Source organism: Molossus molossus, unplaced genomic scaffold (assembly GCF_014108415.1).
Source record: "Molossus molossus isolate mMolMol1 unplaced genomic scaffold, mMolMol1.p scaffold_m16_p_6, whole genome shotgun sequence".
NCBI classification, from domain to species: domain Eukaryota; kingdom Metazoa; phylum Chordata; class Mammalia; order Chiroptera; family Molossidae; genus Molossus; species Molossus molossus.
The window spans coordinates 17630746-17701847 of record NW_023425399.1 but is presented as its reverse complement, the minus strand read 5'-3'; the positions used below and the strand labels follow the sequence as shown (position 1 = coordinate 17701847).

The 71102-nt window shown below is 50.6% G+C and overlaps 1 protein-coding gene and 1 non-coding gene across 2 annotated transcripts; both read right to left on the bottom strand.

Annotated features, from left to right (window-relative positions):
• Positions 1-13610: 13610 nt before the first annotated feature.
• KIAA1755 (KIAA1755 ortholog) lies at positions 13611-38120 on the bottom strand. The gene is made up of 14 exons (XM_036244692.1): positions 38106-38120; positions 37770-37967; positions 32969-34313; positions 32277-32474; positions 30722-30845; positions 28091-28184; positions 27097-27183; positions 25762-25878; positions 23812-23910; positions 22264-22412; positions 20032-20170; positions 19808-19930; positions 19077-19298; positions 13611-14306 (listed from the first exon to the last, which is right to left on the bottom strand). Exons 1-14 carry the CDS (start codon positions 38118-38120, stop codon positions 13611-13613), a joined length of 3606 nt encoding a protein of 1201 aa, XP_036100585.1.
• A 25421-nt stretch (positions 38121-63541) lies between these two features.
• On the bottom strand, positions 63542-63648 carry LOC118619530. The gene has a single exon (XR_004957289.1). It is a non-coding gene; the product is annotated as a U6 spliceosomal RNA (small nuclear RNA).
• Between the last annotated feature and the right edge of the window lie 7454 nt (positions 63649-71102).

The following is a 71102-nucleotide window of genomic DNA, read 5'->3' as shown; positions in this document are numbered from 1 at the left end:
GGGGTTTTTGTTTTGTTTTGTAATGAAGGCCAGAATACTTCACTGCCTTCCACTTACCTGCCTTTCCTGCTTTGGGAAAAATTTAACCTACACTCGGATCCCATGCCCAGTGGCCAAAAAGACAATGTTCATACTGAGACTCCCTAGAAATGAGCCTCCCCGGCCCTGTGAGACCTCACCATCCAATCAAAAGTTTGGTCATTGGATCCTTTGGATTGTTTTATGACCAAGAGTGGGAACTGTGGATGAAAAATAAGGGGATTCTGTGGAAAGTAATTTCACAGGGTGATCTGTTCATAAATTCCTAACTAGCCAGGCCACAGTGGGTAGCCATGCTCCATGCCTATAACTTCTTTAGTGTAAGATTTTAAGCCAGCCCTGTCCATTGTTCTTATACTTTTGAAATACCAGCAGTAATAATCCTCAAAGGGGGTATTAACTCTCACGAGAACACAGAATCTTGCTAACTATACTGTAATCTAATCCCTGCCTTGCTTCTCCCACCTCCACACATGTCCTTCTTAATTTCAAATGTACACAGGAAGCTGCAAAACTGTTATTCTCCAGTGCATTTGAGATCTTGCTCTCTGGCATACGTCATCAGTTTGGTTCAAATAAATTTTTATAAAAAGTTTTTTAAAAACCCACAAATTATACTACAGAGCAACAATAACCAAAACAGCACGATATTGGCAGAAAAACAGACATACAGACCAATGGAACATAATTGAAAGCCCAGAAATAAAACTGCATGTATACGAGCAAATAAGTTTGACAAAGGAGCCAAAAACACACAATGGAGAAAAGAAAACCTCTTCAATACATGGTGCTGGGAAAATTGGAAAATCACATACAAAAGAATGAAACTAGACTACAGTTTGTTCCCATGGACAAAAATTAATTCAAAATAGATCAAAGACCTAAGTATAAGATCTGAAATAATGAATTACATAGAAAAAAACATAGGTACTAAACTAATGGACCTTGGTCTTAGAGAAAATTTGATGAATTTGACCCCAAAGGCAAGGGAATTAAAGGCAAAAAGAAATGAATGGGACTATATCAAACTAAAAAGCTTTTGCACAGCAAAAGAAACCATCAACAAAACAAAAATCAAACAGGAGATGATATTTGCAAAAAACAGCTCCAACAAGGGGTTATACTATTGAAAATATATAAAGAACTCATACAACTCAACACCTAACAAACAATCCAATTTAAAAAATGGGCAGAAGACCTGAACAGACACCTCTCCTACGAAGACCTACAAATGGTCAACAGATATATGAAAAGATGCTCAGCTTCACTAGTTGTTAGGGAAATGCACATCAGAACTACAATGAGATACCACCTCACACCTGTGAGAATGGGTATTCTTAACAAGACAAACAATAACAAGTGTTGGAGAGGTTATGGAGAAAAAGGAACCCTCATTCACTGCTGGTGGGAATGTAAACTGATATAGCCACTATGGAAAACAGTATGGCAGTTCCTCAAAAAATTAAGAATAGAGTTACCTAATGACCCAGCAATCCCTCTTCTTTTTATCTACTGGAAAACATTTATTCACAAAGATATATGCACCCCTATGTTCATTGCAGCACTATTCATGGTGGCCAAGACATGGAAACAATAGGGGACTGGATGAAGAAGATGGAATACTACTCAGCCATAACAAAAGATGAAATACTGCCATTTGCGACAACATGGATGAACCTTGAGGGTATTATGCTAAGCGAAATAAGTCAGTTAGAAAAAGCTAAGAACCATATGATTTCACAGTATCAAACTGAAACTCATAGACGCAGATAATAGTATGGTGGTTACCAGAGGGAAGGGGGTGGTTAGTAAAAGGTAAAGGCGGCCAAATATATGGTGATGGAAAGTGATTTGACACTGGGTGGTGGGCACACAACGTAATATATGGATCACGTACTATAGAAATCTACACTTGAAATTTATGTAATCTTATTAACCAATGTCACCTCAATAAGTTTATTTATTTATTTTATTTTTTTAAATGTGTTTTTATTCATTTTTTAGAGAGAGAGGAAGGGAGAGAGAGATAGAAACATCAATGATGTGAGAGAGAAACATCCATTGGCTGCCTCCTGCATGCCCCCCACCGGGGATTGAGCCCAAAACCTGGGCATGTGCCCTGGACTGGAAACCGAACCAGGACCTCTTAGTCCATGGGACTATGCTCAGTCCACTGAGTCATACCAACCGGGCAATAAGTTGATTTTTTTTTAAGACTTTGGCCCATGGTTCTCTCAAAATAATAATAATAATAATAATAATAATAATAATAAAATAAATAAATAGCAAAAAAGAAAGAAAAGAAAAGCACGCAAGGACCCCGTGGGTCTGGGTCTCCCTTGTTGGTTCAAGGCAGCATCAGCGATGCCCTGGGGGCCCATAAGGCTCAGAACCCTCCTTGGATCCTGTTAAGCCCTTTATGGTCAAAGGCAGCCTGTGCCCAATCCTGGATCTGTTTCCAGAGCTAACCCTGGGCCCTCCCTGCGGTGGGAACATAAGAGTCAGAGTGGTTAAACCTTTTCCTTACAAACAATGAAGGAAACGAAAGCAAACACCCCACCCACGAAACTGCCCCGGTGACCCTGCACTTGCAGAAGTGAGAAATGTTGGGACAAAACCAGCTGGGACTGCCTCCCCAAGCCGGAGGACATGATTATGCGCTGAGTGCTGAGGGTGGAACGGGGATCCTGGCCTGCACCCACCGAGCGGAGAACCCCAGAGCACATGCTTGAAATAGGGCCCCTGGAAGAGACCAGGGGCACACCGGAGTCACATGATCGTGAGCAGACTTCAGAATGGAAGGAATTATTGAGACCAGGGTGCTGAGATCCTGAGGCAGGATGTGGGAGTCAGACCAGCCCCCAGTGAGATTAATAGCCGCTTCCTGATCCAGCTTGTTCCAGAACTGCACCTCCTCCGCCATCTGATACTCAGCCCAGCAATGGGGGAGAAACTAGGGCTCAGAGTGGGGGAGGCGCTTGCGCGGGGTCTCCCAGTAAACCAGGGACCGAGCTGGGGCGGGGACCCTGGCCCCGCCTCCTTCCACTGAGGCAGTCCAGCAGAGGCCTCTATGGTTAGAAATCCCTTGCTTACATGGGTCTAATTATTAACAATAATGCCACTTCCCACTCACGGCAGTTCATGTGCTGAGCATCCCTTCACCCAGCCATATAGCCAGCACCCCCTGACGGGAAGGGTATTGGCACCCACACCTTCCAGAGGAGGACATGTAACTGTACAGGGAATAAATCTTGAGTTGGGATGAGATCCTAAGCCTGGCACTCACACTCAGGAGCACTTTTAAGGGGAGGGAAGTGGCCCTCCCTGAGGGCGCTGAGGATGCTGGGGTATTTCCAGCCCTTGCTCAGGTGCATTGGGGCTTTCTGTCCCAAGTCGTTGGCAACTAGAACTCCCAGGACCACCAGCCAGATGTGGCTGTGTCAACAGGAGTTCTTTAGGAGCGTGGAAGCATGTGGGTCCCATTTGAGAGAGGTATCGCCCTCCTCGCATCCTGGCAGCTGGAGCCCAGATAAATTCTCCCCACTTTAATAGATGGGCAAACTGAGGCCCAGCGAGGAAACCAGGTCACCCCCACTTGTAGAGGAGTGGAGGGTGGGGAGCAGAAGCTGCAGCTGGACCCCAGCTGACATCCTGCCCACGGCTCTTTCCCCAGGATGAGCGAGCTTCGTGGGAGCGATGGAGAAACAGGAGTGAGCCAGCAGCTTTCCACTTACAGGCTTCAGCTGGTCAGACGGTCTTCATGACTCATCCCCACATGCTGGTGGCCTGAGGCTGCTCTGGCTCAGCCTCCCTGGCCCAGCCTTGTACCGCAGCAGTGAGGAGGGCACCAGACCTACCCACCCCTCCCCCAGTCCCAGGGAGGCACTGTTCTTCAGTGAAAGGCACCAGTTGGGCAGGGTGACCATGTAATTTATTGTCCAAACCCAAACACTTTGAGGAGCTATTAATAATGATGTGAGGACAGTAGGCATTCACGGAGACTGTCCTAGGCAAACGGGGATGCCTGGTCACCCTACGGATGGGTTGTCGTTTCACTCAAGTTATTAGAAGCACGAACGTCAGACACTGAGGCACCAGCCACAGGCTACAAAGAGCTCTGGGGCAGGTATATTTTTGAGAATTCCTCAAGTCATGGGAACCCCGAGAGCCAGACTCAAAAGGCCCAGAGGCAGCCTTAGTGGGATTCAAATCTATGTGTAGAGGTTCAGAGCGTATACTTTGAAATGACAGTTTGGGTTCACAGCCTGGTTCTACCTCTTATGGCTGTGTGAGCTCAGGTCTGTTACCTAACCTCTCTGACCCTCAGTTTTCTCATTCATAAAACCGATCGACCCCCACAGGGCTATTGTGAGGACAAAATGAGATAACTCAGGTAAATCATCCACAACAATGCTGGCACAGAATAAATGCTTAGCAAATAAGAGGCCATTGTGATTTTGTGTTAGTTTTATTATTAACTAATAATGTCATGTACTGAGACGGGCAGACCTGCAGACGTTGGGTTGTACACAGTCCTGTGGGAATAAATGCCAGGTTAAGAGAGTGGGTGCTGGGCATGAAGAATAGACCCAGGGCTTTCTGACTTGGCTGGGGACATCGGGGTGGGCTTCTTGGAGGAGGTGGCCTCTGGGCAGAGTTGTATTGTTGTCCAGGCTCTTGGGAAAATTAAGGTCATAGTTCCTGTTTCTAAAGAGCTTCTGGCCTGATTGGAGTGTCTCAGTGGTTGAGCGTCAACCCATGCACCAAGAGGTCACTGGTTCGATTCCTGGTCAGGACACATGCCCAGGTTGTGGGCCCAATCCCCAGTGGGGGGCATGCAGGAGGCAGCTGATCTATGTTCTCTCTCTTCAGTGTTTCTATCTCTCTCTCCCTCTCCTTCCCCCTCTCTCTAAATCAATAAAGGGGGGGGGGCATTAAAGAGCTTCTGATGTCCCCTTTTCTTGGTTCAAGTACCAAAAAGAGAGTTCACTGAAGTTTGACTTTTTATCTTCATGACCAACCTCCATGCTCTCGTTGAGATGTCAAATATCAAATTCTTTGCCCTCCAGAGTTCTTTTGGGGTCCTTGAGCTCAAATTCATCTGCCTAATGTCTTGTCCCGGCCGCAAGGAACAAAAGTCCCTAGAGCCTGCTGAAGCATGAAAGGAGAAACAGGGCAAGGGGGGGTGGGACGGGTGGTGAATGGGGGAACCAGTGGAGAGCAGGGCAGCCTGACCTGATGTGGGGGGTGGGGGGGGTTGCTGCCTCTGGGCCTCTTGAGTCTGGCTCTGGGCCCATCAGCCTAAGTCCTTCCCCACTGAGGACTAGTTTTGTGCTTTCTATGGACATGGCTGGACACAGCGGTGCTCTGCACTTGAGTTAACACATGCTCAGTTCAGAAGCTGTCTAGCAGCTCTGATTTTCAAATCCAAATCCTGGGAAAAAGAATCCTGTTGGTGAACTTGGGTCCCATGTCATTGTCCTCATTCAGCCGGCTGATGGCCAGCAGGCCTGTGCCATAGCATAAGCAGAGAAATGATGGGTGGGGGCCGTGGACATTCAGTCCAGCGTGGGCAAAGGCTGAGAGGTGGGGAATCGGAGGCTTTGCGTGGAGAACCCTGAGTGACCAAGTGTATGTCAGCGCTCCTGTGGCTGCTTAAAGGTGGCTCCCAGACAGGGAAGTCACAAGCAAATCAGCAGAACCAGAGCTCAAACCCTTTTCTCCTCCAGGCGTAGGAGGGAGTGGGGAAAGGGAGCAGGGAGAATGAAATCAAGAAATAACAGCCTTCACAGGAGCGATAATGACATTTTAACTTGAAAATTGTGAGGAGACGGGGCTGTGGAGGCGTATGCAAATTGCCATGCAGATGAGATGTAAATGAGCCTGCCTGCTCTTGCCTGGCACACCTGGATGTGGCTCAGTGACAAATCCTAACGGCCCTGCAAGGCTGTGTGATTGATTATCAGAGCCAGCTGGGATGACAACCTCACTCCCCTCCTGGGAGCTGGGGGAGCGAGAAGACCATTTCTAGAGCGCCCTCTGATGGGAGACCCTGCGGCATGGCTCTATCTAGTTCAGGAATGGCAAGTTGGGGACACATCCATTACCTCTATCCCTGCTGGCCTCCATGGCAGACATGATTAATCAATCATAGAATTTTTTTTCTTACTGAGCCAACCAGGTGCTCTAGGCAGTCCCTCCTTATCGATCAAAGTTGGCATTCATTCATTCATCCATCCATTCATCTAAGAAATTTTGTTGAGTTTCTTCCCTGCGCCAAGGATACATTGAACAGGCAGATCCAATTCCTATTCTCATGAAACTCCCAGTTTAGTAGGCCATGTGAGCATTAATAAAATACTACCCAATGGCAACTGAGAAACACCACGGAAGCAGGTGGCTTTTATATTGGAAGTTTTGACTCAAGTGGCCAGGAAAGGTCGACCCTATCGACCCTGTTGCTGATATCTGAAGGATAAGGAAGGCTTACCTAGTTGAAAAGGGGAAGGGGGGTAGAACATTCCAGGCCTTGGACAAGGACAAGCTTGCAAGCAGACATTGTCGGTGCTACACCCAGATTCCCTAGGGTCACTTTTTTTTTATCCTCACCCGAGGACATTTCTGTATTTATCTTCAGATAGAGCAGGAGGGAGAGAGGGAGGAAGAGAGAGAGAGCAGGAGGGAGAGAGGGAGGAAGAGAGAGAGAGAAACATCGACACGAGAGACATCGACTGGCTGCCACCCACACGACCCCAACCAGGGCCAGGGACAGACTGTAGCTGAGATACATGCTCCCTGTGGGAACTGAACGAAGGTCTCTCTGGATTGTTGGCTGACGCTCTAACTGCTGAGCCAAACTGGCCAGGGCTGGGATCACTTTTTATTTCTTTGTATGCCTCCTCTGGCTTTAATAAATATAACTTTATTGACATTAAGTTATACATTACCATACAATTCACTCATTTAAAGTACACAGTTTAGTATTTTTTAATATATTCACAGATACATGTAACCACCAGAGTCATTTTTGAAACATTTCCGTGATCTGCAAAAGAAATTCTTTACACATTAGGTATCCATACCCTCCCATTCCACACCCTCAGCCCTAAGCAACTGCTCATCTGCTTTTTGTCTCTATAGATTTGCCTGTTCTGGACATTTTACTTACATAGAGTCATACAACAAGTAATCTTTTATGACTGGCCTCTTGCACTTAGCCTAAAGTTTCTATGGTTCATTCATGTAGTGCATGTATTAGTACTTTTATTAAAAAATTTTTATTGTGGTAAAATATACATAATATAATTTTTGCCATTTTAACTATTCTTAAATGTATAATTCAGTGGCATTAATTACATTCCCAATGTACAACCATTGTATCTATTTCCAAAACATTTTCATCACCCCAAACAGAAACTCTGTACCCGCTAAACAAGAATTCCCCGTTCTGTCCTCCTCCCAGGCCCTGGTAACCTCTATCCAAGCAATGTCTCTGTGAATTTGCCTATTTGATGTCTCATATAACAGAATCGTCCAATATTGATCTCTTTTGTCTGTCTGAATTCACTTAGCATGATGTTTTCAAGGATTATCCATATTGTAGCGTGCATCAGAACTTCATCCCTTTGTACGGCTGGATAATATTCCATTTCATGTAGAAACCACATTTTGTTGTCCATTCATTTGTTGATGGACACTTGAGTCATCACTACCTTTTAGCTATTGTGACCAATGCTTCAGTGAGCTCTGCCATACGAGCATCTGCTTGTATTCCTGTTTTTAGTTCTTTGGGGGATATACCTAGGAGTAGATTTGCTGGCTCATTCTATGTGACATTTTAGGAACCATCAAACTTCCCGACAGCAATTACACCATTTTACATTCCCACCAGCAGTGTACAGGGTCCCAATTTCTCTACATCATTGCCAACATTTGTTATTTTCTGTTCTTTTTATGATAGCCATCCTAGTAAGTGTGAGGTGGATTCTCACTGTGGTCTAATTTGCATGTCTCTAATCACCAACTACATTAAGCATCTTTTCATGTGCTTAATGCTGACCCTTTGTGTATCTTCTTTGGAGAAATGTCTGTTCAAGTTCTTTACACACTTTTTAATTGGGCGTTTATCTTTTTTGCTGTTGAGTTGTCGGAGTTCTGTATATATTTGAGATGTTAAACCTTTATCATATATAAGCTTTGCAAATATTTATCTTTTTTGCTGTTGAGTTGTAGGAGTTCTGTATATATTCGAGATGTTAAACCCTTATCATATATAAGCTTTGCAAATATTTTCTCCCATTCCACAGGCTGTCTTTGCACTTTCTTGGTCATGTCCTTCGATAAATGAATGTTTTTCATTTCGATGAAGCCCAATCGACCAATTTCTACTTTTGTTGTTCATGCTTTTGGTGCCACATTATTTTCCATTTTGTAAAGTCCCTCTAAGTGTGTGTGGAGGACAGATAAGAGGGCCCCAGGTGCCTGCAGGAAGACCATCGAGGACACTGGAATAGCTGTCGAAGGGAGAGAGGATGGATGCTGGGATGCGGGCGAAGGTGGGGGGAGGGGGAATGGGAGGTTAGAGAGAGATTAGGGGAGGGAGCGATCCAGAGGCTCCGGGGAAGTTCGGGGAGAACATGCAGGTTTCCAGCCTGGGCACTTAGATGGACGGTCAGCGAACAGGAAGGGAAGCAGGGCTGGGCGAGCAGGTCGGGAATTCCACGTGCAAGATGTCACCAGTTTGCCATCCCTGGTCTGGCCCACTCTCTCCATTTCACAGATGGGGAAAGTGAGGCCTAAGGAGGCACAGCGGTTCCCCCAGAGTGCCCCCTCACAGAGGGGAATGGGAGTCCTGCCACCCAGCCAGAGTACTTATTCTCCACGGGGTCACAGGCTCTGGCCTCAGAGAGCTATTTTTCAGCTGGGAGAGGGTGGGGTTTCAGGCCAGATGAGTGTGTCCTGGGCTGGAGGCCAGCTCACAGCCCCCAGAGAACAGAACAGCTCTGTTTCATGAGGGCTGCCTGTACCCTGACCCCTGCCAGCTGTCCTGTCTGGGTCTGATGTGGGCCACTTGAGGGTACAAGGGTGTGGGGTGCCCACCTCAGATGCTGACAAGGTGGAGGCTCACCCACTCTCCTGGCTTTGGCATTAATTAGAGCCAGGCCCAGAGGTTTCCCCTCTCTATTCCTTTCCTTGCCATTGGGCAAGTCTCCTCCCCTCTCCTGGCTTCAGCCTTTTCACCTGGAAAATGGGGACATCCTAGAGTATGAGTTTGTGCCCCTTGAAGTTGTAGTAAATATCGAATGAGGAAATAGATGGGCAGAAAAAGCACTTTGAAAACTGTAAAGTCCCTAAACTACTATTTGGACCCGGTCCTACCTGTGCCCCATGCCACTGCCCGGTGGACTCCTAAGGCTTTGCTCCTTCGCAAGACGGCCACTCCTCTGGAGAGGAAAAAGACCTGGTGTGGAGCTCAGGGGTCCAGAGCTCTTATTATCCTGGCCCAGCAGACTTGACCAACCCACTGGACAGATGGGGAAAACTGAGGGGCAGCCATCTGCTCAGAGTCACCAGGCTGTTAAGCCTGGGTTCAAAGACAGAGCTCTCTGAGTCCAAAGATAAAAAAGATCTTTATTCATCCACTGTCCCCAGTGGACAGATAGGGTAAACTGAGAGCCAAGGAGGGGAAGCAGCATGCCTGGGATCACACAGCGGTCAGCAGGAGGGCACAAATCCCACCCCATACCCACCAACCCCTAGAGCATAAAGGAGGGCTCCCATCACAGTGGTATTTTCATAGTCACTGGCGAACTTGGGGTGCCTTGCCAGCCCATCTTCTTCCCACCAGAACAGGCTGCAAACTTTTTAAAAAATTCCACAAAGAGACACTGCCCCTCCACAGCCTCAGAGCAGCCTCTTTTTAAAACATTTATTTTAGCCCTGGACGGTTTGGCTCAGCGGTTGGAGAGTCAGCACAAGAATCAAAGGGTCTCATGTTTGATTCCCGGTCAAGGGCATGTACCTGGGTTGCAGTTTTGGTCCCTAGTCTCGGATGGGGTCATGTGGGTGGCAACCAATTGATGTGAGATGTTTCTCTCTCTCTCTCTCCCTCCCTCCCCACCCCTGCCTTCCACTCTATCTAAAAATCAATGGAAAAATATCCGTGAGGATTGACAAAAAAAATTATTTTATTTATTGATCTGAAGTAGGGGAGGGATGGAGGGAGAGAGAGAGAAACATAGATTTGTTGTTCCACTTATTTGTGCATTCATTGTTTGATGCTTCTATGTGCCCTGACCCGGGATTGAACCTGAAATGTTGGCATATTGGAATGATGCTCTGACCAGCTCAGCTACTCGGTCAGGCTCAGAGCAGCCTCTTAGGGGCTGAGACTTGACAGATGCAGAACATTGTTGTCACTAGTGGGGAGTCTCAGGGGGAGACCACCCCATGCCGCTACCAATGGGCAGGTTAGGGCAAAAGTCAATAAACCAGGTTTCTTGGTCTTCAAGAGACAACTGGGGATCCAGAACACTAATTTGGAAACCTATACAATTCAGAGTGAAAAACCCTTTGGGGATTTACTGGTGACCTCTGGAGAAATTTGTTCTTGCTTAATCAGGCAATGAAAGCAGGGGCTGGCAGGACTGATGCCCAATGATAATACCAGATACGATTTAATGAGCACTTACTATGTCCCAGGCACCTTTCTTTTTTTTCTTTATTGATTTTTTTTTTCTTTGAGAGAGAGGTAGAGAGAGATAGAAACATCGATGAGAGAGGACATCGATTAGCCGCCTCCTGCATGCCCTCCACTGGGATCGGGCCCACAACCTGGGCATGTGCCCCGACTGGGAATTGAACCAGCATGGGGCGACACTTGGTGCATGGGGCGACACTCAAGCACTGAGCCACACCGGCTGGGCCAGGCGCCTTTCTAAGGGCTTTCCACATGTTAACTCATGTAATACTTACAGCAAGCCTCTGAGGTCTGATTATTCTCATCTGGGGAGAAAGCAAGGCACAGAGAGGAAGCATAACTTGGACATGGATTCACACTTGTGAGTGGTGAACTCTGAGCAGGAACCCGGTCCACCCAACTCCAGAGCCATGTGACTGACCACTGGATCGCACTGCCACACGTGCTACAGGCGACCAGATACAAGTGCTGTCCAAAGGATCGAGCCCAGCCCAGCCAAGGGCCCTGGGTACAGGGCAGTGGCCAGGCACAGCAGGACTCTGAGGGGACGAAGCCTGTGGCCATGCAGACCCAGCAAGCAGCCCAGGTTTGTCCAAGGGCGAGTCAAAAGCATCAATTATATCAAGTCCCAGCTCTGCCACTCGCTAGGTGTCACTGGGCAAGGCACTGCCAAATCTCTCTGAGCCTCAGTTTCCTCCTTATTGAAATGGGGTGAAATTAGTACTGGTTTCGTAGAATTGTTGTGAAAAAGTCAACGAGCCCTCTAGAGCTTCCTTTTTTTTTTATCTTCACCCAAGGACATTTTTCCATTTTTTGTTCAGATAGTGTGGGAGGGGGAGAGAGAGAGGGAGAGAAACATCCACGTGAAAGGGACACATCGAGTGGCTGCCTCCCACACGACCCAACCAGGGCCGGGGACAAACTGCAACCAAGGTATGTGCCCCTAGTGGGAATCGAACCCGGGTCTCTCTGGACCGCAGGCCGACGCTCTAACCACTGAGCCAAACCAGCCAGGGCACCTCTGGAGTTTTCAAAGGGCTTAGCAGCATGCCGGGCACAAAGAAAATGCAGATAAATGTTTGCTATTAGTGTTATTGTTGTTCATTATTTTTGTTATTATTATTCTATTTCACTTCTGCACCCCTTCTTCCCCAGGGGCTGCTGTGAGTAGACAGGTTGTTCTTTTTGAAGACAGAGGGACACACAAGATGGCTTTGGGGACCCCTCCCTCCCAAGGGTTCTTGAATCGCCCATCCCCCTCCTCAGCCCCCTCTCATCCCTCACAGTAGCTATAGTCTCTCTGAAGACAGTTTCCATTCTTGCACCCCAGGTGCCCTGGCGCCCTGCCTGTGGTCCCCACTGGCTGGATGCTGTTGCTATGGCAATAGCATTTTAAGAGCCTTCGGCCCCCCTCGGAGGTGACAGGCCTAGATGGAGACAGGCTGATCAGACGTCTCCTGCATTCTGAGACCTGTCTGGATGGAGGCAGGAGAGTGGGATGGAAGAACCAGAGCGGGCTCGGGCGGGACAGCAGTCCCCACTGTGCTGTCACAGAGCAAGCACCTGAGCAGTTGGTCACACACGCAAATTCCAGCCACCATGGCCCCAAGGGTCTGACTGTAGTTACCTGGGGTGGGACCCCCAGGAGCTGCCTGAGGTCGGCTCTGCTGCGGGTTCTGAGGCAGACAGGCCCCGGCCACACTTGACGACATCGCGAGTCTCTGATGGTTCCTGAAGTCATTTGGGGCACTGAGGTTTGTGTGGCTCTCTCTGAGGAGACAGCTCCCGAGAAACCCTGTTTGTCCTCCTGGGCCTGCTCCAGTGCTCCCCCCTCTCCTGCCACAGCCTCCTCTGTGGGAGGATGTGTGCCCCACCCTCTTCCCGCAGCCAGGAAAATTCCAGGGCTCGGCTGCCAGCAGGCCACGCTGGTCAGGCACCCGAGGCCGGGACTGGGCCACGCTCTCTCGGGACAATGACACTCGGGAAGGCGCTAGCAGGGCTTACTCTGGGCGGGGTGAGGCGTAAAGGCCTCTGTCATTGTCACCTGTCCGCTCTAACCACCTGCTGGAAGGGACATGGCTCCCCACCCTGGTCAGACCCCTACTGCCAGCAGAACCCGTGACTCTGGGCACCAGAGGCTCTGCCTCAAGACAAGTGAAGCCTGGGGCGGGAGGGGTGGTAGAGTCTGGGGGATGTGGTGGGGAGGGCAGAAGACAGAGAACGTCAGGGCGTTGAGGGTTCTCTCTGGAGCAAGGGCCAGGCTGTGGGGGTCCTTGAATGTGAGACGGATGGTGGTGAGTGAGACGAGAGCAGAGATGCAGCAGACACTCCCTCCCCCTCCCCGACACACTAACTGGCCTCCAGCAGGTGATTGATTCTCTTTGCCCAAGGCCAATGGCGCAATGAATAGCATGCAATGATTTGCTTGACAACACCCCCTTTATTTCCTCCCCGACTCACCTCTCTGCTCCTCCCCAGTAGTTCCTGGGATTACTGTCAAACACACGCGCACCTGGATTCTTGTCTTGGGGGGTGTTTTGGTGAGATCCTAAGACTGAAAGCCCCTCCCAAACCCCTCGAACATGGTTCTGCACGAGAGCAGTGATGCCTCTTGTGTCCCAAGGGGAAGCTGTGTGTCCCTGAGCTGCAGCTGGGCATGTGGCCCGCCTCAGGCTGAGACCTCTGGAAGGGTCCGTCCTGGGGTGAGGGAGCCACCCCACAGTCCCTGCACCCTGCCCTCCCGAGGGTGGGTCTGCCCAGAGCTCCCTGGTGCCGTTCTTGGCCCCTCGGCACAGGCCACACGCACAGAGTGCTCCGGACCGTCCTGAGGGGCTCGGTCTCTGCAGCTGGCCCAGCCCAGCATCCCCTGGAGCTAGAGGGAGGCAGGGGGGCTTGTCTGGGGTGAGTCCTCCAGAGACGTCCGTGAGTCTGTGCCCTCGGAGGAGGAGCTGCCCCCGGCGGGGTGAGGGGTCTGACTCTGCCTGGGAAAAGGCTGCCAGGAGAAGGTGGAGAGAAAGCGCTCGGGGGCGGCATCGGGGGGCTCGCGCGGGCCCGTGCCCTCATCGGCCGCCAGGGCCTGGCCAGTGTCCAGCGGCAGAGGGCCTGCCTGCAGGTTTCGGTGCCCCCGTCTCGGGGCCCGAGGAGGCCAACGGGACTTTGGTGACCGATCCAGGCCCAGGGAGTCCTGGAAGGGCAGGCCCTGCCTTCCCTTAGCAGTGACTTCTCCGTTCACACCCTGGCCCTCGGCAGCTGTCCCTCGTAGTTCCAGGGGTGCCAGCTGGGCAGTGGGCCCCAGTGGGCACGGACAGTGGGCCAATGCCTTCTTCAGGAGGGCCTGGATTTCCCCGTGCCTCACCCGGGCCTCCGCCCACAGGTCCTGGCCCAGGCCCTCCTGGCCCAGGGAGGCCGCCTGCAGCCCCATGGCCCTGAGCTTCTCAGCGGGGAACTCGGACGACAGGCGCTGCAGGTAGCGGTGGAGGCGGCGCTGGTCCCCGTGGCTGGCCTTTCGATCCTTGCCCAGCCGGAGCTGGGTCATCAGGTCCTGACAGTCCATGTGGAACCAGGTCATCTGGGAGACAGGAAGAGAGGGAGGTGGGTTCAGGCAAGAGAGGGACCACGGGGGCTCCGTGAGGACAGGATAGGCTTCTCCGCGCAGAGGGAGGACTCGAAGAGGAAGCATTGCTGGACTGCATTAATAATATGCCCCCAAATTGTTAGGGCCCCCTCAGGTGGCTGTGGTTTCCTTTGCTGATGGTGATGACTGTGGTTCCCGCTCTTCCCCAGGGTACACACCTGCCACCGGCAACCAGTCCCCAGCACCCCGGGGAACTCAGGCATGGCTGGTCTGACATACGTGTGGGCCAGCAAGGACAGAGGCCTCTCTAGGGCTCAGTTTCTCCTGTAAAATGGAAGATTGTACCAGATGATCATAAAAAGCTTCCTGAGCCCAGCTGGTGTGGCTCAGTCGTTGAGCGTTGACCCATGCGCCAAGAGGTCGCCAATTCGATTCCCGGTCAGGGCACATGCCCAGGTTGTGGGCCAAATCTCCAGTGGGGGGCATGCAGGAGGTGGCCAGTTGATGTTCTCTCTCATTGATGTTTCTATCTCTCTCTCCCTCTCCCTTCCTCTCTCTCTAAAGTCAATAAAGAAAAAAAATTTTTAAAGCTTTTTGAAAGCTAAATATTAGGATTCCTGGATTGCATTGCTCCCTTATGAGTGGTACTGAGAGAGGGGTCTGGCTGATGCTTGTCGAGCTCCGCCTGTCCACCAGGCTCTGTGTGTCTCCGTCTGAACGCACTCAGCTGTACAAACAGCCCATTTAACAGAGGACGAAACTGAGGCTCAGAGACATGAAATCACTTGCCCAGGTCACATTGCCAGTCAGGGAGGAGCTGGGATTTGAACTCAGGGAGTAGCTTCTAAACATCCCCTTGTGCAGGAGAAACTGGCCTAGGCAGGGCCAGGCCCTTGCTGTCATCAGCGAGACCATCAGCCCACCTGGGCCCAGCGGCCCCCTCACTCCAGCCCCTCTGCCCCACTTAGGACTCTGCCTGTCCCCACTTCACCCACAAAATGTCTGCAGGCTGCACAGGGGCCAGACCATTCCCAGCAGCTCGTGAAAAACATCATCTTTCTCTCCATTAATTTAGAAGCCGACAGCGAGCTGTTAGGCTGTGGGGATTGGAGAACCATTTTCTCCGAGGAAACCATCTTTCCGTGGATTAAGGGAACTTGTCTTTAGATAAATGGCTTCATATTCGCAGAAGCGCACGCAGCTCATGGCTGGGAAAGGGCTCCATAAATCTCCGTTAGTGGCACAATCGTGTTATTATTATTTAGTGCCAACGCTGCTGCACGCATGCTCTCCGCCCAGGGCCGGGCCCGGCACTGGGCTGGGCCGTCTGTCTGTCTGCAGTCTGTCTGTCTAGGACTTCCTCTTCCCGGCTGAGCTGGACAGAGATGGATAACATTGCAGGAATCATCTTGACCAAACCCTTGTTGTGCGGGTTAAAATTCAGGGCCAGAGAGGGGGCTTGGCCAGGTCAGACAGCGAGAGAGGCCACAGGGGGACTTCAGGTCAGGGCTGGATCTCCTCTACGACTTCTAGTCCTGGGTCCGACTCCACGCTTCACACACATCCACAGCCTTCCTCCCTCCGGCCACCTGGCTAGGCTGCCCGTGTCCACCACGCCCCTCTGGGTGCTGGCCCTGCACCGGGCACGGTGAACTGACCCAGTTGCTGCCTCGGGAGCTCACCTCACAGGTGACAGAGAAGAGACGAGCAGTTGATGAGGCAACAGGATAATTTCATGAAGCAGTAAGCACAGGGTGATGAGAGAGGGGGCAGGTGCTAGGTGGTCAGGAAGGGTCTCCGTGAGCAGGGGACATGTGAGCTAAGCACAGAAGAAAGAGACACGAGAAGCCAGCCGGTCGACGGGAAGAGCATTCCCAGGTGAGGGAACAGCAAAGGCAAAACCTCAGAGCCGGAGCAAGTTCGGTTTCCCCAGGGAAGGCCAACGGGGCTGACACCAAGCAAGGGAGAAGCTTCCTGATCTCCTTAACCCAGGAGGCATTATCGTTATTAATGATAATAATATTGGTGGTAAAAATCATAATTCCAAATTTGAGCAAAGCTCCGGGTGGGTGAGGAGGTTCCTGACATTGAATCTAATTCTCTCGGCGATGTAATTCCACCCGGCAAGGCTGGCACGAGAGCCGGCTGATCCGAGTGAGAGTCTCAGCTCTGCCACTTCCAAGCTGTGTGACCCTGGGTGGGTGCTTTGACCTCTCAGTGCTTCCTCGGCACAAAACGGGCACGATAACCGTACCTGCCTCAGGGGTTGGTGTGACAATAAAATGATGTGTAAAATGACTGGAACCGCCCTGGCTGATTTGGCTCAGTGGTTAGAGTGTCAGCCTGCGGTCCCGAGAGACCTGGGTTCGATTCCCGCTAAGGGCATGTACCTCGGTTGCAGTTTGTCCCTGGCCCTGGTTGGTCGTGCGGGTGGCAGCCACTCGATGTGTCCCTTTCACATCGATGTTTCTCTCTCTCTCTCTCTTTCTCTTCCTCTCTCTCCCTCCCACTCTATCTGAACAAAAAATGGAAAAATGTCCTCAGGAGAGGATTAAAAAAAAAAAAAAAGATTTAGAATGACTGGAACCAGGATACGTAATAAGAACTACGGAAACATCGTTATCATCATCGTTATCATCATCGTCATCATCATCATCATCATCATCATCCTCATCGATGAGGAGCTGAGGCCCAGAGTAGAGAGACCGTCTCTGAGGTCACACAGCCCACACAGGCATAAGCTGCCTCGCTCTCTGACTTGGGTACAGTTCGGAGTGAGGGATCCCTTCGCGGTCACAGCCCACATCTGTGTCCCTTGCCTGCTGCCCCAGGGAGACAGAGAGTGGCCTGTCCTCCCAGCGCCTCTGGCATCACTGACCGGAGTCCTTCCCACAGCCCTCTGAAGGTCCTGTGTTCTCTGTCCCCTGTATGGCGGGCTGGCCCGACAGCTGGGGGCGGGCTCAGGCTCTTCTCACGCTCTGTCCTCAGCGGTGAGGGGCAGCTGAGGGCACTGGGCCCGGGCCAGAGATGTGGGTTCTTGTCCCAAGCTGGGTCACAGCTGCACCCCTGTCCCCCTAGGCCTCAGTTTCCCCATCAGAAAGTGAAGGGTTTAGGAGAGATTTAGGAGGGATGGGGGCTCTTAAGTCAAATCCTGCTTGACCATTGGCCCTCTGTGGGGGCCTTGAGCCAGGCACTTTCCTCTTTGGCCTCAGTTTCCTCATCTGTAAAATGGAAACAATGTTAGCACCCCTCCCTCATAATGATGTGGTGCGAATTCAATCGGGTAAGCCTTGTGGAGCACTTAATAGGAGGCTGTGGTGTGGGAACAGTCAACACGCGAGCCACCCTCATAATCATCATCTAAACTTCATTGTGGTGGTGCTGCTTGGACATGGCCCACTGGCTGTCATTCCCCGCCTTTGGGGAAGAGCACAGGGCATGCTAAAAGGCATGGGCACATCGATGTTCACATTCCAGCTCTTCTTTTCTCCAGCTATGTGGCCTTGGCCAAGGCCCTTTCCCTCCTTGGGCCTCAGTTTCCTCATCTGTAAAATGGGCTGATCAACCTTGCCAAACTGAGTTGCCGAGAGATGATAGAGGTAAAGTAATAGATTTCCTCTTGCCTCCCACCCCAACACTCTGTGCTGGCTCTCCACCCCCCACCCCACCACAGTAGCTCTCCTCTGCCCTCCTGACCAAACTCTGGGTTCCTAGCTAGGACTGAGGCCTCTGTTCTGAGCAGGCCACCTCGGCCAACTGTCCGTCCCTCTTCCACTCGCACCGTCTGTGTCGGCATGGGAAAGAGCACTATAATGGTGCCACGGGCTTGCTCTGTGACCTTGGCTACGTGACAGCCCTTCTCTGATGCTGTTTCTCCAAATCTGCAACAGAGGAGTGAGGCAAGACCAAAGTCGCCTACAGGGACCTATGTGTGAAGAGAGAGTCTATGGTTTTGATTGGATTCTCAGAAATCTCTAGACTCCTGCCCCCAATCCCAACGTTTAAGAAGCAGGTGAGCCCTGGCCGGTTTTGCTCAGTGGTTAGAGCGTCGGCCTGCGGTTCGGTTCCCGCTAAGGGCACGTACTTCGGTTGCAGTTTGTCCCCGGCCCTGGTTGGTCGTGCGGGTGGCAGCCACTCGATGTGTCCCTTCACATCGATGTTTCTCTCTCTCTCTCCTTCCTCTCTCTCCCTCCCACTCTATCTGTACAAAAAATGGAAAAGTATCCTCGGGTGAGGATAAAAAAAAAAAAGAAGCAGGTGAGCCCTGGCCGGTTTGGCTCAGCGGTTAGAGCACTGGCCTGTGGTCCAGAGAGACCCGGGTTCGGTTCCTGCTAAGGGCACGTACCTCGGTTGCAGTTTGTCCCCAGCCCTGGTTAGGTCGTGTGGGTGGAGGCCACTCGATGTGTACCTTTCACGTCGATGTCTCTCTCTCTCTCTCTCTCTCTCTCTCTCTCTCTCTCTCTCTCCCTCCCACTCTATCTGAATAAAAAAAAGAAGAAGAAGAAGAAGAAGAAGAAGAAGAAGCAGGTGATCTCTGAGGGTGGCTGGGAGGGTGCCTCATGTAGTGAGTCAAGCTGGGGTCAGAGATCAGCCGGACCTCTGATCTAATTTACCAGGGTGACTTAACCTCTCAAACTGTGCTTCCCTTCTGGAAAATGGAGGTACTGGGCCATGGAATGGATGGTGCAGAGCCGAGTGCGTGTCTGGGCTGCTCCCGGCCTCCCAGCTGCAGGGTGGTCGGTGCAGATGGGCCACCAGGCTCACCTTCTTGCAGAAGTGGTATAGCTGGAGCAGCGTCTCCAGGTCTGTGCGTTGCCGCTCGGCAGCCATGTAGAAGTGGGTCAGCTTAGCCTGGAAGGTCCGCTGAGTGGCGGCGAAGGCTGCCAGCTCCGGGATCTCTGTTCCTTCTGCCTCGATGGCCCCTCCAGCAACAGCTCCCAGCTGGGCCGCCTGCTTGGACAGTTCCAGGCCTTGTCGGTACTGGGCCTGAGTAGGGAGAGGAAGGACAGTCACTCAGCTCCTGCCTTAGCTGAAGCCTCCCCAGAGTCAGGAACCTCCCACTGCCCCTCTGCTGAGTTATGGGACTTCCTGAGCCTCAGTTTCCTCATCTGTACAATGGGGACCTGGCCCTTTGCCGAGGGTTTACTTTGCCTAGCTGGGCTCTGCTTAGTGTCATCTTCTTCTAGAAAACTTCCCTGACCCCAAAGTCTTTGTGCCCCCACAGTTTTCCCTTTCTCTGTTTGTTCCCCGTCCCCACCCCCCACTGTCCTGGGAGTTCCCAGAGGGATTCTGAGATGAGTCATCTTTGGACGTGGTGGTCCCTGAAGGCTTCCTGGAGGAGAGAGCACCTAAACTGAACCTGCTATGATCCCAGGGCTCCTCACTGCCTTTGGAAGTTTTCTTGCCCTTGCCCACTCCACACCTTCGTCCTAGGCTGCTGCCCCCTGCTGCCCCTCCAGCTGCCCCGCTCCTGCTCCCCAGCTTTAGGAACGCACTGCAGCCTGAAGGAAGAAGTCCTCAAATTTGACGTGAGCTTTCTCCACGGTCTCCAAGCTTCCGTCCTTGGGGGTCAGCGCTTGCAGACACCGGCTTCCTTCCTGCTCCATCCAGTTGCTGATCTGGCACAGGGGAGGGTGGTTGAGACATGAGGGGCGCATGTCCTCACACCAGAGCCAGTGCCTGGCTGGGGCAGAGCCTGGAGCACAAGCCCCCCTTTCACCTGGCGAATGGCCGCTTCCAGGCGGCCCATGCGGATGCGGAGCTCTAGCCTCCCCAGGAGGTGATTCGATGTGGTGACCAGGACATGCAGCTGCTCGTCCATGAGGCTATAGAGGGCAGCAGCTTCAGCCAGATGGCTCCTGAAAGGCAGAGGAGGGTGAGAAAATTCCCAGGATGCACCCCTCCCTAGTATGTATAGCCCCCCCGCCAACAACTCCCAGTGATTTTGTGGACCTCACCTGGGTATTCTAGCTGCCTATGTACTGTGTGACCCTGGGCAGGTCCCTAAACCTCTCTGGGCCTCAGCATTGGTCTTTCATGAGACTGGGAAGACCAGCAGACACAGCAGGAAACCAAATGACCCTCCCTTTACCTAGGAGGGTATGAACTGAGCTGGACAGATCTGGGTTCAAATCCCAGCCCTGCTGCCTTCTGGCCATGGGAACTTGTGCACATTTCTCAACCTTCTGTGCCTATTTCTTCACCTCTCAGAAGTGGAGGTAACAGAACCCACTTCACAGCCCGCTTGCTAAATGATCTAACGCCTTGGCTCTCAACAAGGTTACACGTTAAAACTCACCCTGGGAGGTTTAAACATCTCCATGTCCCAGTCCACCCCAGACCAGCTGAATCCAGTCTGAGCGCAGCCCGGACACCAGTGTTTCCTAAATCTCCTCGGGAGGTCCCGGGGTGCATCCAGGGCTGAGAACCAGCCCGCAGGCGTACAAAACACCCAACGCAGGCTCCGCACAGTGTTTGCTGGCTCTGATTTCCATTGCAGTGCTAGTGAGTAGCTGCAACACCCGCTGACCGGGCCTCCACTTGACAGATGGCAAAACTGAGGGCCAGAGGGAGGAGCTGACTCTCAAGCATGGCAGTCTGAATTGGAGCCCAGTCCACGGCTTTTTCTGAACATGCTTTTTTAAATGGTCAAAGCCAGCAGGTCATAAAGGAAGGACTGTGGACAGGATCCGGGGTGGTAAGACTTGGGTAAGGAGAGGAATCTCGAGGTATTCCTGACACCCCGCAAATCCTGTCCACCCCCCTCTGCCCTAATGGGGTCTTCCTTCAGAAGGAAGAAGAGAAAGAGATGGAATGAAAGGAAGCCTGCTTGCTGGGAGGGAACCTTGCTCTGGGCCTCCTCATCTGACTGCCACCCCCGGCCACGGGTCACTGCCCTTTCAGGTGAGGGTCCCACTTCGCGAGGGGAAGGAAAATGCCAGCTTGCCTGGCAGTGGGAGGGAGAAAGGGGCCACAGGCGGGAACTGCAGGGACCGATCTGCAGGAAAAAAACGCGCATAGTGGCTCACATGGGACCACAGCGCCCCCTGGTGGAGCTGCCAGCGGCCAACGGCCTGTAGGGACGGACCTCTGGTTGACAAGAGCCTGGCAGTCAGCCAGTGAGATGGGGACATTCTGGGAATCAGCCCCACCAGGCCACATGAGGGGCAGGGAGACAATTCCACACCTGGTACCAGGGCCTGCTGCTGCCCACTGCTCATATAAGCATGACTCTGCCTGTGGGCACAGATCAGGGTGGTGTGTTCAAGTTTCTAGACCAAGTTGCCTGGCTTCAAGTCCTGGCCCCACTACAACCCAGATGTGTGACCCTGGCCAAGTCACCTAACCTCTCTCTGAGCCTCAGGCTCCACTGTAAAATGAGGACACTACTGGGATCCACCTCGTGGGTGGGAATTAAAGAGGTTACTATCTATAAAGCCTTTACAACAATGCTGTGCTCATACTAAGTCCTGTCTAGGTGTCGGTCAAATAAACATGTTGTCCCTGGAAGCTGATACAAACTTTGTAACTGTGTGTTCTAGCAGAAATAAAATATTTCCAATTACTGACTGGCTTAATTATTGATTTTCCCCTACCCTCACCCCAAAATTTAAGAAAATCGGTACTCTCCAGGAATATTTATTATTTATTCTGTGGCTCAGAGACCCCTCCCACACCGTGAGGTTCTCCTGGCCAGGCTCAGCTCAGTATCTGGTCAGAGACAGTGGTTGGTCTGTGAGCATGACCAGAAACAGGCTGGGCTGACCGCCAGTGCCCACCCCAGTCTGAAGATGACCGGGGCTGAAGGAGGGCAGCAGAGACGGGACAGGACATGGGCCCTGCGAACATCCCCATCCTGGGCATCGGCAAGGCCACCCCATGTGTCCCCAGCTCCCAACTCCCATCCAGGAAACAGGGTGGGGTGGGAGAGGGAAAGACTGGGTGTCCGTACCTGACGTCTGGGTTGAAGTCCAGCCTGCTGGCCTCCTGCTGCAGCCTGGCCAGGGTGGCTCCACCTTCCCGCTGGAGGCCCAGAAGATCTGGGTCCCTCAGCACGGCCTCCATCAGCTCCTTGGACTTGTTCAGACACCTGGAGGCCTCCTGCCAGTGTAAGGGAGGTGGCCTGAGAAGCGATCCCTGCTCTCCCTCTACAACCTTCCAGGCTCTCACACCCTGATCATGCCCGACTCTCCCAGTTTGGCATTCCAGGTTTTACAGAAGGTCTCTCCTTTCTATCTCTAAAACATCTCCCCAGGCCATTCCTCTCAACCACGGCCATCTCACCGGTCCCAGTGCCATCATCTCGCTGGCACACCCATCCCAGCCTCCTCACTGGTCTACCTGCTACACTCTGGCTCCCTCTGCAGTCTGTTCTCCACACGGCTGCTGGAAGGATATCAAAGTGCAAATCCAAGCAGCACTGTCTAAAACTCTCCAGTGTTGCCAGGCACGTGTGGCTCAGTGGTCGAGCATCAACCCATACACCAAGAGGTTGCCAGTTTGATTCCTGGTCAGGGCACATGCCCAGGTTGTGGGCCAAACCCCCAGTGGGGGGCGTGCAGGAGGTGGCTAATTGATGTTCTCTCTCATGGATATTTCTCTCTCTCTCCTTCTCCCTTCCCCTCTCTCTAAAATCAATAAAGAGGAAGGGAAAAAAAACTTGCCAGTGTGGCCCTGGCCAGTGTTGCTCAATGGTTAGAGCACTGAGGCCCATGCACCGAAGGGTTGGGGGTTCGATTCCCAGTCAAGAGGATGTACCTGGGTTGCAGGTTTGAACCTCGGCCCCAGTCAGGACACGTATGGGAGGCAACGGATCTATGTGTTTCTTTCACATCAATGTTTCTCTCTTTTTCTCTCTTCCATTCTCTCCAAGAATTAGTAGAAAAAATATCCTCAGGTGAGGATTAACTACATAAATAAATAAAACTCTCCAGTGGCTTCCCTGCCCACTTACAGGAAATCCCCACCCAATCCTTGATACAGCCCCCGCTGGATCCAGAAGACCTTCTAGTTTTCTCCTCCCTCCTTCCCCCTCCCCCTTCTGCTCCACGCTGGCCTCCAAGCTATTCCTGAGCACACCAAGCATCATCCCGCCGCGGGGCCTTTGCACACACGTGCCCTCCACCTGGAGCCCCGTCCCCCTCATATTCCCATGCAGGCTCCTTCTCATCCTTCAGGCCTGAGTTTAAACACCATCTCTTCAGGGAGGCCCTCCCTCCTTCTTGTCTTTCTCAATCTTACTTTCAAAGCACTGGGCCCGGGTTGTTACTACATGTCCATTTCTTTGTTCGCTTTTTAGCAACTACCTCTGCCATTGTACCGTGAACTGCATGCAGGCGGGGACGAGTCGGCTTGCCCCGGGCTGGGTCTCCGGTGCACACAATGAGTAGCCAATGCATAGTAGTCAAATGAATAAATGAAAAACATGATCCTGGCCACCCTGGCTGTCCCCTTTACTGAGTCCTTGGTCTGTGAAATGTGGGGTATGCCCCTGGCTCACCTGTGCCCCTCCAGGAGGGTCACCCTTCTCAAACTCCTTGATGGACGCCTGTAGCAGGGAGGACGCCTGGCGGAGGTCGGCAAGGAAAGGGTCCGACTTCTGCAGGACAGAAGGCCAGAGTGGGGTGTCAGCCTGGGCCAGTGCGGAGGGCACCTCCCCCACCCAGGGGGACGCAGCAGGGGCATTAGTGGTGGCCCTGAAACTTCGGCTGCTTCAGAATCAGCTGGAAAGCTGGTTATGTCCCTGCTGCTGAGCCCCACTCCCCTGTTTCTGACTTAGTTCCTCTGGGGTGGGGCCTGAGGATGTAAATTTGTAACAAGTTCCCAGGTGATGCTGACACTGCTGGTCCAGGGACCACACTCTGAGAACCAACCACTGGAGCTGGGAATGAGAGGGAGAAGATAGACAGGCCAGCGGGGATACCTTGGGGGAGGGGAGGGAGAGGGGGGTGAGGTGGGGGAGGGGAGACATCCTCTGTTACGTCCCACTTCAGCCCAGCTCCACCACTCACTCGCTGTGAGGCCTTGGGCAAGTTACTGAACCTCTCTGTGCTTAGCTTCTTCCTCTGAAATAGGATCACAGTAGTTCCTGCCTTACAGGCTGGTGTGAGGATCAAACAGTGTCATGTCTTCATCTTCCCAGTTTTATATTCTGGGTCTATAGGTGGTAAGATTTCACTTAAAGGGAAGGTTTTTTTTGTTTGTTTGTTTTGTTTCTTTTAATCCTCACCGGAAAACATTTTTGCATTTATCTTGAGATAGAGTAAGAGGGAGAGAAGGAGGAAGTGAGAGAGAAACATCGATGTGAGAGAGACGTATCAAGTGGTTGCCACCCACAGGACCCCAGCCGGGGCCAGGGACAAACTGCAACTGAGGTACGTGCCCTCAGCGGGAACCAAACCCCGGACTCTCTGGACCGCAGGCCGACGCTCTAACCGCTGAGCCAAACCGGCCAGGGCTAAAGGGAAGGTTTCAAAACAAAACGTAGTTCTAAAGTCACTCGATTAATTGGAGAAGGGAACTGGGGCCCAGAGGCCAAGGAGGAAAGGAGATTTTTCAGTACCCTTTTGTACCACTTGAATTTGGAACATACTGCCTATTTTTAAACAGGTACGATTTTAAAAAGAGGAGGATCACGTGGTAGACTGTTAGCATTTACCAGTGGTTCTCAGTGGGGGTACTTTTGCCCCCTAGGGGACATTGCCAGTGTCTGGAAACATTTTGGTTGTCATGGACAGAGTGGGCAGAGACCAAAAAGGAAGTTATTCGGCCCCAGATGTGATTAGTGCTGAGGGGAGCAGCCCTGGTCTAGAGAAAGCCTGGGCGGGCACTGATGGGCACGGTTTTGGGGCAGGGTAGGCTGGCAGTCTGGGGACTGTTGTTTGAGCCCCCATCCTGTGTGTTCTTGTGTGTTACCTTGGACGTGAAATGTCCCTTGGAGAGTTGGGGTGAGGAGGGATTGAGCTCACACAGGAAAGGAACCCAGCATTGGCAGTATCCTCATTTTCTCCCTCTGACAGGAGGGAACACGTCTGCCTCCCCCACCGCACCCCGAGCTCCTGAGTTTGTGGGTACAGAGCTGTTTATTTTCAGTGAACACAGACATAACTTGTAGCACATGCCAGACACTCTTCTAAGCGCTTTACCCCCATTAACTCAATTACTGCTCACGACAGCCCCTGAGGAGGGACTAGGATCACCCTCACCATTTTATAGATGAGGAAAAGGGCTCAGAGAAGGTATGTAACTTACCCAAGGTCACACAGCAGAGCTGGGATTGGAACCCAGGCAGTCGGGCCCCAGAGCCCGAGCTCTCAATCACTGCACTCTGCACCTTCATTTTAAATGTTTGCTGAGTGACTAGTTTTGAACCTGACAGTGTGGGTGGGTCCACGGGGCAGGAGACTGACGGGAGGAAGAAGGCGGGGCTAAAGGCTGCGGCGGTAGACACCTGGAAGAATTGCACCCACTCGCTGTGGCTGTAGGGGAAGGAGCCTTCCAGGGCTGCGGGCAGCTGGCTGGGGTCCACGTGGTGGCCGAGGGCCTTTAAGGAGGTCAGCACCTCTACCTGCAGACGAAAGGAGTGTCAGGAGGACCCAGTGTGGGGACAGACATCTGAGCCAGTCCTGTCCAGATCCCAGCCCCGGCACCACTCCACCTCCAGGCGCGAGTCTGCCCCTGGCTTTAAGAGCTGCTTTCTGGGCAATGGATCTTCTCTGCGAATTCTGAAACATCAAAATTCAGAACCAGACCCTGGATGAAGAATAGCACAGAAACAGCGCTCACACGGCACTGGCCCGGCCTGTGCCCAAGGCCGACATGGTTCATCAGTCACTGAACTCGCTCCCTCTGAGCTGGGCTCTCGCCCGGCCCGGCCCTCCAGGTAATCACACACATCAGCTGGAGCTGGCTCTTGTCATATCACTTCTGTTTCCCTTGTACCATTCTCTGGTGACCCACCAAGATTCTGTCCCTCCTTGAGGCTGTGGAGAAAGGTCACCAAAGCCCAACAGTATCCCCTAAGTGTGGGACTGGGCAGGTTTGTTGTTTGGGAAACCCACTAGTTATCCCTGGCACTCAAAGTTGGGTCCATGGACCAGCAGCATCAGCATGACCGAGGAGCATGTTAGAAATGCAGAGTCCCGGGCCCCAACTAGAACTACTCCATTGGAACTTGCCCTTTGACAAGCTCCCCAAGTGATTCGTAAGCACGTTAGCTTGAAAAGCATACCTCTAGCTCACAGTGTGCCTCGTCACTAACCAGGAGTAAGGAGTCATTTCCCGAAGCAGGGCAGAGCACCGGATGCCCGCACTTACGACTACGGTACGTGGCACTAATTAAAGGGCGCTGCCAGGCTCTGCAACGTCCCACATCAACTCTGCATCTGAGCGGGAGATGCTGAGAAACTAGGGAGAGAAATACAGGAAGATCAGGGGAGAAGGCACCTCTGCCTCCAGTTTGCTGTGTGGCCTTGGGCCTCAGTTTCCTCATCTGAAAAGAAAGGGGAGGGGGTGGCTAGATGAAGGGTTTTGAACAGGTTTCGTGCCGTGTGCAGCTCTCGATCACGCAGTGATCAACGCCCGCCAGGTGTTGCTAGAATCGCCAGAGAGAAACAATTCTATGACGGGGGCAGGGCCGCAGAGCTGTAGCACCCGGGCCTTGCATGTATTGACCTGCACTGCATTGTTTCAGGGCCTCGCCTGGCTCAGGACTTCCGCAGTTCTTCAGCTCAGCTCAGTGCAAACTCAGAAACTCCTCTCTTCCCGGGCTGACGCTGCCCCTCACCTGGACGTCAGGTAATGTCTCCAGCAGAAGGGCGGTCTCCTTCTCCCCCAGGAAGAGTATGGTATGGATGGAGCCTGGGTCCTGAGCCTGTGAGAAAGAAGCATGTCCGAGCTGCTCTGCCCAGGCCTTCGCTGAGCCACTGCGCCTCCCCACTAAGGTGCAAGCAAACAGGCCACAGGCCTGGGGAGGGGAGGCGGGCTGCCCGAGGCTGGGACCCCTGTGTGGCAGGTATGGAGGGTGAGTCATTGGACCTCAAGAGAACAGCAGGTCCAACCTGTGTCGCAAACTTTCTATGTGACCCGTCCCTCTGGACCTCAGTTTCCCCATCTATACAGCAAGGAGGAGGAGATCAGACCCTGAGGTAAGCATAAGCCAAACTTCCGTTTACTCTGCTGCCCATACCAACTAGTTAGGAATCTCTTCCCTCCCCCATTCTCAGTTCATGAGGTTCATGTGACCTAAGTCTAAGCCAATCAGGGTGTTGCATTCCCCTGGTCCCAGAGATTGGTTGATGGATTAGACACCTGAGCTAATCAGGGTTAAGGAGAGACAAAGAAACTTTTGCTGGGATTTCTGGAATATAAAGAAATTTTTGCTGGGACTTCACTTTTTCCTATTGGACTTGAATGAGAGACCAGGTGAAGTTAGCGCTTCTGGGAGCCAAATGGCCACCAAGAAGGGGGCCTGGCTGAGAAGGGTACTCTCCCAGGAGAACAGGGCCAGAAATGGAGAGAGAAGAACCAGATCTTGATGATGATAGTTGAGTCCCTGAATCAAGCCATACTTGAAGTTGGATTTAATGCCTGGACTGTAGAGTCACATGAACCAATGAACGGCCTTCCTCTTCAAGCCTGTTGGGGTTGGGGTTTCTGCAAATAGGAGTGCCTGCCTGGGGGCCCGGACCCAGCTCTGAGGCCCCTGGGCTGCATGAAGATCAGAAGGCCCCTGGTGCTCCCAAGACTTGCTAGGCTGATGCTGTCCACCTCCCACTCACCTGGGTGGCCTTCAAGGCACTGACCAGACCAGGGTGTAGAGGCTGCTTCCTGGCATCAATCACCACTGCCAGACCCTTGGTTTTATCTTCTGGCCTGTGGGTGACAAACAGAAATGGCAATCTTGCTGGATAAACCAGGCCCTCTAGGGGGAAGGAACTAGTGGAAGGCTAGGAAAACTGGCTGCCAGACACCTTGATTAATTGGTGGACTCTTCATCCTGCAAGACCAAAATCCAATGCCCCTCCCTCCAGGAAGGCCTCCATGATTCTTCTCCAGAGCCCATGGCTCCCTCTTCAATGCTCCCACGTTCCTCACACAGCCCTCTCTTCCATCCTAATAATCATAGACTATAAGCACTATCCCAGTTGCAGTGGGTGTCACCCAGCATTTACCCACCCCTTTCGCATGAGCAGAACGCTCATTTTGGTCTAGAATCCAATTTCCTCTGTGTAACCATGCCCTCCTCCCCACCCACAAAGACTAGTTTCTGATTGGTTGAGGCCAACAGTAGGATCTAATTCCTCTGGCCAATGATTGGTTTAGATAGAGGTCATGTGACATTTCTGGCCAATAAGACATGAGGGTAAGTTTTCTGGGGGACTTCTGGGAAAGAAGTCTCTCCTTGACAAAGTTCTTACAAAGGGCTATAAGGCAGAGACCTAGAATGATAAATTTCCTTACCAGATAAGACGTTTTGAATTGGGATTTGTTACTTGCAGCCAGAACACCCTAACTGGTTCACATTGTACTTTTCAGTGATCACCTTGGATTTCCCAAACTGGCTCGTTGTCAGAACTTGTTAAAATACTGATCCCTCACCCCCAGGCCCACCCTATCCCCCCAGACATCTGGCTGTAAGAGGCAGAGCCAGGGAGTCTGTGGGCTCCCAAGTGCTGGTGTCCATTCTGATGATCAGGGAGGTGGGGAAAATACACCCACTGCCTTCAAGCCCTACAAGGAGCCAGCTCACAGACAGAAGAAGAGGTGGCCAGCATGGGGTAGAGCTGTGGCACTGCCGTGGTGCCTGGTCACCTGGGCAAGTTGTGGCGTTTCCCTGGGCGTCCAAGCCCATGTGTAACTGAGGGTAATGCTGGTTCCGGCCTCACGGGACTGTGGTGAGCGTGGATGAATTCAGCCCTGTAAAGCACTTAGTGACTGTGCAGAGTATGAGGGATAGCAGTGTCCCATTATCACCATCCTCCAAGGGGAAACTGAGGCACCGAGCGGCGAGGTGGCAGTGAGAAGAGGCTCTCGGGGTGACACCAGGTCTCTCACTACATGTCCCCTGCTGGCTGCCTCTGGCTACGCCCCTGCTGGGAGAGCAGTTTGTTTCCACACCTGCCTCAGCCCAGCACCTGCAGGCCTCGAGGGCTCAGGACCCAATGTGAGGAGTGTCCAGGTGCCTAGAGCGGCCCAGCATGAAGCCAGGCCCAGAGCAGATGCCCAGCAACGTTGGTTCAAAGCAGGAGAGAAAGCAAGCCCAGCACACAGGGGCTGAGTACACCGCCTTCCACAGTTCACACTGCAGCTCCCCTCCACCCCTTGTGACCGCACTCGGTCCTCAGAGCCACTTGATCGTCCCGTTTTTTTCAGGTGAGTCTCAGAGAGGGAAGGCTACTGCCCTAAGGTCACACAGCAAGTTGGTGGTATTCCAGGGTTTTGTGCACCACGCTGGCCACTTCTCAGCACTGAAAAAGGGGTCCCATCTCCCTGTGAGGTCAGAAAAGCCACTTCACCTCAGACGAAAAGTCTCAGTGCCAGCTGGTGGCAGTGCTGCCTCCCATGGGGTGGAGTCCATGGAGCAGGTTCCTTCCGTCCCTCTTCCTCCTACCCCTAGCAGCAGAACCTCTAGGTTGGGTTGGGGTCTGTAGCCATAGCCCTGAGCAAACAGCACGTTTGAGGCCATCTGACTGTGGCTGGGACTCAGAGGAATGGTACCTCTTCCCTAGCCAGTCCAACATGAAGTCTGAATGGTGGGGTGGAGGGGTGGGGTTCAAAATCAGCCTGGGTCACTCATCATTCATTCACTCATTCTTTCGCTCTCCATTTGTTCAACAAATATTTATAACTCAGATGTCAGCTCTCAATTGTCACCTCCTCCGGGAAGCCTTCCCCGATGTTCCGATTGGAATCAGTCCACTCATCCTTCTCACTCTACAACCCTGGCTCTCCAAGGGTGGTCTGCAGCCCAGCGGCAGCAGGATCACCAGAAAACGTATTAGACATGCACATCCTCGGGCCCCACCCCAGGCTTAGTGAAGCGGAAACTCGGGGGGGGGGGGGTGTCTCAGCGATCTGTTTTAACAGCCCTTCAGCTGACTCTGATGCAAACTCAAGTTGGAAAACCACTGACCTACAACAGCCCTCCGTGCCCTTCACCACACTAACACTCCTGAGAGTTGCTCGCCCATGGTTAGGTTTTTGCATATTGTCCGTCTCCCCTACCAGCCTGGGATCTCCATGGCGAGGGCTGGGTGTGTCCTACTTTGTCTCCAGCACATGGCTGAGGACTAGCTCTGGGATCAGATGATTAGTCAGAAGGATATGGTGTCTCTCCACTCGGTGCCTTGTCCTGGGCCCTGGGCTGAGAGGTTGGAGGGATGGAGTGGCCAGACAGCCCAGCCTCTTACCTGGGGACTGTGCACAGGTAGGAAAGCAGCTTGGTGACCTCCGAGGCTGTGCACCACGGTGCCTCCCAGGCCCCCTGGGTGGTCGGCACCAGAAGCAGGGGCCGCCCCTCTCTGTCCCGACCACCTGGAGGAGAGAGAACATGTGCACAGTGAGAACTTGGGTGCAACCCTCTCCACCTCCTCCGTGGCCTCCAGGCCTTTGCCCACACTGGTCCCTCGGCCTGAAATGCTCTTTCTCCTCCCCACCCCGTTAACTTCAAACTCTTAGTCATCCTTCAAAACCCAGCTCAAAAGCCACTTCCTCAGAAAAGTCATCCCTGAATTCCTCCCTCTGTCCTGGGGACCCTGAAGGTGAAGCTAGTGACACGAGCTTTGGGGTCGCACAGACATCTGTCCTCCCACAGCCCCCGTATGACCCCGTGGTCATAAGATTTTTTACTTTGAGTTGTAATAAGTTTTTTGACACTGAGCTGAATTTTCTCCACCTCTACAATACAGACTCCCTGAGAGCAGAAAACGCCAGACTTGCTCCCTGCTGAATCCTCAGTGCTAAGCTCGGGGCCTGGCACACAGCAGATGTTCAGTAAACATTAACTGAACAGCAATGATAATGCCCTCTGTGTTGGATGCTGTTAACGTGCCACCCAGAACCCTTCCTCAGACCAGATCACCCATCCCCCGCGGCCATAAGTATTGGCTGTAGATGGCTCACAGGTGCCTGCTTCTCTGGAGAACTGCCCTCAACTGAACTGGACCACGGCTCACCCTGCATCCCAGCCCAGGAGCAGCCTGGGTTGATGAGCAACAGACGCAGGCACCACAGCCAGTGTCCTGCACCTTAAGATGAAACTAGCTCTGTGGGGTTGGGTCACATCCTTGCTTAGCCCCTGCCCCACCCTGACCTGCTGTCCTCAATCCCCTTCCCCTGAGAGTGACCTTCAATAAAATAAATCATGTTCCCAAGAATCCCTGTCTCTGGCTCAGCTTCTAGGGAACCTGACCTACGACACCCACCTTGCCCGCCTCGCCCGAAGTAGAATGGATGTATATATGTATGAATGCTTGGATAGGTAAATGGATAGACGGATGGATGGACGGATGGATAGGTGGATGGATGAATAGATGTTCAATGGGTATATGGGTGGGTGGGTAGGTGGATAAATGGATGAATGGATGGATGGATAGATGGATAAATGGATGGATGGATGGATGGATGGATCTTTGGATGGATACCTAAAACTTGCTTTTATACAGGTTCAGGAAAAGGTAGGCTTACAGTTGTGAGTACATGAAACACAGAGTCTATTCTTATATTATTCACTAATTATTGTATTATTTTCTATATGAACAACTGTACACCTACTTTTGCCCCACCCTGTATAATCCAACTTCTTCACTGGAAAGATGAGAGACTTGAGTCCCAGCAGGGCTTGGTCCAGAACACAGACCTCCAGAACTTTCCCTGCCTTCCCCCACACCCACCAGCATCTGAGGACCCTTAGGGACCTCTCCCCTCCCTCCCACCACCTCCACCTGCCCCTCTGGTCCCAAGGACCTGGCAGGCATGCTATCCCGGAGTGGAGGACCTCCACACTCAGAGCCCTGATCCTGGGCTCCGGCCCTGGCGGCTCCTCATCCACAGCGGGGCCTCTTTCTGGAGGGTCTGTAGAAGCTTCTGGGAAATCAGCCTCTTCTCCAGTCAGTGGGCCTGAGTCAGCAGCTGGGCCAGATGTTTTGGTCTGAGTCGTTCCAGCTGGGGAAAAGCAGCAACAAAGGAAAAGGTGATGGGCAGAAGGTGGATTTTTCAGGAGTGGCTTGGGGGGCGGGGGGAGCTTCTGACTAATAATAATAGCAGCTTAAAACTACTGATCTACTGTGTGCCCGGCATTGTGCAAAGCTCCTTCCTTCTGGCATTTCTGAACCTCAAAACGACTCTGGGAGATAGGTGAGACCCCCACTGCTCAGAGAGGGAGACCTGAACTTTGAGAGTTAAGTTCTTGACCAAGGTCACCCGCCAGTGTGTGGTGCAACTGGGGTCTGGCCTCCAGCCATTATAACACAGTCACAACACCTTGCTCAGTTCCAGAACCAAAAGACTTCAAGCCTCTTGACATGTCGCCCTGTGCTCTGAACTGCTGAGACTGAGCAGCCCAGGTGGGTGTCCGTCCCTGACAGCCTGCTCCACTGTGTCACGTGATCCCGTCCAAGAACAGCTCCCCGGTCCAGCTAAGAGAGGGGGCATCTTACCTTTCCCCAAGCACTTGGCTCGGTTGGGTTTGGGAGAGTAGAGTGAACACAAGATCTTCCAAGGCCTGTCATGCTGGAGTGAGGCTTTCTCCAGGGGCACGGGGGCTTGCCTCTGCCCCTTTAAGAAGGAGAATTTGAGCCCAAGACTGGGCGATCTGGAAGAGGAGGTGTTTTGACCCGGGCCAATCATGGGCTTGGGAAACCTGCCGTTTCCCTGTTTGGTCCTCTCTCCCATCTTGGTGTCAAGGGCTGGAGCAGCAGGAGGAGAAGCTGGGCACAGCCGGGGAGAGGACGTTTGTTTGGGTCCAGGCCTGAGTTGGACCATCTTCTTGGGGTTTCCCAGAAGTGCCTGGGTCTTGGAGGCAGCTGTCTCTTCTGAGACATCCGTCCTGAGGCCAGGTGCACAGTGTAGCGGGTCCTCGAGGACATGGAGGTAGGGCTCCGGGGGCTGGCGTTCTGAGTTGCGGGAGGGGGCTTTATGGTTGACTTTTCTCCTCATATCCAAAATGCAAGTCTCCTTCTCCACGCTTGTTGGCTTTTCACAAGCACACTTTTCCAAATGAGGTCCCTGACTGGCCCCTGGGAGAGGCAGCGTCCTTTGAGAGAAAGGAACTTTAGTTTCAGATAGGTCCTCCGGTGCCCCAGCAGGGCGCCCGTGGGATGTGTCCACCTCCCTACTCAGAGTCTTTCCTCTGCTCTCTTGGGAAAAGCCCAGGAGAGCCACGTAATCTCCCTCTACACACTGGCTGGCCACATCGTCCATGCTGAAGGCCACCTCCCCTGGCCTGGCTTGCTCCACCTTGATGAGTCCTGGGTACTTAATCCCATAGGCCCTGCCCTTAGCCGCCAAGCTCTGGCCAAGAAACACCTGGCTCCCTAAGGACCTGGCCTGGTGTAGCTCTTTAGGGCCACTCAAATCGAGTGCTTCTAATTGAAGGGAACCCCAGGCCGGGGAGGGGACAGCCACTGCTTGGGGTTTGTCTTCCACAAACTCTGGGCTGGCTATCTTGGTCCAGGGCACAGGAGCAATGCCCTCTTCTGAAGCTACCAGGCAGTTGTGCAGGGGACTTCCCTCAAAGTCACTGTTGAAGGCCTCCAGCCACTCTTGGGTGAAAAGTATTGGGTAGGATGACACCGGAACAGGTTTTGTGTCCACTGTGCGGAGGTCCAAGGAGAGGCACTTGATCATGATGCAGACGGACTGCTCCTCCTGGGGCTCCACTTGAAGGTAGAAGTCACCCTGGCGCAACAAGAGGGGATTGAGGGGGGCCAGGTGGAGCACAACCTTGTCCTGCAGGCATAGCGGCCAGCCCTGGTGCAGAAAGAGGCAGTGTGTGTAGGGGGCCTGCAGAGAGAAGGGGAGGACGTCAGAGAGTCTGACCCTGAAAACCCCGCCTGGGAGGTCTGCTCCCGTCCCTCTCCGAGCAGGAGTCCTGAACAGGCCGGGGGCTAAGATAAAGCAAGAGAGGCGCCTAGGATGTAGCATCTAAGGAGGCCCCGCTGTCAGGGTCCCGCAAGTCGCACAGCTCTGAGGGTGAGTGCCTCCGAAATGCTGCACCTCGGGTGCCTCTTGCCTCACCCCTAAACATACTTGCCGGCCTCCTGGCCCAAGGGAGGGAAGTTTGAGTTCCAGCCACTAGTTAGCACCTTTCCCAGCAGGATCGTCCTACTGAGTCATGCTCCCTTCTCCCCATCTCCCCAGACTCCTCTTGACCCTGCTCAAGCCTGAGCCCCCCACTTTAGGGAGACTTGAGTTCCAAGGTCTGAATTGCAAATGTATGCAAATTACTTAACTTCTTTGAGTCTCATGTTTCTAATCTGCAAGTAGGAATAGTGATACATATTTGGATTATTCTGCTGGTATGAGAAATAAGGGCAATGATATATATATATATATAACTTGTCATAACACCTAGCATATAATAGGCATACATTCAATAAATATTAATTCCCTCTCCCAATTTTTTTTCTTTTATTGATTTTAGAGAGAGAGTAAGGGAGAGGAAGAGAGAGATAGAAATATCAATGAACCCGACCGGTGTGGCTCAGGGGTTGAGTGTCGACCCATGCACCAAGAGGTCACTGGTTCGATTCCCGGTCAGGGCACATGCCCAGGTTGTGGGCCAGATCCCCAGTGGGGGGCGTGCAGGAGATGGCTAGTCAATGTTCTCTCTCATGGATGTTTCTTTTTAAAAAAAATTTTTTTTCCTTATTGATTTTAGAGAGAGAAGAAGGGAGAGGTAGAGATAGAAACATTGATGAGAGAGAACATCAACTGGCCACCTCCTGCATGCCCCCCACTGGGGATCAGGCCCACAACCTGGGCATGTGCCCTGACCGGGAATCGAACCAGCGACCTCTTGGTGCATGGGTCGATGCTCAACCATTGAGCCACACCGGCTGGACTAATTTTCTTTCCCTTTGACAACATTTATTCTATGGAAAATTGTGGGAATTTTCACTTCAAAAAATAAAGAGGTCATTTACTGCTTTTATACCATTCTCTAATTTCTAAGTAAAGAAATTACAAAGTGAAGTAGAAACTACACTGAGTGAAGGTCAGGAACTCTGACCCTGCCTCTAACTTGATTGATGACCTTGAAAAAGTCATTCCACTATTCTGGAACTGAATGTTTATTATGTATTTATTTATTTGTGTATTAATTGTTTATTTGCCATTAGTGGTAACACCATGGCAAGTGAGGCAAAACTTAAAAACATTCTTTAAATAGTACATGCCAACCTGGCTGGTGTGGCTCAGTGGTTGAACATTGACTGATGCAGCAAGAGGTCACCAATTCAACTCCCGGTCAGGGCACATGCCCAGGTTATGGGCCAAATCCCCAGTGGGGGGCATGTAGGAGGTGGCCAATCGGTGGTCTTTCATTGATGTTTCTCTCTCTCTCTCTTCTCCCTTCCTCTCTTTCTCAAATCAATTTTTAACAAGGAAAAACATTTTAAACAGTACATGCCAGCAAATTGTCTATATAGGTAAACACAATGAGTCTCCTGGAGCAGGCCGGGACTCACTGATCTGGCTTAGCTGAGCCTCCTTAGTGGGCTGTGCAGAACCAGTGTTCAACAGTGACACCAGGTGGCCACAACAGAAACAACACTCCACCAGACTGACAACAGGTTATTCTCTTCCTGGCTTTTGGTAGAGTCTGATTCCTGTAGATTGAGTAAATCCTGGATAATCTTATATAATTTGGATGTGTATGTGTGAGACACTGAACTTCCTGCTAATTAAGCAGATGTTTCCTGAAATTATTAATTGGGGAAAATAATAAGATTTGACCACAACTTGATAAACTAATTCATAGCACTTATACTGTAGATCTGGCTATTGAGCCTGGACATGAACCTGGAGCTCCTATGGCCCTGAAGCCAGACTATTAATTCTATGCTACTACCCACTGCTCTGAGGTGACACAAATTCCCCTATAATTACAATTAAATTAAAAATAAAGAAATTGGAAAGTGGTAACTCTTGTCCCTGGGAGAAATGGGGAAGAGGGTGGTGCAAATGGAGTTTCAATGGCCACATTAAGGAAGTGGGTGGTTGTATAGCTTGTCAGAGAGAAGAAATAAGGTTGGGAAAGAATGTGCGTGAAACTAAGCAAAGTGGATCTGTGGACTTGGCTGCAAATGTTTCAATGAGTCTTCCTTTTTCTATAGTAACAATGAAAGTGTACGGAGCTATTTCCACGTGCCAAGCACTGTGTTAAGCATGTTAAATGGATGATCTCAGTTTTCTTCCAGTTCCTTCCATCTCTAATTCAGGCTCCTAAGCCTGGACTTTTTAGCTGCCACTGTCAATTCCTTTCTATCGCGGAGATGATGCACATGGTCATCATCCTTACGTTTTACTCCCAAAGTGCCATGTCACTGACAGGCATCAGCAACTCAGGAAAGGCTGGTGGAGCCTAAAACCCTGTGATTCTTGAGGCAGGGTAGCAGGGGGGTGGGTATTATAACGTCATGGCAGGACACAGCTGGCAACCTTATGAAGGGTGTGGGCAAGTTCCAGCAGTGGGCATCTGAGGGTTTAGTCTCCAAAGACCTCTCTTTACCCTTTTATTAAGACAGTCTCCACCCTCTGACCATAGAGGTAGTCATATGCCCCACGGTTGGCCAATCCTTGTACCCCATTCCTCTGGCTGCTATGATTGGTCCAGGGATGGAAATAGGACCCAAGCCTGGCTAATCAGGATCCTTCCTTGCAATTTTTCTATCTGCAGCTGCTGGAAAAGAGTTCACTTTCCTCTCCAGGGTAAGATTTGATCCCAGAGCTGTCCTGGGCTCCAGCCTTGTGGGAACATCTAGCCTATAGGAATGATGTTGGCAAGCGAGGAGAAGCAGAAACAGAGACAAGGGAATTGATCAAAGATCCATGTGGGTCTGAGGCCAGATCACCCTGTCCCCATCTGAGTAAGGACCTGCCATTTGCAGTCAGAGAGTCCTGCCTAAAACAGGTACTTTCTGTTTTGTCTCAGGAGATGCCTCCCTGAGATCTGGGTTTGAAGGGGTCTAGGAAGAAAGGCCTCAAGGGCTCCAGGGAAGGTCTGGAACATTCTCTGCAATTTCCACTAAAGCTGCCCCACTTCAGCCAGGCAGCCTGGTGATGCCCACAATGCCAGCCGCAGCACAGGCTCCTGGGGCCGGGAAGCCACCCGAGTGGCCTTTATCCAGACCTTCCTCCCTGTTAGTCAAAGAGCAGACGAGATGGGCTCCTACATGTCAGAGAGCAAAGGGCCGGGCGGCCTTCCTGCTCCACTTGGAGGGCATCCCTCCGACTTACACAGGCTGCTTCGCGTACTTGCTCACACAGGCGCTTGGCAGGGATCAGGAAATCCAGGAGGAAGCTCAGCCCATCCCCCCGGAAGTCAGAATCTAGGAGGTGGAACACCTGCCCCAGGACAATGGGCGCCGTGGCCTCAAAAGGAGGATAGAGGCCTGCCAGGGCATTCTGGATGGCTGTGTCCAGGGATGGGGGGTCCTGTGGGGAGAGGAGAAGAGGATGAAAAGTGACAGCAGTAATTACAAGGGTAGTGGCCACTTCCCATGACCTTCCAGGCTCCATATGACTGGAGTCCCTCCTAACTCTCTGACCTCCTGTCCTGCTTCCTTCACTCACCTCCTCCAACCACATGGGCTTTCTTTCCTGTTCCTCCAACACACTGGGGACAATGCCACCTCAGGGCCTTTGCACTGGCCTAAAATATTTCCCTCAAGACATCCCCATTCCCTCACTTCCTGCAGGTCTTTGTTCAAATGTCATTCTCTGGTCCAAGGTGCAATGAAGGAAGGCATCCAGGTCAGAGCCAGAGGTAAAGGGGAGATCAGCATCCCCAAATCCTACCACCTGGATGACCCACAGACCTGCATTTTGAAGCTGAGCTACGAGTGAAGCCAAGCCTAGATCAGACAAACCCCAGTCAGCATGCAAGTGCCTGAGTGCTAATACGCGGTGGCTGTCTTTTGCCATTGAGTTTTGGGGTGGTTTGTTACACAGCAACAACTAGTTGATACAAGTTGATATATGAGCTCCGGTCTCATACAGCCAGCTGCTTTCTGGATACTTCCCCTGGAGATCTATCAGACACAGACCACCAACATATCAAATCCAACTCAGCACCTTCCTAACCCTCTCCTCCCTACAGGTTCCCAGCTCAATGAGGGCCCCACCATTCAGTCAGCTGCTAGGCCAAGAAAGCATCAGCCTGCAGGCATCCAGCTGCCCCACGACCTTGCCCCTTCCGGCTCACTCCAGCTTCACTGCCCCCTCATGCTCTGCCACAGGGACACACACATTCTCTCGCTCACCCCCAGGCCTGGGCACCTGCTGATCCTTCTCCCAGGCTGCCTTCCACTCCCATTCCCTCGCCATCTGGCCACCTCCTCCTCATTCTGTAAGATTCAGGTCAGCCCTCCTCTCTTCCGGATCTTCTCTGACCACCCCCTCCACATACCCTTGGGTCAGGTGTCCCCTATTCTGGGTTTCTATGGTGCCCCTGTCATGGTGATTCCCACACGGATTGCTGTCTCCCTCAATGGACTCCAGGCTCCCCAAGAAACAGGAATGGGCCCTGGCCGGTTTGGCTCAGCGGTTACAGCGTCGACCTGCGGTCCTGAGAGACCCGGGTTCGGTTCCCGCTAAGGGCATGTACCTCGGTTGCAGTTTGTCCCCGGCCCTGGTCGGTTGTGCGGGTGGCAGCCACTCGATGTGTTCCTTTCACATCGATGTTTCTCTCTCTTTCTCTCTGTTCCTCTCTCTCCCTCCCACTCTACCTGAACAAAAAAATGGGAAAATGTCCTCGGGTGAGGATAAAAAAAGAAAAGAAAGAAAGAAACAGGAATGGGAAGCAAAATAATGGCCCCCAGGGATGCCCATATCCTAACCTCTGGAACCTGTGAACATGTTACGTCACACAGCAGAGAGGAATGAATGTTGCAGAGGAAACCAGGGTTGATGGTCAGCTGACCTAAACTAAGGAGTTTATCCTGGATTATCCACTGCAAGGGTCCTCAAAAGTGCAAGAAGGTGCAGAAGAGGCAGGAGCCGGAGAGAAAGGAGACTACGGAAGAGGGTCAGAGAGATGCGAGGCTTCTGGCTGGAAAATGGAGGCAGACCCCAGGAATGCGACGGCTCCGCGAGGCTGGGAGACACAAGCAAGCAGGTTCTCCCCAAGCGTCTCCAGCAGAGGCGCAGCCTGCCAACACCTTGCTGCGAGCCCAGTGAGACCCACGTCGGACTTCTGACCTACAGAACTGCAAGATAACCGACTCACGTCACTATCAGTCACTACAGTTGTGATCATTTGCTTCAGCAGCAACAGAAGCAAACCCCGCAAGCCCTGGCTCCTGTTCCTCCAGGGTCTTCAGTCCCTGGCACGAAATAGGTGCTCAGTAAATGTTGTGGAAAATTGAACAAAATGCTCCTCTCTCAACCACAGTTTTTCCATCTGTAACACAGGCAAGTTGGACAGGACAGGTGTTTCCATTCAGATACAATAACTGCATCCATCCATGACTGATGTCCAACTCTTCAGAAGCGCAATAGAGGCCGCTGGCTGGCCCACACTGGCTGCAACTGAGTCCATCTATCGCTGAGGAATGTAAAGGGAGAAGAGAATGAAGAAGAATCTTCGTTTATATGGGAGACAGGGAGACAGGGAGATAAAACAGGGTCTTGGAGGAGGAGGATGGTATGTCTCGATCCCAGCAAGAGTCTAATGCCAGGAGGCTACAAAGCAGGGGACATTAGTAAAGGCATTTAGGCAAATGTCAGTGTCACCGTGTCTTCAGTACCCGTGCAGTACTGAGCACAGGGCAGCCCCCCTCAGCACTAAGTGCAGAATGAATGAATGGATGCCTACAGCCCCCACTGTGAAGGAAAGAGGGACCTGGCGCTGTCCTGTTACACTCAGAGGGGACGATGTACCAAAGGTACTTCATGTGGAAAGTACACGTGCCCAGGAGGGGCTATTTTCACACTGAGGTGGAGGAGGGTCTTTAATTTGGCAGGCTGGTTGGCTCATCTGTCCTGGTAACCTCTTCCAATGCACCCCAAGCAAGGCTGAACCCCAATAGTTATTTACCCCCACCCATGCAATCCTAATGATAGCCATAGGAATGGGAACAGGGAGTTAGAGGACCACGTCTAACATCCGTGAACACAGACACACTGAGTCTGCTAGGCCGGCACCCCTCCCCTGTGACAGGCCCTCCCCACTCCTCCCAGCTTTCCCTGGGGCATTGGTTCCCCTGGGTCCCACTTCACTGTGCCACCCCAGGTAGGTGCCTTCCTTCTCTGGGCCTCTCTCCTGTGTGCACATGGAGTTGGCCTGTTTGTTTCATTTTGTTTTTAATTTTGTGGAAAATTAGAAATTTATTGTCATCTTCATGAATTTTATTGATTTTTTTTTTTAAGAGAGAGAGAAGGGAGAGAGAGAGAGAGAAACATCGGTGTGAGAGCAGAACGTCCATCAGCTGCCTCCTGCGCGCCCCAGGATGAAGCCCACAACCCGGGCAAGTGCCCTGACCAGGAATGGAACCAGCAACCTTTCGGCGCACGGGACGACACCCAAACAACAGAGCCACATGGGCCACGGCCTCATGGATTTTAACATACCCTCACAGTCTGTACTGCTAGCACTTACTGTTTTTCTTCAAAGCCACTCACTTTTTAAAACTTACATAATTACATTCTAAAGGGAGACTCTACACCACTGTATTGGTTATGAGAATGCAGCCAGATTGCCAAGTTCAAGTTCTGGTTCTGCCACTCACTGATTCAGTGACCTGGCAGGTCACTGAACTCTCCTCTGCCTCGATGTCCTCACTGGTAAACTAGGGACTGTCATCGTACCTGCCTTAAAGAGTTGAGGGAGAATCAATAATAAAATAAACGTAAATTCTCTGCGTGGGTCTACCATTTAGTAAGCGCTCATTTAGCAATAGTTATCACTGCTATTTTTGTGTTCATATTATAGTTCTTATTATATCGCCACCTTAAATGGAAAAATTGGTATCAACTGGCATAAAAAGAATGAAACTCCAAAAATGAACCAGCAATGCATTGGTGGTTTTTATATTATTTTATTTATATAAATATATTTACATTTATTATTATAATAGCTATAGAATATATATCTTATATAATTATATATTTATATAAATAGTATAACAACCAAATAATAAGTAGACGGTTCTTATATAAAATGTTTTACTTTACTGCTCTATTTCTATAAAATATAAACTACTTTTTAAAAGAAAAAGTAAATAATGAAAACAAATACTGCCGTTAAATTCTAGAGACAGCTGGTCACCTCCTAAAGGCTCAACAAGTTTTCCCTCTTTTTTTTTTATTGATTTTTTTAGAGACAGAGGAAGTGAAAGGGAGAGAGATAGAAACATTGATGAGAGAACATTGATTGGCCGCCCCCTGCATGCCCCCCACTGGGGATCAGGCCCACAACTGGGCATGTGTCCTGGCCAGGAATCGAACCGGCGACCTCTTGGTGCACGGGTCAGTGCTCAACCACTGAGCCACACCGGCCTGACAAGTTTTCCCTCTTTCTTCCAGAAAAAGATTGCCCTGCATTAGAAAGGTGTTAAAGATATCTTGTCACCAGAGGAAAGCAAAATGTCTCTCTGGGTCCTCAGAAGATCAGAGGATAATTCAGAAGGAACTGCCTCTCTCTCGCCACGTGATTCCATGTTATTTCATTCCAGCCTCTGACGGCCTGTGTCCCAGCTGCGGCCTGCATCCAACCTCTGGGAGCGATGAGCTGAGCCATCGCTGCTTTCATGTGCCTCAGTTTCCCCACCTGTACGTGGAGATTCTGGTTCCTATTCTGTCTTGCTCAGAGATTCATCTGGAGATACAAGGAGCTAACAGATGTAGGGGATCTTGGGAAAAATAAAAGGTGTTGCTGCTGTAGTCCTTGTTATTAGCTATTTATTTCACTCATCCTGTCAGACAAAGCTCAAGTCCCAGTCTCTGTGTAAAGACATATTCCCCTTCTTGGTCTCTTCCACTTACTGTCACCCCAAGAATAACAGCAGTTTCCAGACACCTGCAGTGTGCCAGGCCCTCTGTGCATACTCAGTTGCTTGGCCACACAGAGATCTTAAGGGCTAAGCAGGAACATCCCATTTTGCAGATAAAGAAACTGAGGCTGACTTTGCCCGAGTTCCCAGACAGAGGAAGACAGAGCCAGAATCCAACCTGAGTCTGGATCCACCAAGTCTGCCCTCCTCTCTGGTCCCTTGTGCCTGGTCTGTCTTGGGGCCACCGACAGCCACCGGCCCCAGCGTGGCCTTCCCCACAGCCTGTCCTGTGCAGCTTCAAGAGGGCCGAAAGAAGCTGTTTACCTCTCCCAGACCGAGGCTCGCAGACTGGGACGCTCTTGGCTTTCAGGAATTGGCTCAGCTGCCTGCACACACGGTAACCATTTAAGGGGCAGCCAGGAACAAGGAAGAATGTTCCAAGCCAACAGGACTCCGAGCTCTTGGCCAGAGCTTTACCTGAACCCCAGGGGCTCATAAGCTCTCCGTGTACTGGGGGAAGCACGCCGAAGGGACCAGGCGGCTGCAGGAAGGAAAGCTGGCGACTCTCCATTCGCAATCAACCTGGCAGCCCAGCCTGGGACCACAGGAACCCAAACACCGTCGGCCAGACGCGGGCCCCTCAAAATGATTTCCATGAAACCTAATCGACGTGTTTCCATTCCTTCTCGGTGAGCAAAGCCCGGCTGGGCCTTTAACTGTTCCTCGGCAGGAGCCCAGGCAGGAGACAGCATGAAGCTGCAAAGGAAGACGTGAGACAAGCCAGAGCCGGTGTGCAGCCTCAGCCCCCTCCCCTGCAACCCAAGGGGACCGGCTGAACCCGGCCGCAGGGCTGCTGCCTGTCCGATGCTCACAGACCTTCTGGACTGACACGGGGACCTTGGGTGGTGCTGAAGGACACAGAGAAGTACCTGTGCCCAGCAGTTCCATCAGGGCACGGGAAGAGAGAAGAATAAAGTTTCTGTACATTCTGTCTCAATGTCTTTGTAATGAGCCTCTATTATTATTGTCACCCTCAGTATTAGCTCTACATAGCAAAATAAACAAACATGAAGTGCTCTGGTTGGTGCACTTTTACCCACATGCATACCCCTCTAACTATTACCCAGATGAACACATAGGGTCTCCTCCACCCCAGAAAGAGGCCCCCTCCCAGACCACCTGCCCCCCACCCCAGGAGTAACCAGTCTTCCGCCTACTGGAAGTTTTTTAAAGAGAAATTCCCACCCAGTCTGCTCTCCACTGGAAAACCGCGTGTGAGCCAAGAGACCATCAAAGGGTGTTAACCGTGCTTCCCCCAGGGCTGTGAGGGGGAAAGGCACCATTTTCATTTTCTTCCCAGTTTCGCTGGATTTTCCAAACATTCTGTAACCAGCTTGTAGAGCCTTTATAATCGAGGGGAAAAAATAAAAGTGCGATTGTGTGTGTGTGTGTGCAAGTCTGGTTCTCTTTGGGAATGGTCTCACCAGATGTTGTTAGTCAGGCCTTCTGAGCTGTGGGCTGAACTTTTCTTAAAAGGCCCAGGTGTACCATTTGCTCCAACAGCAAAGTTTTAGTATCGCTTAGCATCGGCACCCCCTCGCTTGGGAAGGGAGGGGATTGAGAAAAACCACGGTGAGCAGTGACTTGCGGCTGCCTCAACTCCTGCTCTCCGCCATCTAGGATTACATCCTTGGCTCACTGGGTGACCTTGGTATCAGTTTCCCCATGTGTAAAATGGGGGCATTTCAGCAGGGCCGTTCTAAAATTCAAGGCATAATTAGGCCCAGGGAGAGTCTAAACCAGGAGCCACAGATGCAAATGCCTACAGGGGTCTGACAGGTGACAAGGAAGCCAGAGTGAGCCAGGTGTGAGCAAATGACCCCGCTCCACCTCGGTGGGTGGCCCCTGACAGTCATCCCCGGTGTCTGGAAAGCAATAGGAAGTAGTGGGGTCTGAAGCACACACCCCACCTCATCGGCTTTCGCCCAGTGTTGCCTCAGCCTATGACCTACTGATATTTTAGTAAAACCTCCCAATTTTTTAAAGGTTGGCCCAAACAAACATGTCTGTGAGCCAGAGACAGCCCAGTAGGTGTCAGGCTGTGACCACCAGCCTGAACTACCTAGGACACTCCTCTCCAGCGTCTGCAGGCTGGAGATTCTAGAGCCAGCATTCTGTTGCTCTGGCTCTCAGAAAGTTCTCGCTCATGTCCAACTAAAACTTTTCCTGCTTGAAATCCTTATTTTTGTGTGGGTGGAGGTATGAGTGAGAATTGGCTCCTTATTAAAAAACAAAAACAAACAAAAAAAAAACAACCTTCAGAAACTGGAAGAAACATTCCAGTTGCAGTGAACCGAGAAGCAAGTGGGTGTCAGGAGACCCATGTTCAAGTCCAGCTCTGTCACGTACCGTCGGTGTTCCCTTGAGCAGGTCCCTTCACCTCTCTGAGCCTTCGTTTTGTGTTTGTTCCTTTCTCTCCTGTCTCCCTTGCCCCTGCTCTGGGGTTCACCATCTCCTACCCAAACGACATGATAATACTGATTATAACTAGAACTTCTTACCGAGCAAGCCTTCTATATCAAGTGTTTTGCTGAGCACTTTCCATATATTATTTCATCTTCCAAACAATTCTTTTGAATGGGAATTTTTATTCCCATTTTAAAGGCTCAGAAACTGAGCCCAAGGCTCTATGGTCAGTAAATGGTACCGCTGGGTATGAACCTATGCAGACAACTACCAGTTCTGCCTCTTCGCCGGGCTCCCATTGGCCACTGCAGTGGCCTTTGTGACCCTCCACTGCTCAACAACCTTGAGTGGTTCCCTTAGCAACTCAGCCTGATTGACAGCCCATCGGTGCACACCCACCATGTCTTTCCTGCTTCTGCTAACACACGTGACACTCTGGCCAGGGTTTCGGGGTCTCCCGCACGCTGTGGTCCTGAGTTTTTCTTGCTATGCACATGTCCTCATTTTGTTTATTATTTACTCCATTCATCTTTTTGTCAATCCATTTGAAACTTAAATACACTTATTTGTATTATTGTGTGTGTGCTATTTAGATTATTTCCTAACACTCATTAAGATGAAAAGCTGTAAAAAAAAAAAATGTTCCTCTAAGCGCCCTCTAAGGCCTCCCCTCCGAGGTATTATGCTAAGTGAAATAAGTCAGACAGAGAAAGACAAACACCATATGACTTCACTTAAGACCAAACAAAATAGTTCTTCACTAAAGAACAAAATAAATGAACAAACAAAATAGGAACAGACTCACAGATACAGAGAACACATTGATGGCTGCCAGATGGGAAGGGGGCGGGGAGGCTGAGTGGGAAGGATGGAGGGACTGAGAAGCACAAATCGGCAGTTACGGGGATGCAAAGTACAGCGCAGGGAATATGATCAATAATATTGTAATAACTATGTTTGGTGCCAGGTGGGTACTGGAAATGTCGGGGGAACACTTTGTAAAGTCTATGATTGTCTAACCACTGTGCTGTACACCTGAAACGAATACAAAATAATACTGGATGGAAATTGTCACTGAAAATTAAAATCAATACAAAAAGCATGAAAAAAATAATAAAATGAAGTCTCCCCTCCGAGGACCCATGGTGGGTGCCCCACTTTGGGAAGCACTGTGCCCCTCCCTGGACCAGGCGAGCTCCCTCCCACAGTTCAGAGCCCGGTTCCATCTGCATCTCTTCTGTTCTCATGACACATGCGCTTCCGGGCAAAGGGATGGAGTCCCACTGCCCACCACGCAGCCAAAATCCTCAGTGACTGGGCCTGCCCAGGGCTTCACATCTCTCCCCCAGGTCCCTACACAGGGCCTAGCACACAGTAGGTACTCTGGGGGAATGCCAGGAAGCAGGTACCTTGGCAATGTTGAATGAATCGAATTGGACTCAACCAGTTTCTCTCAAAGCATGGGGTAGGGTCACAGGTGGCCCACAAGACGATTTGGGGAGGGCACGACCTCAGCATGAAATCACACTAAAGAAGTTAGTCCAGTTCTCCCTGGCCCTCTTGATGACACCAAAGAGTCTCAGTTCAGTGCCACTGTATCTTCTACACCTCTCAACACCTAGTGATTACTCCTTTCAACAAGAAGAAAGCAGTCTTCGGGCTTGGAGTCATCCACAGCCAACCTCATCCAGCCAGAATTTTCTAACATGGATTTGTCTTCATTGCATATTTGTTCCCAGTTACTTTGATAAGGGATACTGATTTTTTTTATGGTCATGATATAAAATTTCCTTTTAAATATATTTTTAAGTTTATAAAGTAAGTTTATATAAATAAAAATATTGAGCAAATGATAAGTAGTGAATTTTATTATTTGCTATATCCAATAAGTGGATATCAAATAATTGTTCTGATGATACTAAAATTACAGAAATATGAGACTGAATAAGCCCTAAGCCTCTTTGTCATAAGGTGCTCTGACACTGGGCTGCCTCAGAACACTAGATAGCCATTAATCAAATCATCCCACAAAAATTATTACTGTGACAGGTGCCATGCAGGAGAGATATACAGCATGCTAGAGTGAGAGTCAGGAAAATCAAGAAAGGCTTTCCTGAGGAGGTGACATTTGGATGGAGATGTATAGGAAGAATGGAATTCATTCAGGGTAGGAATTCCACCCAGCAGAACAGCCAGCACGTACAAAGGCCTTGTGGCAAAAGAGAACATGAAGCATAAAGAGGCTCTGAACCAAGGTCAGAGTGTCTGGAATATAGAGGTGAGGCCAGAGAGGTGGGCAGGTGACAACTTTTAATACTTAAAGATAACAGTGGGAGGGAAATCTGTCCATCATTCCCATTCAGGAAAGAGTTGAACGTTCTTTGAAAGAGCCACCCAGTGCCTGACCCTTGATCTTAGGATCTGGGGTTCAGCAAGGAGTTTCTAGGTTCTAAAAGTAATAACTAGTTAGGTCCAAAACCAGGTGAGGTTTGGCAAACACTACTTGGTGCAGGTGGCACTGGGGCAACCATGACAGCTGGGTGCAGATTCGGAATTAATGTTGTCCTACCCCTGACTTCTCGGTAGGGTGACCTTGGGAAGCCTCTTAAGCTCCCAGATTCTCAGGTCTCCATCTGTGGAGTAGAAATACCATCAGGTTGACTCTTGAGAGTTGGTGTGAGTTACATGAGCTCCGCATGTAAATTGCCTAGTGCGGGCCTTGCCCGTGGTGAGAGGTGAGTAACATTAGCTTATGATTATTGTCAAATAGCTCCAACAGCAATGTGCGTCCACCTGCCCTGCTGGTGTATGAATGTACGAGCCTGGTTTTGCGACATGTCTCTGGTGTGTATGCAGGTGTGTGCCCATATTTCAGCAGTTTGGGAGAGCAGGTGGACAAGGCCCGTATGTGTGAGAGGGCATGTGTGTTCAGCCATGTGAGTCAGCAGGAACATGCTTTGTTTGGGGTGTGTGCATGTGTGTGCACGTGAACACATCTCTATATAGAATTCTTCTGTGTGTGAACGTGCACATAGTGAAAATGCACACAAATTCAACATGGCAGATCACAGTCAAGGGGTTAAAGCCCTGGCCTGTCTTCACAGCCCTTTTCCAAATCCCCACCACTCCCGTGAGTCTGTGTGAATCTGCCTGGGGCTCCTGGGCCTGTCTGGAGCTGGGCTGGGATTCTCTGAAAACAGACTTCTCTTTCATTCTCTGTTCAAACACACACACACACACACACTCACACACACACACTCACACGCGCCTGTCCCAACCTTGAGGTGCCAGCTCAGGAAGTCACAGTATGTGAGTATTGCCCTCCCTCTCCCTCCTCCCCTAGGCCTACCTCCCATCCAATTCCCAAGGGAGACCCTCAAGTCAGGACAATACATATCTGACTTTCCTGCCCTTAGTCTAAGATAGCAAGAGCACCCCAACTTTTGGCGAGCAACTTCCTCCTCTCTGCTCCTTGCCCTTAATTCTCCTTGCCCTGCACTGCCTGACTGTGCTCAGAGGGACTTTTAACTCCCATCCCCATCCAAACCCTGTGTGGGGACAGTGGGCATATCTGACGTTCAGCCCCAAGTCTAAAATGCAACACTACCCCAAGTTTGGTCCAAGGCCCAAGAGCCAGGATTCCAGCTCTGATCTGTGCAGTAGGGTGGGCAGTATCAAAGTTTACAAGTCATCCGTCTTACTCACCCACTTCACACATGGAGGGACGGAGGCTCAGAATGCAGAGGGGCATCGCCCGGGGATGGGTCTCTGCACCGCCCCACCACCCCATCCCTGCTGATGGGGGGCAGTTAAGCACAGAGCCCTGGCAAAGTACTGAGGGTCATCTCAGCGTAAAAGGTCGGGGTCTGTGCTGTGCACCCCCTCGAGGACCCCGCCAAAATCAGACAGAGGGAGGTGGTCCAGGCTTTGGCAGGTGTTACCATGGTGACGGGCTACTAGCGGCTGTGGCTGCTCCTCTGCAGGGCGCCCGGTCGGTCCGTCCGCGGGTCCGTCTGTCCGGTGCAGCCCGCCCCGGCCTAGCACTGGCGCGGGCTGGCCCGGAGCGCCGACCCCAGCCTCATCTCCGAGGGAGGCTGCAGAGACAGGGAGGGACAGGGAGAGGAGGTGCCCGAGAGCCGGGCGAAACGAGACTGGAGACAGCGAGAGACTCGGGAGAGACGCGGCGGCGCTGCCGGGGCCCCGCGGGGCGGGCTGGGCGGGGGCTGCGAGGCTCCCGCCGGTCGGAGCGCGGCTCCCCGCGTGGGTCCCGGTGGCGCGACGGCGGCCTTTTGTGGCGGCGCCGCGTCCCCAGCCCCGCCCGCCGCGCGTGATGAGAACCAGGCGCCCCCCTCCGGCTCCAGGCGGCGCGGGCTGCCAGGGGCGCTGCAGCCCCGTCCTACCCCTCCTCTTCCCGCCGCGCCCCCGCCTCCGCCCCGCGGCGCGCCCGCCCGGCCGCCCCGCCTCCGGCCTGGCAGAGCCTGGCAGAGCCCACCTCTCCGGATCAGACCTGGTTCCGGCCCTGTCATCGTCCTCTTCTCAGTAGAGGGGTTCGGGCAAGACCTGGATGGTCCCGAACCTCAGTTTCCCCATCTGTAAAATGGGGTTGATCAGGATACGGTGTCGATGATCATGATGATGATAACACGTGCCTCTTGGATTTGGTGGTGAGGAGGAAGTTGTGTCTCCCAGATAATGACTACCTTTGTGACCTTGGCTAAGCCATTGTTCCTCCGCTTTGGAGGGAGCCTAGGAACGAGATGATTTCTGGTTGGATGACGCCAGGACCTGTCCATTTGTTTATCATTGTGCCGACTGCTGGTGGGAATGCAGACTGGTGCGGCCACTATGGAAAACAATATGGTGTTACCTCAAAAAATTAAAAATTGATCTTCCATTTGACCCAGTGATCCCGCTTCTAGGACTATACCCTAAGAAGCTTAAAACACCAATCAGAAAGAATATATGTACCCCCATGTTTGTAGCAGCACTATTTACAACAGCTAGATCTGGAAACAGCCCATGTCCATCAGTAGACGAATGGATAAAAAAGCAGTGGTACATATACACAATGGAGTACTATGCAGCTGTAAGAAAGAAAGATCTCTTATCCTTTGAGACTACATGGAGGGACCTGGAAAGTACCATCCCAAGTGAAACAAGCCAAACAGAGAAAGACAAGTTTCATATGATCTCACTTATTTGTGGAATATAATGAACATAACAGTCTGAGGAATGGGGTAGTCCCAGAGACGCGGAAGCGGGGTACAGACTGACAATCCCCCAGTGGGGGAGAGATAAACCACAGAACTTATATGCATATATGCATGAACAGTGGACATTGACAACAATCTGGGGAAAGGGCAGGGAGGGAGGGGGAGGGGGGAATCAGTGGGGGGGAGGAGAAACATCTGTAACAAAAATTGATTAATAAAAATAATAATAATAATAATAATAAAACCATTGTGCCGAGCACTGAGCCGGAACAAGTCAGGGTCTCTGCCCCCAGGTACTGTACAATCTAGTGGGGAAGATAAGCAAGAAACAGAAAAACAAAAACAAACAAAAAGAACTAAAGGTAGTAACTGCTAAGGAAACAGACAAATGTTGACAGTGGGAACGATAAAGAGATCAACTTAGAGCTGATTGTCTCAGAAAGGACAGAGAATCCTAGATCTGAAAGAAGGGAAGGAATTAGGTGAAGAATGGGGAAAGGGCGCGTGAGGAGAAAGAAAAGTTCTAGGCAGAAAGAACAGCATATGCAAAGGCCCTGAGGTAGTGTTAAACTTAAAGAAATTAGGAGAAAGCAAAGAACTGGAAAAGGATGAGTGCAGTAGTAAGGGTTTAAATTCAAAACTCAAGACTTATTCAAAGCCCATCTTTCACTCTACAATGGTTCATCAGTCTTTTAGCAGAGAGAACCTGAGCTAGGAGCCAGCCCATCTTGCTGTATAACTTCTTACTTTTTAAATCCTCACCCGAGAATATTTTTTCACTGATTTTCAGATAGAGTTGGAGGAAAGGAGGGAGAGCGAGCGAGTGAGCGAGAGAGAGAGAGAGAGAGGAACATTGATGTGAGAGAGACATATTGATTGGTTGCCTCCCACAGAACCTGATCAGGCCAGGGATTGAACCTGCAACTGAGGTTCATGTTCTTGACCAAGAATCGAAAACCGATGACTCTTTGGTCCTTGGGCCGATGCTCTGACCACTGAGCCAAACCGTCCAGGACTTGCTGTGTAACTTGTAGTAAGTCCTTTCATATCCCTGGACCTCCATTTGCTCATTGTTCATTTGGGACTAATAATCCAATAATTCCACTATGCCACACAGCCCAGAGGATTCCTTCATGGTATTTACTAAGTAATCAAATAAACCCTCTCCAGCCTGCAGGAGCCAGTCTGGTTTTGGTATCACTACCCCAGACATGAGTTTGGGAGACAACAGACTTACTGATTGATGTTAGGTGCAGAATTCCACTGAGAGTTGGGGGGGTTGTAGTTTGGAGGTTCTAGAGTCCCAGCTTTGCAGTGCGACAGAACTGATGCAACAGCTAGTATCCTGGGTTTGCAGGCAACAGAGAATAACAGATAGTTAAGCAGAGAAACAATGGGTTGGCTGGGGTTCAGGTGCTCACAGAATCAATGAGAAGGCTGGGGGTCTGCCCTCTGGAAAGCATAGGAGCAAGCACTATGCTCCAGGGGTCTCGCTGGCAGGAATGAATTGTAAACCCTTGACGACTGATGGACTTACATCTAGACAGACACACACACACCAAAGTAGAACTTCCTACTTGTCTAAATGTGTAATAGTGATGAGGTAAGTTCTACTGTTGTCCTCATTTTACAGATGAAGAAACTGAGGCACACAGAGGTTATGCAGCTTGCCTGATGTCAGATAGCTGGTGAACTGTGGAGTCTGGAACTGGATGAGGTTTCCGGAAATGATTAGTAAATAAATCCCTTCCTGTGCTACCTGAATGGATCTCAAGCCTGTGTTACTCTTTGCGAGATTCAAAGACTTAAAAGAAAGATTCTAATTGGGTCATGTGCCCAAGGTCCCCTAACACTGAACATATCAGGACTGGTTGGTCACCTAAAAGGAAATTAGATTGCACAAGAAGGGTGGGAATGGAGGATCTGAAATGGCTTCTAGACAAGTGTGCATTGCAGTCCACCCCTTGGGCCCCTCGGCATGGTTTTGTACCTTCATTCTCGTGCCCGTTTTTCCAAAAAATACTCTCTACTGACACAGCACAACTTCACATTCACCTGAAAATGTACACACACACACACACACATATGCACTCACACCCTCACACTGTGTGTGACCTCAAGGAGGTTCACCTTTCGGAACCTCAGATTCATCCTTTGTAAGACAGAGTACTATTTACTTCCTCTTGGGACTGTGGTGGGGATTAAATAAGTTAATGACTGTGAGGTGTTTTGCAGTGTGTCTGGTACCCAGCGGAATTGACATAACAACACATAAAAAGATGCTGTTTATGTTAGGGGCCAATGGTTGTGAAGTCAGCCTCCAAATACACAGACTTAAATGTTGGGTTGGACCGGGTTCCTCACTCAGGGACTTTCCAGAGGATTTTCCAAGGATTGCTCAAGTATTTATTTCCTCTCTTTTTGGTAAATGAATAACTGAATCGCTCTCCAGTTGCTACCCTAGGTTTGGAGAAATACCAAAAGCCATCACTGGTCTTACACATGGTGGAGAGCGGGGGAAGCAACGTGGGAGTGGGCTCTGCTACCCACTGCTGTGTAGTTTTGCATAGATCCCTCCCCCCTTGGGGCCACATCTCCTCAGCATAAAGCGAATATTATAATCCTCTCCTCACGAGATGTTTGTGAAAATCCAAATGAAATAATTCATTGAAAGGGCATATCATATGTCCCCAGCAAATGGTCTGACATTGCTTCTGCTGCCAGGACATCTTACCAGAGGACAGTCTCACTTGGGGGAAGGGCACTGCCTAATTTAAACAGAATGTCATAGAATTCAGAACTCACTCATTCAATAAATACTCATCTGTTCTTACTATAAGGATAGCAAATACTTGGCACAATGTGGGCACTCACCCCTCCCCTGCTCATGGTAGACACCATTCATCAGTCGTGGAATTTCCTGTTGAACCTAGAAGCAGCCTCAGAATCCTCCTCAACACAGAACCCAGGCAGCTCTGTTCGACTGGCCAGAATACAGTCTATGCCTATCCCTGCACTGCATGGAATGGGGAGAGGTTCTTCAAAGCAACCAGAAAGAGAGAGATGAAAACACATTTAAGTCAACACAAGTTTTTTCATTGCTACTGCATAAACACTAAAGAAAACAGATGGAAAAGACGATTTTCTCCCTTAATGGCCTTCTCTTCTTACAGGGGAAAATAGGATGTTGGAATAAGCTTCCTGATACCAGATCTGGGGATGAAAGCGAGGAGACCTGTGAACACACAGGTACCTCAGACAGTGTCCCACCCTCTCCTGGGATGCCCCAAATCTGGTGGCTGGGACAGCAGAGGTGGAAACAACCTGTGAGGACAAAAGCTCTCGGAGACCCTGAGACTTAAAACTTGCCTTGTTCAATTGTTCTAAGTTAGCGCCGAGACAGTCACCCAGAGAGAGATGACTCACACAGCGTCCCCCTGCCCAGCCAGAACAACTACCTGTCATACTTGGTCTGCTCCTAAAATTGCTTCATGGTAGAGGAGCTTATGGTTATGTAAGGGCCTCGGTTCAAGTCCCTGCCTGCTCACCCACTCCCTGGAGGGTCACGGAGGTTTGACTGAGTTCTCTGAACTTCAGTCTTCTCAGCTGTACAATGGGGTCACCGACCTCTGCTGTGCCTCCCTCCCCTGCTGGCTGTGAGGCCAGAGCCATGAGCAATGGTCATGTCCTACAAGGGGCAGGGGTCCTGAGATGCATATTGATCACCCACTCTGCCAGGGACAGTGTGCTGAGAGCTGGGGAACGCGACAGGCCGTCCCTGCCCTCGTGTAGCTCACAGTGTAGTAGGGGATCAGATCCTTATAATGACTGCATCATGCACATGGTGGTACAGTGGCTGGGGGTGGGGAGAGCTCATATCAAAGGAACCCAGTAGACTCTAAGGGTCTGGAAAGGCTACTCCGAAGGTTTAAGCTCAGATCTGAAGAGAAGAAGAATTAGCTAGTGAAAGAAATCAGGGAAGAACATTGCAGTCAGAAGGAACAGCACATGCAAAAGCCCTGTGGTAGGAAAGCAGGTTGGAAGCACAAAAGAGGCAGAGTGAGAGGGACAGGGACCCGAGAAGAGGTGGGAGAGGTGGGCCAAACTCTGCAGATCACAGTGCTTGAATTTTCTCCTCAGAGTCATGAAAAGCCACGGAGGTAATTAAGTGGGGAGTAAAGTGATCACTGGAGGAATCAAAAGATTCCTCTAGCTGCTGGGTGGAGGAAACAATGGAAGGGGTCAGGGGCTGCAAGGAAGCCTGCCAGCCAGAGAGCTGCCATGGAGGGCTGGACAGGGTCTGGCTCAAAGGCCAGCGGAAACCAAGGCCAAAGCCCCAGGGGGACTTGGGGCTGGGGGCCTAAGACAGAGGGTGCTGAGGGCCCTCCTACTCCCCACAGCACATGCCTTAGCCACTGCCCCTTGGGCCCTGCATCCCTGGGGTTTCTTGTTCCCCCCAGTCCAGCTCTTTTTTGTTATTGTGGGACAGACTCCATCAATGACTCATCCAGGCCGTGGGTTTCTTATTCCAGCTGTCCTCCCCCCAAACCCCTACTTCCCTCTACTTGGAGCTCCTCAGGGCCTGCAGACCTCACCCATCACCATCTTGGGTGGCAGCCAAGAGCCCTGAGCTTGGGCACGGGGTCGAAGAAGGAAGGAGCTGGGACTCTGGCAGCCTCAGGCACCACCCACTTTCCTGCCTCTGTGTTTTGCTCATCCTCCTCCCCCTGCCAGGAGATCCCTCTTCTGCAAGTCCTGGTCATCCTCCGGGGCCACCTCCTCTGGGAAGCCCTGCCCAGGGCGCCTGGTCTTTTCACGCATTCCTCAGGAGCTCACCTTTCGGGGAGGGAGACAGAAGAGCCAGTAACAGACCCCAGAGGTGGGGTCGGAGGAGGTTCCCCAGAGGAAGGGACATCTGCACCTGGGTTGTGACGGAGAAATAGAAGTTCACCGAGGGGAGAGAGATGGGAAGACATTCCAGGCCAAGGAAACAGTGCGTGGTTGCGAGACATTTCTGTGATGCATGAAAGGGGCCTAGAGCATCGCTGAATGAATGAATGAATGTTTGGGGTGACACTGAGAAACTTGGTGTGGCTGCATCAGTTTGCAAACTGGTGGTGTTTGGGCCACACCAGGCAAACAGAGGGTTTAGAAAACACTGACTTCGTTGCCAACATTTAACAATAGGGATACTTCACATGAACGTCTGGAGCTGGGCCGCAGCCTCTCTCTCATCCGGGCCATGGTCTCCAGCTCACTGGTTTGCCGCTGCTTCAATTCCTGGACCCGCAGGCACGTGCGTTTTCACTCCCAATCCAGGTGACATGTTCAAGGTTCTGGACTACGAGGTGCTCAGAGGGCCAGGCACGCAGCAGGCTTTTAATAAACGTCTGTTAACTAGGTGGATGTATAGAGTGGTGATACTAAAACTTGTCTACAGATTTTTTTTCTTTTTTTTTTAACATTTTTAAAAAAATCCTGACCTGAGGATATTCTTCTATTTATCTTCAGATAGAGTGGGAAGGAGAGAGAGGGAGAGAAAGGGAGAGAGAGAGAAACATTGACATGAGAGAGACACATTGACTGGTTGCCTCTTGCATGACCCCGACCAGGGCCAGGAACGAACCACAACTGAAGTACGTGCTCTTGACCGGAATCAAACCTGCGACTTGAATCAAACCAGCGACTCAAATTGAACCCATGACTCATTTGGCTCTACCGCTGAGCCAAATTGGCCAGAACAAAATTTGTTTTTTTTTATTGACTTTTAGAGAGAGAGGAAGGGAGAGGGAGAGAGAGATGGAAACATCGATGAAAGAGAACATCGATTGGCCACCTCTTGCATGCCCCCTACTGGGGATTGAGCCCGCATCCCAGGCATGTGTCCTGACCGGGAATCGAACCAGTGGCCTCTTGGTGCATGGGTTGACGCTCAACCACTGAGCCACACTGGCTGAGCTACAAATCTCTTAATATGTCTCCCTTCCTGATGTGGAGCCCTCTTCAGTGTGGGCTGGACTTAGAGACTCGCTTTTAAAGAATCAGATATGGAGGAAGTGACAGTGTATGACTTTTGAGGCTTGGTCATAAAAAAAACATGTGGCTTCTGTCTTGCTGTCCCTTGGATCTCTCACTATGGGGGAAGCCAGCCGTGTTGTTAGGACACTCGAGGAGTTCTATGGAAACACCCTGCCGCTTCCTGCCAACAGCCAGCACCAACTTCCAGCCAGGTGGGCAGCCACCTTAGAAGCGGACCCTCAAGCCCAGTCAAGCCTTCTGATGGCTGCACCCCAGATGACAACTTGACTGCAAACTCATGAGCGGCCCTGAGCCAGAACCACCCAGCTATGTAGCTTCCAAAACCTGATTTAAAGAAACAGTGTGAAAGAAACAGTTTATTGTTGTTTCAGTCATTGAGTTGGAGGCAATTTGTTATGTATCAATAGAGAACTAATATGGATGGATGGAAAGATGGATGGATGGAAGGATGGAAGGATGGAAAGATGGATGGATGGAAGGATGGATGGAAGGATGGAAGGATGGATGGAAGGATGGATGGATGGATGGATGGATGGATGGTTGTTTGGCTGGATGAGTAGAGAGATTCCGTTGGAAAAGTGAGTGGGGATCAGATCCCAGCTGAGTGTGTCATCCTGAAGAGCTGGGAGAAGTTTGTAATCTGGGAGTGCCATGCTCATTGCTAAGTTTTAGGCAGATCACTCAGGCAGCCAGGTAGGGGCGGATGGAGCTGATGAACCCTAAGGCTGAAAGGTAAGCAAGAGTCTGGGTCAGTCATCCTGGGAGACAGTCACCTCCAAACCCAGCTTCCTCAAGCAGCAGTTCCACCCAACCCTCCATACCCCTGGCCCTGGCTCCGTCATGCCTCAGCCACGACTGGCCCTTGGAGCTCAGGGAGGTCAAGACTTCAGCATTGCTCAGAGGCCAAGTCATCCTCCCGTCTCAGAGTCGTCTTTGTGTAGAGGAAGCAGTTGCTCAACAGCTGGTGTGTGGGGCAGGGTGATCTCAGGGTAGGGTCAGTGGCACTCAAAAACCCAAGGCGGGGGGTGAGAAGCTGTAACTCTATGAGAGGACCCCACTGGCCCCTAGGCATGTTGGAGAGCCACAAACACCAACTACCCGTTGGGGTAAATAAACCCTGATCTATTGGGATTGTTGGAAATGGCCCACCACGTGTTCTGGGGAAACATATATGAGAAGTTTTAGTGCAAATCAAACTGCACTGAAATGCCATTTCGCATCTATCAAATTGGCCAACGTTCAAGAGCTTGGCGACACATGGTAAGGCTTTGCACAAACGCACCCTCATACATCTCTCGGGGAAAGCCAACTGGTAGCAAGCCTTGTGGAAGGGAACTTGACAATATCTAACAGAATGACATGTGCTGTACCCTCTCACCCAGGATTTTACTTCTAGGATTTAACCTAAAGATGTAACTCCACAAATGTGAAAAACATATGCATAAAGTTATTCATGGAGGCATTATTTGTAATAACAAAATGTTGGAATAACCAAATGTCCAGCCATAGGAACCAGACAAGGGAAAGTTATGCAGCCATATAAGCAAGGAGGAAGATCTATAAACCTCTATAGAGTGATTTATAGCATATATTAAACAAAAACAAAAAATAGAAGCAAAGTATAAAGGACTGTATATAGTATGTTACCTTCCATGATAGGAAAAAAAAATCAAAAACACTTATTTACACCCATACTTATTTAATTATGCAAAAGAAACCATGAAAGTATAAATAACAAGCTTCTTTGTTTTTTTATCCTCACCCGCGGACTTTTTTTTTTTTTTTTTTGCATTTATCTTCAGGTAGAACGGGAGGGAGAGAGGGAAGGAGCGAGAGAGAGAAACATTGATGTAAGAGAGATACATTGAGTGGCTGCTGCCCACACAACCCCAACTGGAGCCAGGGACAAACTACAACCGAGGTACATGCCCTTAGCGGGAACCGAACCCGGGTCTCTCTGGTCCATGGGCCACCGCTCTAACCGCTGAGCCAAACTGGCCAGGGCAATAACAAGCTTCTTGAAAATGGTTACTTGTAAGGAGTTAGTGGGAATACAATGGAGAAGAGAGGTGGGAGTGAGATTTTCCTGAATATATTTTTATACAGTTTTGACTCTTTGACCGTGTAAACATTTTACATTTTCAAAAATGAAGTTAAAGAAAAAGATGAAAACTGAAACCCTAAACTCTAAATCAAAGAGGAAAAAATAAGCTTAACTGTATGTCAAATTAATATGTGCTAGAGATGGCATGAACTCATGCTTAGCTTAAAATAGAGACAGATGTAGATAGATAGGAAGATCGATAGATACATATAGAAATATTTATAGATACGTGTGTATACAGAAGTTAGCATATACACATATATTTCCTTGTTCCATCGGCTGAGAAGTCTCAGAGGCACTGACACCCCAGTAACAACAAGTGTACCCAGCACCCAAGTCTTGGTTTCTAATACCCTTCTCCAATAAAAGAGACCAGAGCTTTCGGGGGGAGCTGGCTGATTCCAGGGCTGGAGCAGGGCATAGCCACCATGAGCCTGGACACCCGGTAGTGACAGAAAGGAAGGAAGTGTCCCAAACCAACAACAAAACCCACGATGATGGGAAGGGAACACAGCAGCCAACCCAAAGAGCTTCTAGTGACCAAATTTGAAACAACTTAGTGAGAAAATAAAGTATTACAACACTGATATAAATAAATAAATGGGAGAGAAGAGGCAAACCTCCCACGCAGAAGAATTCCAAATAATTTATGTAGCTGCTTCGCCCTGGAGCAGATGGAGCGTCACTCCCCAGGCCTGGAGTGTGGTCACACAAAAAGACTTCCTTCCAAAGAGCACAGTGTGGAGAGGGGGAAATTGTAACTTTATGGTGGAGTGTGGGAACACTACATCTGCCAGGTGACCAAGGTCAACATCAACAGTGATTGGTCCTGTTGATAGGATGTGCCCTTGACATGCTGTGCAAGAATGGGGTGATTGAGTTACAGGCTTCCTTAGACACCCTCCATTCTGCCCCCACCTGCCTTGCAAGAGATGCCCAGAGAGGGCAACAGTCTTCTCCTAGGCCACACAGCCTGTCCCTGGTAGATTCAAGATTCAAACTCACTGTCCTGACTAGGAGTCTCTACTCCCAAATCCCAGAGGGCTGGGAATGGCCAGCATCAAGCAGGCCTCTATGACATCATCAGAGCCGCCACTGTGGGGACACGCGTTTCACAGAGAAGGTAAGGGGGGCTCAGAGGGCTGGTGGAACTTTCCTGCATTACCTTGTTGTGGCAGAACTGCAAAAAATAGGAAGCAGGGCTCCCCAAGGCACCCCCAACACACACACACACACACACACACACACACACACACACACACACACACACACGGGGTCACAGCTCAACCTCATTTACCCCCATTTCTGGGATTCTTAGCATGGAAATGTCTCCTTATTCATGGGGACAGCATCTTCCACCCACGGCCCCACTTCGGGGGGCTCCAGGGCCACCCAAGAACACCCAGGGTCTCTCCCTGGGGTGAAAAGGCCCGGGTAGTGTGAAAAAACCAGGCAGATGGTGTTGTGGCGACAGCAGCAGGGTGGGGGCCAAGGTCATTCTGCGGCCTCTCCCGCCAGCCGGCTGGGAACTTAGCTCCTGATGAAAGAGCTAAATTGTCCTCTGCAGCTGTGCTTGTTTTTCTTCCCCGCTCTGTCTGCAGTCCTGATGGGGGAGGGTGGCCGTGTCTTCTTCCTGCCTGTGCCCCGCCCCCGCCCACCGGGGAGTCCTCCAGGACTCTCCTCGGGGGCCATCAAATACCACCTTCCCCTCCTGGTTTCTTGTCAAAGCAGAATCTCAGGTCTGCAGAGAGAGAAGGGACCTCAGAAGTCATGGTGTCCAGCAGTTACCACATCAGCATGACCCGTGGGGCTGTGTGACAGACATGTAACGAGCCCCCCTTCGCCAGGGCGAGGACCAGAAATTGTATATTTTTTTAATCCTCACCAGAGGATATTTTTATTTATCTTCAGATAGAGTGGGAGGGAGGGAGAGAGAAACATTGACGCGAGAGGGACACATCGACAGGTTGCCTCCCAAACGACCAAGGTACGTGCTCTTGGCTGGAATCAAACCTGAGACTCGTTGGTCCTCAGGCTGACGCTCTAACCACTTAGCCAAACCAGCCAGGGCCAGAAACTGTATTTTAATAAACTCAGCTGGTTAGTGAAATGCCTGGTTACACAGCCTGAGAAAAACTGGGGTCCAGAGAGGGACATGAACTTGCCCAGAGCCACAGAGGGAGTTTTATGGCTAGACTCAAGACACCTCATTCATTCATTCATTCATTCATTCATTCATTCATTCACGTATTCACTCAGCAGCAGGAACACCAGCGAGCAGGCTGCTGTGGCGGCCCAGGCGGAGAGAGATGGTGGCCTGGACTGTAGTGGGAGGGCCTGCGGGGACGAGGAGAAGAACAGAAGGATAAACTGACTCTCCAGGAGGCGAAACCCACATGTTGTAACGTGTCAGCGAGATAACCACAGACGCACAGCCAAACTGTAAAGGAGCACTCCATTACACAGGCAGGCTGGGGGTACAGCCTACCCAGATCCTCAGCAGCAATTCTTGCTCATCTGATTTTAAAGACAGAAGCCCCATCCCCCTTTTGGCTGCCCCCCTCAGGGGACAGGTACAATAGTGGGTGTGACAGCGATGACAGAAGTCAAAATTAGCATTATTCACCGAGCTCACAAGTACCTGCAAATACCATAGGGTACTTGGAAACTGCAAATACCTCCCAACACGTGGGGCAACTATAATTTTAGGCAAAATTCCTTTACTTCTAGGGGTAATTAACCCATTAGTGGAAAAACATTGAGGAAGGTCCATTGATGATAAAAATGGAGTCATTTAGTGGCCTTCGCCAAGAGGCCCAGGTCACACCGGGCTTGATTGGTTGTTACCACTGGGGAAGAAGGTGTCCTGGATGGCTGCAGGTGGGAGGGGGCCATCTTTTAGATGGAGACACATCAGGGCAAGCACGACTCAGAAAACCAGACATTGAGCTTTGACCTCCTGAGCCTGAGACTCCTGCGGGATTTCCCTGTCCAGCGGGGCAATGATCTGGGGTGCTAGAGAGATCTGAGCTGGAGAGGAGACTGGCAGCACGGTGAGGGGCTAAAGAGAGACTGGACCTTCTGGTCATTTGAGATGGCTCATGACATTGAGCGGGAAGGGAAAGAGGCCCGGGACAGAACCCAGAAAGCCCCTGGGTTTAAGGGGTAGAATAGAAGCCCACAGGGAACCAGAGAGAGTTGTCTTTAAAAGGCCACCTGTCTACATAAGCGTCTGGTGTCTATTTCACAGAACATCTCCGGGAGGATATGCTGTTCACTGTTCCTCCCTTTGTATCTTTTACGTGTTTCCCTATTCTGATAAATACATTTTGAAAAAATAATTACCAGGCGACCCAAGGAGTGTCTCTTGAGTTTGGAAAGAAGCTCTTTCATCCTTTCAAACAACAAGTATTTTTATGGCGTTCCTACTGTGTGCCAGGCATTGTTCTTGGCACTGGGAACAGCACACTGAGCGGAGTTCCTGCCGTCATCGCCTGGATGAGTCCGCTAGAGCTGTCATAACAAAACACCGCAGCCCGGGCGGCTTGAACAACAGGAATGGATTTTCTCACAGTTCTGGAGACTGGAGGTCTAAAGTCAGGGTGTCAGGGGGGCTGTGGGGAAGGATCCGCTCCGGGCGTCTCCGCTGGGCTTGTGAATGGCCATCTGCCTGTTCCCACAGCCCCCTCTCCGTGCGTATGTGTGTCCAGGTGTCCCCTTTTCATCAGGACGCCAGCCACATTGGATTAGAGCCCACCCCAATGACCTCATTGTAATTCGATTACCTCCGTAAAGACCCTGTCTCTAAATTAAGTCACATTCTGAGGTACTGGGGGTTAGGACTACGAATTTGGGGGGAACACAATTCAGATTGTAACATCTACCTTACAATCTAGGGAGGGCGACAGAAGATGAGCGGACACATATATACTACCTCAGGAGGGAGGGGGTTACGGGAGCGAACCAGCGGGGCAAGGGGACCGTGTTGCTCTTATCTATGGGGTGGAAGGCTCCAGAGCTGAGTGGGGACCTGAGGCAGGAGGGGGCGTCTGAACAGGAGACAGATGGGCTTTCAGGAGGTTTCGCTGAGGAGGGGAGGGAGGACCCATGGCTGGAAGAAGGCCTGGGATCAGAGAGAAGTTTCATCTGATTTTAAGATGGAGAATTTTGTGAGCTGAGAAGACTCCAAAAGTTCAGAAAAAAGGAGGGCGCGGACCCTTCCAGAAGCTGGGAGGAAGGGAGCAGGGAAGAGGCAGGTGCATAGGCGTGAGTGTGGGGGAAGTGGAAAGGAGGTGAAGGAGGCCACCTGCAAGGATGGGGGGGGGGGCGTGAGGAGGGAGAAGGCTGAGAACTGGGCTGAGACACAGGAAGCTTGAGGGTGGGGGCTCCCCAGATCTCTCAGTCGCCAGACCTCCCTCCTGATCCCCCAGCAGCCCCTGCAGCCCCTGTCCTTGCCATTTCCCCCATCTCCCCCAGGACCCCCCTATGAGGTCAGTGGGACACTCCTCCCATCTGCTGTCCACTCTGATCAATGGACGCTCTGTTCTCTGCGGCCCCCCTCCACACGGCCCCCATCACAGAAACACATGGCCGTGGTCACAGCAATCTTCATCTGGCCGAAGGGAAGTCCTGCCTCGCATCCCTGCCAATGTTTGAAATGCTTAAGAAGCTGTGTTTTGTCTTCACATCCATGGGACCCTGCCCCACCTTTTGAAAACCCGCCAGTGATGCCCCATTGCTCAGAAAACAGAATCCACACACTTCAGAGTGGCCTCAAAGACTCTGAATGGTTTGGCTTCCGTAGTAACTAAAATTTCTTTAATTTTGAAATAATTTTAGGTTTGCATGAAGATCCCACAGACAGTATAAAGATTTCCGATATACCCCTCACCTAGGTTCCCCTAATGTTAACATCATATATAACCATAGTACATTTATCAAAACTAAGGAATTGGCATTGGTCCAACGATGTGTTACTTTCATAGTAATCAAAAATGATTATGGATTTCTTCCGTTTTTGTTGTGGCATAGGCTACAGATACAAGGCATATATGTGCGGTTTGAAGAATAATGGTAAATGCCCTTGAACCCACCAGTCTCGTTGAGAAATAGAACATGAGCCTTGCCTTGGCACTCTCTGTGAGTCCTCCCTGCTCAAATCCCCCTTCCAGTGATTGCACCCATAGGTATTTTTTTTATATTATGAAACGCTTCATGAATTTGCGTGTCCTCCTTGCGCAGGGGCCATGCTAATCTTCTCTGTATCGTTCCAATTTTAGTGTATGTGCTGCCGAAGCGAGCACCCCATATAGGTATTTTTAAAGTCTTTTTTTAAGAATATGTTTTTATTGATTTTTTTAGAGAGAGAGGAAGGGACCGAAAGATAGAAACATCGATTAGCTGCCTCCTGCACACCCCTACTGGGGATCGAGCCCACAACCTGGGCATGTGCCCTGACCGGGAATCGAACCAGGACCTCTCAGTCCATGGGATGACACTCAATCCACTGAGCCACATTGGTCGGGCAAGATTTTAACTTAAGGAGGTGACTGAGGCTAATGCATTAAAAGAATAATTTATTACTTACACTTCCCGACAGAAGGGGGTGCACCATGTCACCCAGGGCCACATGGGAAGGACATCAGGGTGGTCAGGAGACCAGGGTAGAGGGAAGCACTTAGGCATGGCATTTAGTGGGGTTTCCACGAGAAAGGCAGGGCAGGGCAAACAGTTTAGGATTGGCTGGTTTCAATCATTCCAGTGGGCTTTGGACTGTAGGGTGGTCTCCAGCTGACCGGTAGCTGGCCCTGAGCAGGAGAAACATTGGCTTGGTGTGTGAGTTAGATAAACTAGGTCCTCACGGTTTGCTTAGAAACGGCTTGCTTTCGGCGGACCCTCTGCTGTCTCTAAGAAATGGCTGCCCCTGGCTGGGCCATCTCTTTTTGGCCAGCGAGGTTTTAAATATGTTAAAACATCATAAATACAGTAAATTAAAAACAAAAACAAAAATATGGTTAATACACCGCTACATCCATGCTCTTGCCCCCTGCCCAAGGTCACCCGTTCCCTTGCTTTTCTGTATGGTTTTATACCTTATATGTAAACCCCTAAACAAAATTGTATTTTGTGTGGTCTGTTTTTTTGAACTTTATATAAATGGAGTCACACTGAAGTTTTTCCTCTGTGACTTGGCTTTTTCCCTGGACAGGCTGCTTTGAGATTCATCCATAGGGCCCCAGAGACAGCTGTTCATTTTCTGTCCCTGCTATATAGCATTTCATTGTCTGCATATTACAAAGGATGTGGTATGACCGCCTCTTGCAATGTATCTAGTTTCTATTATGAATGGAACTTGGAGTTCCCGCCAGGTGTTGTGCTTTTGGGAACAATGTTTCTGTGCATGTTCCTGCATAAGTTGCTGGCATACGGATGTGCTCCTTTTGGGTAAACCTAGGAGTGGAAGTGCATGTGCACCTGTGTTTACATTCAGCCCAGCGTCTTCGGCTTGACCGGCTTGACCGAAGGTAAAGGAAAACTGCTTCTCGAAGTTCACATGCTCACCAGCTCCCTCCAGATCCCCCTCATCCTTTGATGCTGTCTGACTTTCGAATAGTTGCCAGTCCTGGGGGTATATAATGTTATCCGACTGTCTCTGTCGGTACGTCTTTGGTAATAAGATGGAATGTCTGTTCTCATGTTTATGAATCATTTCTGCTTTTTCTTTTATGAGGTTTCGGTTCATGTTTTTGCACATTTTCTATTGTGTCTTTATTAGTCTCTTCTTATTGATTCACTGGCAGTGTTATCTACTATGTACTCTGTGGTTCTATTTACATGGCATTCCGAAAAGGGCGAATTATAAGGAAAGGAAACATCGGAGGATATCGGGGGCTGGGGTGGGGGTGGGGGTTGACTAATCCCCTGGGGGTACAGGAGAACATTTTGGAGGTGAAGGAACTGTTCTAAATGTTGATTGAGGTGGTGATGACATGACTATGGGTTTGCCAAAACTCAGACATAAACACCAGGAAGGGTGACTTTGTATGTAAATTACACCTGAATGAAAATTGCCAACTACGAAAGGTGCTGTATATTGTTCCTTTGTAAATTAAAATGAACCAATACGGGAAAGCTCAAGAAAAACAAGTCGTAAGGACATTTAATGATATGGAAAAACAGCCACAGTATTGTCGAGTGAATATCCACGTTACGCGAAGGAGCAGGTTGCCCCCTCTCTGTGCACACACGAATGCACACAGCGCTGGGAAGACAAACCGCCACATGAACACCAGCACAGGTGTCCATGAGTCCCTCTGAGTGGCGGAGTTGCAGCTGGTCTTTCTTTCCTTTTGCTCCTGGGTTTGTTCACTTTCCCACACTTTGTCCTGGCTCCTTGGAACCGCTGGAGTTGGGGCCTGGCTCGAGGAGGTTGGGAGGAGGCAGCCACGCCACAGCTGGGAAAACAGCAGCCCGTAGATGAACTCTGAGCCTTGTCCTGTCAATGTTTATCTTCCTCCCTGAGCAGACGAGGCAGGAGAGCAGGAGAGGGGGCAGACATTCAGACTCAAAGCCTCCTTCCATTGCCCACCCCTGCCCCACTGCCCGAGCTCTTGTAGTTGAATGTAAGGTCAAAGAGGGTGGGCTGCATGTATCTAGGCCAGTTACTCAACCTCTCTGTGCCTCCGCATCCTCCTCTGTGACATGGGGATAAAGACGGTGCCTCTCCCATCAGGATGTTGTATGTATATGTGGGCATGTGCCCATGTGCTCAGAGCTTAGAATGTCCGGCAAACATTGAAGTGCTCAGTAATGTTTAGGAGGACTGTTGTGAAAATCCAGCTGATAGATGTATGAGCATACTTGTCCCATCTCAGGAAATATGGCAGTCACAGGGCCAGAGTCCTGACTTCCCCAAAATAATTTTAAAATGACTCACATTATTCCCTGTGATTTAGAGCAGTCTACAGAAAGACTTCCTAGTATTTCCTTCTCTTCGACCGGCTGCTTCCCTCACCACTCTAGCATCTCTCTGGGGGGGTCCTCCTCCAAATTTCAGTAAGTGTCTACTGAGCACCTACTATGTGTCAGGAGCTGTTCTAGGTACTTAGGGTAGATCAGGGAGCAAAACAGGTAAGAATTCCCACTCTCCACATGTAGATTACAGAGCTGGCCCTCGGAAATAGCCCCGGACCCTTGGTCTTTTCTCTCTTTCTTCCCTTCCCCTTCTTCCTCTTTCTGCAACCCAGAACCCAAGGAAAACCTGCACCCCCTCCTCAAATGGCAGGGTGGAAAAAGAGCCTGAGCCAGTCAAGCCAGACTCTTTAGTAGGCAGGGCTTGGGTAGAGACTGGGCATTCCAGTCACCCACAACCAGGCTCCATCCAAGTGGAGAGAGCCAGCTCAGCCTGGCACACAGTAGGAGCTCAGCCACGGTGGCCTCATTTTACAGCAGGCACCTCATCCCCAGATGGACTGGCAGCAACTTCCAGGCACTGAGCCTCACTCTTGTTTATTCCTTTGGGGGGGGGGTGTTCAGCACAGGGCAAGGAGCACAGGGCTCTTGGTGGCCAGAGGGGCCCTCTAGGGTGTCCCACGGACTGATTTCTTTCAGAGGCTACGGGTGGTGCATGTCAGACTCCACCAGTGTGCTGGGAAGGCACGCGGTGGTGAGAGTGCTCATATCCCCAGCCAGGGCTTTCGGGGGGCTTATAGGAGTCACATCACTTTATCCCTTTTGAGGCCCCCACCTAGCCAGTCTCCCCCCCTTTTAGTCCTCCAGGCACCGCTGTGAGCTCCATGGACAGGCAGTGGGTGTGGTGGAAGGAGGCCCGTGTTTGGACTTGTCCTCTGTTCCATCCCTCAGTAGCTCTGAAGCCGGCAACCTTCTTGACCCTCAGTGTCTTCATCTGCGAAAACGCAAATGTCAACCCCTTCCCTGGTGGAAAGGCTTCAGTGAGATGTGGCGCATGGAGACTCTGTGTAGATGCTTGTCTGCCTCCACCTTCAGACTGCCAGACCCCGGGACACTGCCTTCTGCGGTTCTTATCACTGCGGTCACCTCAATCCCTCAGAGGACATGTGCCTGTGCGTGTGCACCACACAGACACGCAGACACTTACGGGGATTGTACTAACCGGGGTTCCTAATTGCAAGCAATAGAAAACAACTGTGAATGATTTGGGCAGAAAAAAAAATGGATAGATGCCCGGCAGTGTGGCTCAGTGGAATGAGCGTTGTCCCATCGCCTGAGAGGTCCTGGTTCAGTTCCTGGTCAAGGCATGTGCCCGGGGTTGCAGGCTCGATCCCCAGTAGGGGGAATGCAGGAGGCAATGGATTGATGTATCTCTTCCATATTGATGTTTCTATCTCTCTCTCCCTTCCTCATTCTCTAAAGAATTAATAAAAACATATATATTTTTAAAGTTTATGGAAAGGATAAAAGTTTGACTTACAGAATCATAGGAAGTTCTCAGGCCTCTACCCTGAAGGCAGAGTGAACTTCATTGAAATTAAGTGGGAGACACAGGTAGCATTGTGCTTTGCATAGAATTAGTGCTCCATAGATGTTATCTAATAATAATAAAAGTACATCTATTCATGTGATACCTCTGCCCAAAACCCTTTAATACCACCCTGGCCAGTGTGGCACAGTTGCTCGGGTAACATCCCACGCACCAAAAGGTTGCCGGTTTGACTCCTGGTCAGGGCATGTGCCCAGGTTTTGGGCTCAATCCCTGGTAGGAGATGTGCAGAAGAAGGCAGATCGATGTTATACTCTCACAAAGATGTTTCTCTCTCTCTCTCTCTCTCTTCTTCTCTCTCTAAAAATCAATAAAAGCAATTTTTTTTATTTATTTATCCTCACCTGAGGACATTTTTTCATTTTTTGTTCAGATAGACTGGGAAGGAGAGAGAGAGAGAGAGAGAGAGAGAGAGAGAGAGAAAGAAACATCGACATGAAAAGGAACACATTGAGTGGCTGCCACCCGCACGACCCAACCAGGACCAGGGACAAACTGCAACGGAGGTACGTGCCCTTAGTGGGAACCGAACCCGGGTCTCTCTGGACCACAGGCCAATGCTCTAACCGCTGAGCCAAACCGTCCAGGGCTAAAAATCAATAAAAACGAGTTTAAAAAGTGTAGCCGAGCCAGTGTGGCTCAGTGGATTGAACATCATCCCATGGACTGAGAGGTCCTAGTTTGATTCCGAGTCAGGGCATGCAGGAGGCAATCGGTGTTTCTATCTCTCTCTCTAAAAAAAAAAAATTAATTAAAACATATACTTTTTAAAAGTTTATTTAAAAAATCCTTTAATAGCTCCAACTGTCACCAAAGAAGTCTGGCCTCTGGTGGGTGTGGGGATGGAGGCTCTGAATTCTTTCCAAAGGTCTGCGAAGCCCTGCAGTCATGAAGCATTGTCCGGTGGCCAGCGCGCAGGCCTCAGTGGGAGAAGAAATGCTCTCCCCTGCTTCCCGGCTGTCCAGGCCGCCCTTCCCCCTCCCACTGGAATCTGGAATGGCTACTCTGATTGGCTGGATTCTAGGACATTGCCCTTGTTTTTTAGTGGGCAGGAGGCTCTGTGCTACAGGGACACACACCCAGGTGCCCTTTCTCTGTTCTTGAGATTGTGCCATGTGACTAGGAAGCTAAACCCGAGCTCTCTCTCCTTCTCTCCCTTGTCAGCGTTAAAAATGTCCAAACCTGTAATCATTTTTGTATGCGTTTACGTGAGCCAAACCGATGACAATTGCCAGGAAGCAAAATCTCTACAGACTGAGAAAGTGCTCCAAGAAATGGCAATCTTACCACTTATTTTACACGGCAGAATCAAAGGGGAAGAAAAGGGGGGCACGTGAAATTCTCCGGTGCTAGATTAAGGAGGCAGGAGAAAGCAACGCAGCGGTGGGCAGGGAATCTCTAGGATTACATAGAAAGTAAAAAGAATAAACACACACTTCTTTACATAAGGGGGTATAGGATAGTTAACAGTTAACAATCCACATGATGATAATAACATTGAGGGGATTTGGAGTGGTTGTGCTTTGAGGGGTGGGGGAAGAGGAAATTATTTTGATATTCCAAAGGTTACCTGTTATCAGATATGTAATCTTAGATGTCCAACAAGACAAGGGACAGGCTCAGTTAGGGAAACATGCCGGCCTAGGACGAGACTCCCTCCAGCAACCGCTTTTAGTTGGGAAGATTTCATTTCAGACCATCCCATGTGGTTACTTATGTCTCGCAGTTTGTAAGGCCTCCAAGCAGGCCTCCCCTGAGCTTGTCAATATGCGGCCCCTCGTTTTTCTTTTATCCTCACCCAAGGATATTTTTACATTTATTTTCAGACAGAGTCGGGGGAGGGGGAGAAATATCGATGTGAGAGAGATACATCAATTGGTTGCCACCTGCACAACCCCAATTGGGGCCGGGGACGAACCACAACCGAGGTACGCGCCCTTGGCCAGAACTGAACTCAGGACTCTTTGGTCCAAAGGCTGACGCTCTGACCACTGAGCAACTGGCCAGGGCTGTGGCCCTCTTTTCTGTCCACACTTCTCCTTTTGGTCATAAATCAATCTAAAGGCTGCATTGATGACCAACCTTTTGGTTAGATAATGAGGTCCCACGGTGCTAGGAAGACTCATTCCTAGGAAGTCTGAGTCAGCGTTTGTCTGATGGACCATCGGGGATGGAACAAGGCTGTAACCTTAAATGGAAGTCAAAGCCGAATTTTTTTTTAAAGTGAAAGGCAGGTAAATGGGAGGCAGTCAAATCTCATGGGCCTTTATTAAGTAAAACACTCTGGATCATTTCTAACCTCTAAGCTATTATGATCCAAGTTTTGCTGCCTGTCTCTCTTCTCTGTATTTTGCATCTAGTATAACATTTACTTATAGTTTGAGAGCACACCATACACCGTTTCAGTTTTTATAATCTGACCATGAGTTTTGTTCCTATTTACTGTGGCCCATCTACTTCCCATTGGAAGCACTCAAGTGTTGTTATTAATCTGATTCCCGACAGTTGTGCAATTGGAAGCTGTAACCTTAAGGTTTACTAGGAGCCAAGGCTGTAAGAACACATGCTGTAAATTATAATTACTCTCTAAAAATTCCAGAGGCCAGGAGAACAGTAAGAGTTTTATAAGTAAATTTCCTGTGCCTCAGCAGTAGTTATAGAGGGCCATGTTTTTTTTTATAGCCACTTCAGCTTCTATCTGAATTAATGTAATTAGTAGTCCTTCTTGGATTAGAAGGTAAGCACATTCCCATAATTGGGTTCTAGCATCTATACATAAAATTCCTTTCTCGATATTCCTTTTCCATTAATTTTCTACAACTTCCCTCGTTCTTAGTTTCTCTTTTTACTCATTCACAAATAATCAGCTTATTGGGACCAACTACTTTCTCTTACCTTCTCTTAAAAATATACACATCCCTGCCCTGGCCAGTTTGGTTCAGTGGTTAGAGCATTGGCCTGCGGACCAAAGAGTCATGGGTTTGATTCTGGTCAAAGGCACATACCTTGGTTGCGGTTCGTACCTAACCCTGGTTGGAGTTGTGCAAGAGGCAGCCAATGTGTCTCTCTCACATTGATGTTTCTCTCTCCTTCTCCCTCTGTCTGTCTCTCCCTCCCTTCTATTCTATATGATAATAAATGGAAAAAAATGTCCTTGGGTGAGGATTAAAAAAAAAAATACACATCCCTATCCTTCCTTTTGCAATAGCATTTCTTCTAAATTTCAAAAGAAAACCA

What these genes read in the sequence shown, in the direction of transcription:
- KIAA1755 (XM_036244692.1), bottom strand. An exon ending in AAGTACGCGAAGCAGCCTGT is followed by an intron (nt 34,314 to 37,769) that starts GTAAGTCGGAGG and finishes TTCTCTCTGCAG; the next exon opens with GCCCCCTACACACACTGCCT. An exon ending in TACCTGTGCACAGTCCCCAG is followed by an intron (nt 28,185 to 30,721) that starts GTAAGAGGCTGG and finishes TGTCACCCACAG; the next exon opens with GCCAGAAGATAAAACCAAGG.